General features: G+C 33.9%; 2 protein-coding genes, 1 long non-coding RNA gene and 1 pseudogene across 3 annotated transcripts; 3 read left to right on the top strand and 1 right to left on the bottom strand.

The window, feature by feature from the left end:
* Positions 1–7,510: 7,510 nt before the first annotated feature.
* On the bottom strand, positions 7,511–30,594 carry LOC128242111 (flavin-containing monooxygenase 5-like; annotated as a pseudogene).
* Positions 30,595–32,145: 1,551 nt separating this feature from the next.
* LOC128245133 (toll-like receptor 4) lies at positions 32,146–38,497 on the top strand. Its single transcript, XM_052963380.1, has 2 exons — positions 32,146–32,281; positions 32,761–38,497. The coding sequence occupies exons 1-2, from the start codon at positions 32,264–32,266 to the stop codon at positions 35,536–35,538; spliced, it is 2,796 nt and encodes a 931-aa protein (XP_052819340.1). The 5' UTR covers positions 32,146–32,263; the 3' UTR covers positions 35,539–38,497.
* A 756-nt stretch (positions 38,498–39,253) lies between these two features.
* LOC128244750 (uncharacterized) lies at positions 39,254–43,210 on the top strand. Its single transcript, XR_008262983.1, has 3 exons — positions 39,254–39,444; positions 40,293–40,463; positions 43,098–43,210. It is a non-coding gene; the product is annotated as an uncharacterized LOC128244750 (long non-coding RNA).
* Positions 43,211–61,535: 18,325 nt separating this feature from the next.
* On the top strand, positions 61,536–69,964 carry LOC128244280 (putative tyrosinase-like protein tyr-3). The gene is made up of 8 exons (XM_052962296.1): positions 61,536–61,661; positions 62,285–62,409; positions 65,711–65,819; positions 66,388–66,488; positions 67,679–67,958; positions 68,489–68,679; positions 69,102–69,529; positions 69,849–69,964. The coding sequence occupies exons 1-8, from the start codon at positions 61,536–61,538 to the stop codon at positions 69,962–69,964; spliced, it is 1,476 nt and encodes a 491-aa protein (XP_052818256.1).
* Positions 69,965–72,089: the final 2,125 nt, after the last annotated feature.

Consider the following 72,089-nt stretch of genomic DNA (forward strand, 5'->3'; position numbering starts at 1 on the left):
TATCACATACATACATATATGTCTTAGACATTGAGGTCCTGTATAAGCCACATCCCTTTTAATTACTGGTTTATTAAAATCTTGGTAGGATCTTACTTACATTCGTTTAAATGACAACTGCGTCTTCCAGACAAATGAACCAATGAAGTGTTTCTATACTATTGTAAGTAGTATATGTACATTGTTTGGCCTCTTTACTAAAGGGTATACTTATAACCTTTCTGTCGAGGTAAAATATATTAGCATTCACACATTTTATACAAACAGCTGTAGTTCAATACCCGTGCAATACTGACAGTAATGTAATCATGGTCTTCTTCTATATTAGGTTAAATGAAATAATTCCCTCGTGTTAAGGTCATGTATGCTTATGGACAACTCCTCCACTGTCTGATATTTGCACAAGTCGGCATCTAGCGATCTCTAAGCATATGATTTATGTCAACTTTAATGGATAGTCGGATGAATTTCAGTAAATAAATTCAAAATATTTTCGGCTTTTTATGAATATCCGTGGTTTTTGAATTTGATTTTGTCTGTGTACTGACGTTTTTATAGAGACGACACAAAGTCATATTAAGCAATGGATAATTTTCTCATTCCCAAAGGACAACAAGTTTGGTTTAAACATATATGGATTGGACAATGTAATAATGTCACGATACTACATAACGATGTCGCTTTTTGAGAGAAGCTTATTGTAACTAATGATATCAATTTGTCTATTGGGATCTTTTATTTGCATTTATTGTCTGTCTATTCAGTTACATATATAAACAAGTTTAATAATACGAAGCAGCCCCGTTTATTACATCTCTCGTGAAATTCCAAACACATATTACAATAAGATAAATTTGTATTCTTACCATATATTACGTAGACGAAGTAATATCGTATCACATGACCTTTCTCTAAACTACAGTATACATATATGTAATGTATTTTTGTTCGAAGGGAATAATTGATACATTCACTCAATTACACTTTTAACTGACCAAAGGGCCATGTACAGTTATCTGGCGTTTCTTATAGTTTAACTATATCACATTTAATTGTTCTTTAAAATTGAAAGGATAATTATTCCTTTTTCAACAAAAGCAACAATACAAATTAAGAAGTATTCATAGTTAGAGTATAATCCGTTCTGATGCGGGTGTGCACTGTAGGTTTCATTGGATTTAATGTGTATTCCGTAAAAACATTTTTTCTTGCTCCCCCTGTCATGGTAGGTTAAAGATATGCTCAAATTAAAAACAAACCGCACAAAATCAACGGATCTCAATGTAGTTTTTTTTAATGAAATCGATATCATTTAATAAGAGTATACAATCAGACACAAAAGAAGATCATAGTTTTCCACTTTCTCTTGCGACTGTGAATATTGTCCTTTTCCAGTTTAGCCGGGTTCGGATTCATCTATTTCTGATAGTTCATTATTTCGTCATAAGATTTTCATTTATAAAATTTAACAAGAACTCATTAACTTTACAGGGTCCTGTCGCACATCAGAGCGGAAGTTCAACAACGAGCGGTGCATTGCGCATGACACTACAAAATCTAAATAAAGCAGACAATCATGTGTTAAAGCTGACTTTAAAACGGTAATGGTATATTAATTCAAAATGAGAATCACTTGTAATTCATAAAATATATTTCTTTATCACTGTTTTCATGCCGCGTAGGTAGTTTAAGACATAAATTTTGTATGGCCTCACAAAAAATGAAAATTGCATTATATTTTCGATAAGTAAACGAAACACCATTGAATCTTTAAAAGCTTTACTCTGTCTATGTATGTAAATTTGTTTTGCTTCTCATATTTTTTTCACTTAAACTTGTCCTCTAGGTAGATGTTAAAAACAGATTCATACTGATAGATCTATATCTATAGAATAATCTGATAACGAATACTCGCATGTCTCGAAACTTATTGATGTGCTGTCAACCATATAAACATTGCTATTCCAATAGTTAATGCGTTCAGTGAAACTGATCGTGATTATCGAAAACAAAAAAATCATGGATATCCTCAACTGTCAAATTATACAGTAAGCGTTTTAATGGGGTTTAGACATACTTTTCAAGATGGTACATCAAACTAAGTGATTTTTAAACGATGTGTAAACAAATGTCATTTTTATGTAATAAATTTAGTTTATTTGTAATCTCCTAAAGAAACTTGAATTAAAAACACGAAGTGAAGGCACAAACCCTACGATGCCTTCTATTTGCTTTATAATGATTATATATATATATGCAACAACACATTTAGTTTATGCATTTATTTGTTGACCAAAATCGGCATTAGACTTCATTTCTTGCCTAGTAAAGGTACCGATTAAAATCTGTCTCCAGCTATACATCTTTGTGCCGCCATAAAAAGAGACTGTCTGGCAGCAAACTTATATCTCCCGAAAAATGTGCCGTTAATCTTTTGATAGCAATTTCGCAGAAATTTGCCGTTATATAATAATGGCTATGTCGTTGGTCTTCGGATGGTGACAAGATCTGATTATACTATGGAATCCATTACTTAACGTTTTCTTGAGGACACATTGGCAATGACATCAGACCTACGGATGACAAATTCTAATCTTTAAGATCATCCCCACAACAGATCTCCACCGGATATGGCAATTTTGCTGCTAAACTCGGTCGTTATGCTTAGGCACACAAGACAGCAATTTTTAAATACTTGCTGTCGAAGGGTATGTTCTTATTAGTGTCTTCGACAAGGAGTTTCAGTTATAAATTATTAGTTATAATTAAATTTCCATTAATGATTAAGCATAATTCCGGGAACACATTCATGTCAAAACTTCGAAATGTATGTATCTTTCTTTTCCTGCTGTTTGTTTAATGACGTTAACTAGAATATTTAAAATCATTTTGCCAAGATTTCAGGTGAACATTGCGCAATCAATTGATCAAATTTAGAACATTTCTGTAATTCACGAATGTTACATATTCTGTCAGTTTTAAGCAAGCTGATAAGAATATTTATTTCCAGGTGTTTGTTAGAGTTAGATTTGTAGACAAAACACTACCAAAAAAAATAAAATTCCATTTAGTCGTCATCAATGGTTTGTGTTGGAAGAAATAAAACTTGCAGTATAGAGAAGTCAAAACGACGCAGTCATTTCCGTACTCTTCTATAAGAATCGCTCATTTTACACATTTTTTTATCAAACCGATTGTTTATTACAAGCACACCTAGCTTTTCACCTTTAATAGTAACGTAACTCTGACATATTTGAATAGGTTAATATGAAACGATTAAATTGTTTAATTCCGTTACTCTCAATACCGCCATATGTACTTGATTGGTTTCTTTAATGCAGTTTCTTGTAATAGTAGATTTATGTTAAGTACGGTCTTTGATCGTATTGTCAAGCAACTCTAGTAAAATGATCTCAAATAGGGACTTTTTTAACCTTAATAGATTAAAAGCTACCTCCTCAGTTCCCATATGCATGAAATCCATTGTTACAATTTTCCAATGGCCTTTTACCATCTTAAATGACAGGAAACTACATGATCAATTCAAATTACAAATGTACCTCAGAGAATTAAAAGTAAAAGCACGAACAACATAGATCAGAACACGCCGTGTTAATTCTAGAAAGAATCTTGTGAAAGAGGTATACTGAATAACAATAACGACGCTATCGCTGTAAGCCAGATCATAGATAATAGCGCTTTAAGTTTAAACTTTTGGCTAGGAAGTTCTGTAGTTTCATCTAAGTATTCATTAAAACAAAATCGCCATTTGCGCCTTCTTAACCATCTTATATTTGCATTAAACCGTGCAAAGAACAACAACAGCTGCTAGGTGAAATTGTCGCTATTATTTCCAACAACCTTCCAATCAGTTGGCTTCAGTTTTTCAAATTAGTAACTGTTAATTAAATCACTGGGCTAAAACAATGTAGATATGTATAGTGTGTACATGTATTAACAAATTCATGTAATTTGCCTTGTAACGTATGTTTGGATGTCTAAAACGAGAGATTCGATAATACACATTGGAATTACGTAAGAAGGAATTACAGAATACGTATATTCGGCTTGTTGTAATTAATTCTTTCAAAATTAAGTAAGAAACGATTTGGCACAGTAAATGCACACACAATGCTAACAGAGAGATACTGAATTATTTTTACAAGATTATGGACAATGAGACAAAGAACATCCTTTAATCTTATACTGAAAAATCAAATAAAAATATTTGTTTCTGTTCCAATTTCAAATATTTGATTTTTTCCAAATATTGAAATTCCACTCGATTTCATAATTTAAAGGTACCTAATTCATAGTTAAATTTGCACGGTAAATAAGAAATATTAGAAGTATATCAGAAATATCCAAAATATAAATATTTTAAAAAGAGTGTATAGAAATCTTAATAACAAAATTGGTTTTCTCACGTTCGGAGTGGTGGCATTGACAAACAAAACCCTTTGTTTATTTATTAACGTTACTGAGACTGATAGAAAAAGCTATACCCAAATTGTAAATGCACTGATATTCGGATAAGGGAATAAAAGATGACCTAGATTTATGCCTAGGCTACAGTGTGGTTTAGGTTTCAGTGGTCCCCTTTTTCATTTTGAAGGTATCACCGCTGTTAACTTTTGAACTTTTGATTAACAATTCGAAGGATATTACCATATAAGTATCAAAAACCAAGAACCTGTCTAAAATCGCAGCTCATTGACCTATGACATGACCTAGGTTAAGGCCTAGGCTAAACTGTGGTATAGGTCTCAGTGGTCCCCTTTCTCATTTTTAAGGTATCGCCGCTGTTAAAATTTGATATGTTGATGGATAATTCCTAGCGTATTAGCCAGTAAGTATAAAAACCCCAGAGCTTGCCAAAAATCGCAGCCCATTGACCCATGCAATGACCATAAGTTCATGCCTAGTCTATATTCTGGTATAGATGAGAGTGGTCCTCTTTCTCATTTTTAAGGTATCGCCACTACAAATAGTTGAATAACAAGGGGCTTATTTTCATATTATGAGACCGAAATTCTGCAGACTGCCCAAAATCACAGTTCAGTGACCTATGCCATGACCAAGAGCAACCAACTCCTATGCTATACTGAAATAACACTTACAAATATGCTTTGGTAAAATTCCGGTGATTCGTTGCTAGCACCGTAGATGCGGTGATACCACCGCGGTGATGCGGTGTTGCGCTGCTGCGGTGCTAACTTCACGCACATCATTAGTGTTGTCATACATAGCGGATTGTCTAAGCGACCTAGCAGCACAGAATATCTTCCGGGAATATTCCCGTAAACCGTTTGCAAGAACATTATACGAAATTGTCTTTATACATTATGGCTAGTGTGATGGGCTTCGGATGGTGACAATATCTGATTACACGATGCAGTCGATTGCTTAAAGGTTTTTAGAGGAAATATGGACACACGCATAAGATTGTTGGATGACAAATTTTAATAGTCTCCAACATAGCTTACGGATATGGCAGTTTTGCTGCACTTATTTAATCCTTATGCTTAGGCACTCAGGAAAACACAATGAATGGGATTCTTTGTTGAAAGGCATTGTAATGTTCGATTATCTAATTATTCGAATTGTTTTGTGTATTAACAGTTATATGTTTACCTTTAAGTGAAAACTTAATTCCGTTCTGAACATTCTTAATATTATGATTACTCTATATAATATAATACTTATGAATAGCAATATGAATAAAGATCTATGGATACAAAGTATTTCAATTAGTGAAGAAACTTTTCCTGTCAAGAAAATCTCTGTGTTTACATAGACAGTTGTCATTCGCTAGTGTATATAAACATCTACGTCGATGTAAGTATACATACAATGTCGGTATGTTTAGTTATTTTTCATGGTTGATTCGTTTCGTATGATTTTATATTTCTACTTGTGAACTGTATAGAAATGTTGCTTTGAAATACTTACTTGTTGTTGTGAGATTTGTTATGATCGATGGCATCTGTTTAAGTTTAATCATTACTGATATAAGTGTAATATGCACTGAATATGTCTCTCTTGTATATTTGTTAGTTGATTTTGCAATCACAATTGATGCCAATATACTGTATAGTAATATGTTGATAAGTTAGTAGAAAAAATGGTATTTTACGAGACGTATATAACGGACCAAGTATCAAGTTTAAGAGAACTTGCCGTCTTGATAGGCAGGAATCGATTTACTACTGCACGGGCAAAAAGACACGACATGAGATATTTTAACCCTCGTAACATTGCGATCTGTGTTGAGCGAACATCTAGCGACAGAATAGCAGTGCTTGATCCTCGAAGCTTTGTGTTTCGTGTGGTCATCGCACAGATTGCTAGTACTACCGTTATCGGTGTTCAGAATCCCCTTTGCCATTGACGGGGGGCGACTGGTACCAGCATTTAGCTGTGGAGGTTTGGAGACGCTCAGAAGATCGGCATCGATCTGGGTTTGCAGAGACGAGGATTATGTGATAGAAGTTCAATCTCGGGAAACCATTAGCTTTAAATATTACTTCGAACGCAATGAATTGTGCTGACTGCTGAAACTAAAGTCACGGACAGCTTACGACCGAACGGATATAAACACCAAGACCATAGTGCTCGGCAGCCCAACGGCATAGGCCAAGCCATGGTATTTTTGTCATTTTATAGATTGATATATATACAATATAATATAGTAGTATTTTAGCTGCTCATGATCGGCCTTTTTTATCTCAATCGCATATCATCGTCTACTATTTCAGTTGCAAGATACAGACATTCTAAAATTAGTTTTAGAACTTTCAACAATTTGCATTACTTGCACTAGAGCCAGGGAAATATTCTTCTTGAAAGTTACCATTTGTAAGTGCGTCCCTTTAATAAACAAAAAGCAGTTTGCACATATATGTCAAAGTAAAGGAATCCTAAAAGATTTGTGTAATAGGTCAAACAGATCATTTTGTGTTTTCAAAAATCATACGTTGAATGAATTACAAGCAAGCCACAAGTTCTTATGCAACTTTATTATTTGAAATATTTACAAATGAAAGTATTACTACACTTTACAACACCTTGCTAAAATGTCCAATTAGTAATAAAGATAGTTAACTTCCATTCCTTACCGAATCGTACTGTTCCACTTTAGTTAATTTCATGTCCAAACGTCACGATAATTTTTTGATAATTGAATTGAGGGATTTCATCACCGTATTTGATGTAAATAAAATTAAGCAAATCATTAAGTACCCGGTCATTGTCATTTTAGTTTTGGCGTTCTAAGAAGCACAGTATATAAAAGCATATAGTCACCAAAGATAGATAGGTAAAGGCTAATCTAGATAACTTATTAAGCAAATTGTTACTCATTTTTTGTCGAGGTTGTTGTTTTTGTGGGGGTACTAAAGGAGTAAAACTACGCTGCAAACAAAGTATTTTTGATTACAATTATGTTTAATGATATACTAGTGTTCCATAGCAGGAAGACACAACATATGTTTACCATGGTGGCCATGATGTCTGTTTCTCTGTGGATATCCAATACCATCTTAGAATATGAAAAAGTACGCTAGGAGTGCAACGATTAAAACCACCAAACATTTCATGGCACCCGAGCCATCTGCCTGTTTTAAGTTACAAGGTCGAGTTTTGAGTGGCTTGTACGTCCGTTCCCATTGTGTGCGGATGCACTCGCTGGCTGATTTCCAGGCCCCAGGCCCGTGCAAGAGGTACTGGTAAGGAGTCGTCGGGCCGAAAAATACGTCCAAGGCCAACCTCGGGTCAGTCAAACACAGTTTTTCTGCAACGAAAATATTAAGAAATTCTTCGTCTGCCTGTCAAGAACTTTAATGCTATATTGTTATGGTTAAGACTACTGATTTAGTGTGTTCTGTTTATAAATGGAATTTGCAGTCAAATTATTAATGAATGCGGTTTTACCAGTATTGATTGTTGTTGGCAACCGACTGGGCATTAGCAATATTGCAAAATACGAAGAAACATGCATGTGGAACAGTATCATATTGATTAAGATTAAATTATCATTGACATCTTTTCAAAACCGAAGCTTCTAAAGATAAATGATATCCATAGGATTAAACAAAAACAAACTTTGCAATATACTTGCACGCAATACCTAATACACAGAACTAATTCATGATACAAGACAATGACGAACATTACTTAAACGCCCTGTTTTAAATGCGTAAAATTTAAAGGGGCTAGACACCAGATAATCCAAAAATCGGCAATTACATTATTTCCACAAGAGAAGTCTAGAATTGTCAAAACGAGCTAGTACGAGGTCATATTGCATGATTAAAATAATATGTTGTTGCTGTCTCAGATAAGTTAACCTGTTTTCAAATAGTACATAATGGTTTCCCAGTTTCAAGTATGTATATTTAGCACGTGAAAGTCAAGTGATAAGTAGAGATACATATACCGACGTTATCTTTTAATTATGTGGGATTTACGTAGTAGACAAACCAAGTAAATTTTGAATTGGAAAACATGCGCAAAAACTGCGGAAGATATATATGCCGTAAGCGGGTTTTTCTTGTTTTGTTTTTGCTATTGTATCATCTGGTGTCTAGTACCTTTAAACTATTTTAGTGTGTATTATTTGTTAGTATTGCAATATAAGCTTACTCAAATTAGGTTTGCAGCTGATTAATTCGGCCAGTTCATCTATGAAGTCGACGTAATCAACTATTATTGTATGTATCGGAGACGCATTGTAGCGCCGAGCTATGGACTCCTGTTTGTCCCGGATGTCCTCCAACATCATAGCGCGACCAGGTAGGTTCGTTTTGCCCTAAAAAGTATGATATTAGCATAATACACGTATGAAAGCCATTTCGCCAGATGCGTCTTAGTGATCCTACAGAACGGCACAAGGCGGTTATAAGAGGCTTTGACAGTGTAGAACTTACCATTGCTGTCAATACAGAGACTTCATCAATCCGATATTATTTTAAACTTTGTATGTAGCTCACGCTTTAAATACCTTTGATAAACCTGATCTTTGCTTAAACTACTTAAGAGATTGACCCTGATTTTTGTAGCTTATGCATACCGGTAATGATTAAACACATTATACTATTATAAATATACCACCTTAAACACTCTTGTGGCAACACGGCACTGCATTTCGCTGATCGGCAATATAGCACCCACAGGCTTGACACATCCAATGATCGCCAGTGTATGGTGATCGTCATCCGGGGGAAACATGTATTTGAAGAGGTTAATTCTGTTCTCTTTCACCTCTATGATACTTCTGTCCAGAAACGGGAACCCAAAACTGTATCTTGTGGCCATTACGACATTATCAATGGCGTCCACTCCCGTTCCGTCTTCGAACACTACCCCGTTTTCAGTGAATCGGCTGACGTTGGCTTTAACAATAACGCTGCCTGTGGCAACTCTGTTCGCAAGATCGTCGCTAAATGTCTGAGCGGCAGAAAATGGAGGGAAGTTCGGTTGAAGGGAATACTTTTCGTGGTCAACGCATATCACAAGGATCACCGCCATCCGCAACTCTGTGAAATATCCAAGCGCCAGACCGTGTGCTCAAATATAGCTGTAAACATCAAAGCATACAAAATGTTAAGTTATATATAGATTTGTTTTAATTAATATATCAAAAAAGTCAAATAGATGAAAAATACTTCATGTGACTCTCTTCTTTATTCATTCACGATAAGTGTGATTTAAACCGACTTGATGTTATACTGTTGTAAATTATTTCATTTTTTGTTGAGTATATTTAAGGGAAAAACATGTTCAATTACCAAATGGATGTGTAGTGAAAGACATGCTACAAATATATATAAGAAACTCTTTGTATGAAATGATAAGCACAAAACGTCCCGGATTTTGCAAACAGAAGTACCTTTTTATTACGATGCAATCGAATATTGGCCTATCTTTTAGTTAAAATTACTGTAAATACAGTGTTTGCCTATTCCAGGCTCATGGCGACATGGCCGGTTTACAAACATGGCTGAGTTATAATGCCCACAAACATTCGGATCAAATTGGATGATGATTGGACAAAGACTTCAACAAGACCAATTTTATGTGATTTATATTATTGAAAAGCGATGAATATCAAATGACTTTGTTATTTAACTTGCCCGAAATATTATACACATACACATTCTAACCAAATATGGTGATTGGACGAAAGCTTTTTAAACTATTGATCTGACAAGACTGATTTTAGGTAATGGCTTGAACCTAATGGTGATAACTCTCGATATAGCTGGTTATCGAACTTATCCGCGGATTATTTCCATACACATTCTGACTAAATCTGGTGATGACTGGGTAAAAGTTTCCTAAGTTATTGATTGGACAAGATCGACTTGAGGTAAAATATATAATCAAAGACGATATATCTTGAGTGATTCAGGCTACATTAATGGTAACCATACTTCTCCAATACATCATGTCAATTCACAGTCTGACTAAATTTGGTGATGATTTGACCAAGGTGTCAAAAGTTATTGATCAGGCATGATCAAGTTAACGTTATTGTTTTATAATTAAAGGACGACTACTTCAATGACTACAGCATATGGTAGATATTATGCCCATACAATCTCCGACCAAATTTGATGATGATTGGACAAATCCTTCAAATGTGATTTATCGTACAAAATAGTGGACATTCCACATGAACACTGCAGGTAAAATTTTAATAAGACGCGTTTTATGAACGGACGTATAAAAATGAAACGGAAAATGCACTTCTTAGACAAAAGATAAGGTAACGCTTAAAAGCATCCGGGTAAAGTTTGCATATCCGGATTGTTTGCAAACTTTGTTTTCCAACCATTGTTTTAAATTCATAAAGTTATGGTATCATTCCAATAGGTTCAATAATAAAAATCAAACATATTTTTGAATTTCTCAAATTATTTTTAGAAATACTTTGTATTTAAGTAAATGTTTTAAATTGGAATCCAATGGGGAAATGGCCAACCCATAAGAATTTGATTTTTCCAATAGGAAAATCAGCCCAACAATATTTTTGGAAATTTGTACAACATTTTGAAAATTGAATAAGTTAACAACCATAATAACTATTATCAATTGTTATATATCTATTTGAAAAAAAAAACCGTTTCCGTTGACTTATTTTTCCAATTTGAGATTTCCCACTATTCAATATGGCAAAATTCTTGAAATTGGAAAACTCCAATTGGTAAATTGTCTAATTGGAATCTGTTTGGACTTACTTTCCCCATGGCGTATGTCTTTGAAATGTAAATGTCCCAACAATATTACTACAGTGTATTTTAATGTAATGTCAGCCCCTTAATAAACTGTCAGTAGGGTGTAAGTCTTTGCAATGTACATGTCAAAATAGTTCTTACTATATTGTATGTTAATGTTATGTTCGTCCCTGAATAACTAACCTCATGATGTGTGAGTTTTTTAATATACTTGTCAGGATAACGCTATGTCAAGTTAAAGTCCGACCCTGAATAATGGTCCCCGTGGTGTGACACACTGTAATGCTCATGTGCAAATAACTATACCTAGATGGTATGCCAATGTTATGTCCCTTCTTGAACAACTTTCCCCATGGTGTGTGTCTTTGTTATGTTCATGTCCAAATTACTATTCCTATACTGTATGTCAATGTAATGTCCGCCTCTAAAAAAATGTCCACATGGTGTGTGTATTTAAAGTGTATATGTCCCCATAATTGTTACTAAAGTATACGTCAATGTAATGTCCTTCCCTTAACAACTATCCCCATAGTGTGTGGCATTGTAGTGGACATGTTCTTGAAACTATTACTAAAGTATATGTCAATGCGTTGTCCCTTCCTGAACAACTGTCCCCATGTTGTGTGTCTTTGCAATGTACTAGTCGGAATTACTCTTAATATACTGTGTGTAAATATAGTGTCCGACCCTGAATGACTGTCCCCGTGGTGTGTTTTTTTGTAAAGTACTTGTCCTTATAACTATAACTTTAGTGTTTGTCAATGTAATGTTCCTTCCTAAAAATCTACATATATAGACACTTCAACTGAAGGTTGTAAGTATTTGTATTTGTTTTTAAGAGATTAAAACTTTGTAATGAGTTTTTTAATGACAGCAATTGTTGAAGGATGCAGACCTGGTGCCACAGACTTAGAGGGACACAGTTAAGAGACTGAAAGAGCAAATTCAAAAAATGCAATAGCAATTGGTTTGAAAGTAAACATGAGTTATGTTACCTTAAACACCGTAGTTAAACATCGATACAATGGCAAATGTCTGTATATTCAAATGATCAGGACAAGCTAATTCAGTTTGACACTGCACAAATACACGAAATAAAGTCTTATTGCCCTTTGGCATTTAAAGCACACACAAAAGTAGCAACATACTGAGGGGCTGTTGTTTCATAATTCTCTAGTTATTGAAGCAAAAATTTTGTTATAATATAATTGTTGATCATGAGTTAAGCCTATAGTCTATGCTGCTTCAGGCAAAGGAGGAGAAGGCCTCAGCAGGATTGACTGTCAATGATGAGGATAATACAGTTCCAAATCGATTGTATCAAAGCATTTGTATGACACAAGATTAAATAAATTACCTACTTTAATTAAATAAGGTCAGCTTTAAGTTAATCAAGTATGTACATTATGTGACTCAATGTATAAACATGAAAAAAGTTCTCAATATGATATGCTAATAGATAACGTTTTTAAGCATTTGTTATTTGGTAGTCAATGCAAACAGTATCCCAAAATCTAATACTATTGAGGACAAAATTGATATTCTAAAAAATGATGACTACATGACATAATAAAATGTTTCTGTAAACTGCCGTTACTTCAAGAAATCTATTAAATACCGCAAAGGAAAAGATCCTCATTCCAAATGCAGTTCGTGAAAGATAATTCCCATTATGATGCTTAAATGACCCAGACTGCCCAATTAATGAGATACCTGAAATAAGACAATAAGAAATGCATATATGAAACATCCCTGAAATGGTCTATTTCAAAAATATTAAGCATATTTCTTCACGTCTATACATTCATATATTTCATAGGTTATTGCATGGCACTGTGCGAATAAAATGTGTTATTCATATAATAAGATTAAAATTGTATTCCTTTGTTTTGGTTGTCTTATAGCAACAAAGGTATGTTTAAATACAATCTTAAAATGCTTAAACCCTGCCCAGTTAGCGCAACGGCAATGATCCGGTACATGCCTAATGTCTTACACATCATCAAAGCCGTTAATGGTGTCGGCACACAACGAAATTCTTCCAGTAGTTCTTCAAAAAAATGTGTTTTCCCTATTCAGGTAGCATTTGATGGTGTGTACATTGTATTATTGTATGTATTTTTGTTGTGCGCCGTGTCCTACTGGCTGCCGGTACCGCGTTGATCATCTTCCAAATGCAGGCTAAATGCGACGGCCCCGTACCGGCTCTTTTCCGACAAAACGATGTTCAACAATGGCTGTTAATGGCCCAGTGTGTGTATACCAGGTGATAAATTACGTCATATATGCTACGTCGGAAGGCCATGAAATATGGCCATTAAAATGAAGACATAGATCAAAGGTGACTTTTCTTTTAGTACACCATTTTAAATAAAACAAAGGGCAGTCTATGCCGCGTAATAAGCCCCGCCTGAATTTCATAAACGAAGTTTGATAAGTTGATCACTTCGACAAACCTGTTTCCAAAATAATTTTTTGACAGAGCTCCGTCAGACGGCCGTATTGTCAAAAGGTTTGTCGAAGTGTTTTAAGAAACTGAACTCTCAATCAAACTCTGGTCAAAGACCGAAGGCGGGGCTCTGTCCGTCAACAATAATAATAATAATAATAATAATAATAATAATAATAATAATAATAATAATAATAATAATAATAATAATAAGATAAAGATAATAGTAATGTTTTGAACCTTAATTAATGTAGGCGTCTGGCCAGTACTGGTCCAGCGACGATATAATGTTGACAGTTAGTCAATATGACTTACTTCCAAAAACATTTCGCAAACAAAATACACCCAAATTATATCTTACTGAAGCCTTCTTACTAAAATATAGGCCAGCATATGATAACATCGTAATATAAGTAAAACGGTACTTGAGTTCTCGAAATCCGGGATTTGCAAACACAAAGTGGAGGTCGTTTAACATTATTTACACCACTTTGGATGGAATGACAAAACATGCTAATTACATGAAAAATACAAATGATTTGTCGCGGAAAAAGGGCATACTCTGGCAAAAATAAAGCGTTATAATCAGGGAAGGCATAAAAAAAGAAATAAAAAAACACTCATCAGCTAAAGATCATTTACTATAATTACGTTTGCTTTGCGCTGAAAACTCTTGTGTTAAGACGAGTTGTTTTGGTTATCTTTCGACGATAATGTATGTTTTAATGCATGCATAAATATGTAATGAGGCAAGCTTCTGAAGACACGAAATGCTTTAATTATAAGTAGCGTTTAATCAGACCTTTGACGAGACTTTGCAGAGCTCAGTGGCTACATCTACGCCTAAATTCCCTATTCTAATAACGAGTACGCGCCTGTCCTCGTACTCATGGAAATCCTTGTAGTCGCGCGTGTGTATGATGCTGCCCATACACTTATCCAGCCCTGGAAAGTCTGGGATATTCTTGTCGGAATGGTGACAAGAGCAAACCAGCACAGCGTCATAAGTCTGTATTTAAGAGTCAGCCGAACCGGTCGATTTACTCACAACATCCCATTTTCCTTTGCCCGATTTTGAGGGCTTCACAATCATAACATTCGGGTACACAAGTTGTACATAAATTGACGAACATATTATTTGAATTTACTATTGTAGAAAGTATGCAGCTATCAATGTGTGCCTCAACGGGGTCGGGGAAGCCTATGTGTTTATTTGTGAATATGACATAAAATTCCAAGCCTTGGAGCAGGACAATGTATCAAAGTACTTAAGTAAAAGTATTAACCTCTAGCTAATCCTTAATCCTGGTTTGACAGTCTCACGTCGTCTAGTGTCCATGTGTTCTTGTCGCCCTACCCGTTGGGCAAAATATCTCAACTGGCGTTTCATAATAAGTTCACATAGAATAATAAATGCAGATTTTACACGTGTAGAAATCATTTGGGGGGTATTAACATATTAACTGAAAAGCTATTAAATACAAACGTACTTCTCTATTTAATTGGATATATTCCTTCAGTTTTAAGTTGTCGGCATACATGTTCAAATAGCAGTCCACTTTGGTGTTGCGCATGTACATTGCGAACTCGGAAGGGATCGGGAAGTCACTGTAACACATCATCTCCTTCGACGTGTTAGCCACAGTTGACTTCATTACACATGCCTATAGAGAAGTTATAATTGACACATAATGAATATTTAATGTTTCATCCTAAGTCTTTATGTAAGCTATGGATAATTATCTCATAACAACAAAAACAACAACAGTTATAATACTTATGCAATGAAACCTTGATAGAAAAGCTTAGTTGGAAATTATAACGATGTGTTTAGAGGCATAAGATTAAACACCTCAAAAAAACTAAAAGAGACAAAGAACGCTACAAGTGTACCAACACATATAACAATATCGTTTTGTGTTGGTTCGAATAAAAACGGTCAGGTGAAAGATGAACATAATTGGGGGTAGTGGGGTAACACGTTTACCAGTTCTTAACCTAACACACTAAATGTATCAGTGAAAGAAAATTTAAAAATATAAACATTATCCGCCAACCTGCCCCTCCTCGACCTCGTCTGTGTAATGCCACAGACCACCAACGTAGGATGATCGCTCGAAGCACACTGGTTCAAGTCCCTCGTCAAGGCAACACTTGATGGCCGTAAGACCGCTGGCACCCGCGCCTATCACCAACAGCTTCGTCTTGGCCATTCCGTCCATAAATAATATAGCACTGACACATTAAAACGATCGGCGTGCAGCTATTACTATCTCACTAAACGTAGTGAGCTTTCATTATAACTCATAAAGATGCACATATCTTAACGGTCGGGACGCAACATTCGATACGAAGGCAACACTTAAAGGTTGTTAGACTGCTGACACTCGCGCCCATCACCAACAATATTTTTGTGGTTTATTTCCATAGTAATTACAATGATTTCTTTTCAATACTCTATGATCACACATTTTTAAACATATTATTGGTAAGGGCTGACTGTGTAGGGTTTTTAGAATGTAAAAACAATAACAGAACCATATCTTTAAAAACTGTTTGCAATAAGTACCCTGAATTGTATTCCTTCGTCTGCAGATAGAGTCGAGATCACCAATCATAGATGTACTTCGGCTTTACCTATAAGTTATATTATTATTTATTTGTTTTATTCTTATGTTAATCTCACGTCCAAGGATAAATGAGTTCGAAAAAATGTATCAAATATCCCTTTATCATAATTCGTGCGTAAATCTTATGAAATTAAAAAAAAAAACAGTACATGTTTGCCTAACGTTAAAACGTACATTAGAAATTAATATAAATCATCAACGAACCTGTGAGTGTTTCAGAAGAAATATTCCAAACTTTTCAGAATAAATTTGTTTTACGTACGTAAAGCGTCACTCATATGGTTCGTGCAGCATGCAGACGCATAGTATGCACTGTTCATTATCGATTATACTTTCTCTTGTACAAGACAAACGAGAAAAAACAGTATGTAAAAGTATACATAAGAAATCTAGGTTCAATATGTGTGTCAAAGCTTACTTCGAAATGCAAACAAACGTTTATCACATATCCAAACATGATAGAGCGGACTCGATTTTCGTTTCCTGTATGAATAATGAATTAGAATCTTTCATTTTGATTTATTGATAATAAGGCAAAGAAATAAAGTATGAGTGTATATTAAACAAAAGAATCAGCATATGTATTCTAGTAAAAAAATAAAATTGATGGTGACAATGTGTATTTATATCAAATTCCCATTTGAATGTTGAAGATGCTCACAAACGTATTAAGTTACATACATGAAATCAAAAAGAAAAGAATTTCTAAGACGAATAGATTGTTGCGCACATCAGATATTCCAAACACTAATATTGACATCACCTAACGATATTAGACAAACCCATGTATGCATGTCATCTAAAACAACAATACCGGTAAATGGAGTTTAACGTGTGACCATACTGTATTGTTTTAAGAAATCGTATTACTTTGGATGTGTTGGAGGAACTACTGGCTAATGCATTCGTGTGTTAGACATAAAGTACATTAATGTTAAATACGTAGGAGAGAACGGTAAACCCTTTCAAATAGAGGTTGGGAAAAATTATTAATTCATCAATTGGGAGAGGATGAGTTAAATGTTTGATAATCAATTTAACCAATTATTTCTTCCTATTTGTTTAGAGAGAACAGTCATTCTGTTGTTTGTAAATGTCCAAATTACCCTTGAAGATAATGATAGCTAAAGCATTCACGTGCTTTACATACTTTGCATTGCCATCAAAGGTTTTGATTGCTAAAGTATTCACGTGTTTTACATAATTTGCATTGCCATCGAAGGTTTTGATTGCTAAAGTATTCACGTGTTTAACATAATATGCATTGCCGTTGAAGGTAATACTCTCTTAAGCGTTCACGTGTTTAATATACAGTACATCGGGATAGTTGGGATAAGAGTGAGGTTTTACTGACTGTTCCAAGGCGGTACTTAACAATCCTTGATAAACAACCCTAGTTTTTTTATGTATTATATATGTAGTGTGTTGTTTGTGGAGTTTCGTACTGTTGTTTCATGTTTCTAGTTTCTGCTTTTTGTGTTCTATGTCTTTGGCGTTGACCCTGTGCCATTAAACGGGGTTTATGTTTAAACTTTCGACTTCTGTACTTGTTCCCGTAGTTTTTCATATAAATATTGAAGTAAAAAAAGGCTTAAGCATTCATGTCTTTGACATTTAATTCATTGCCACTGAATACAGTACTGGCGGAAGCTTTCACTTGTTTGATATGCACTGCTTTGCCATTGGCGGTAATACTGGCAAAAGTAGTCATTTGTTGGACAAACATTGCTTTGCCGTGAAAGGTATTACTGGCCAAAGCAGTCACATGTTTGACGTACAATACATTAACTACGTCACAACTATGTGTCCAATGTTCTTATTTCAACAAATGTAAAAACCTCTCTCCGGCTGAATTCATACCGAATGATTCCACAAATAACTTTTTTTTCGCGAGCCGGCAATCCCATCCAGTAAGATAAAATACATTCCAGACCAATGTATGTGGGCAGCAATACCTTACAGTCGAATGTATCTAGAAATCAATATCTAACAGTCGAATGTATGTGGAAATAAATACCTCACAGTCGAATGTATGTGGAAAGCAATACCTCACAGTCGAATGTATGTAGAAATCAATACCTTACATTCGAATGAATGTGGACAGCAATATCTCACAGTCAAATGTATGTGGAAAGCAATACCTTACAGTCGAAAATGTATTTGGAAAGCAATTTCTCACAGTCGAATATATATGGAAAGCAATACCTTACAGTCGATTGTATGTGGAAAGCAATACATCACAGTCGAATGTATATGGAAAGCAATATCTCACAGTCGATTGTATGTGGTAAGCAATACCTCACTGTCGAATGTATGTGGTAAGCAATATATCACAGTCGAATGTATGTGGAAAGCAATACTTTAAATCAATACCTTACAGTCGAAAGTATGTGGACAGCATTACCTCAAAGTCGAATGTTTGTGGAAAGCATAATCTTAAAAAATCTGAAAATGTTTTAATCTCAACATAGCCCATTTAAAATAATTGTACATACTGTTGTAAAATGGTCAAAAGGTATTTGTATGTGTACTGTTTTAATGTAATATACAAATATGTGCATGTTTAAATCACAGTAAACTTGAAACGTTAATTTGAGCTTGCAAAACCGTTACACAAACATTTAACAAATTTATTATGCGAAGCAACTCGTGTTACAATTTGTTTCTGGAATTTTCTGTGTAATGATTCCATGGCATAATCAAGGAAATAAATCATTTTAATATCATGAGATAGAAAACAATAAGATCTTCTTTTTTTAAAGAGAATGATGAAATAAAGTAAGAATATAAAAAAAATGTGATTTTCTTTTTCTGTGTTTGTAAAGTATTAAACCGTGAAATAAGGCAATCATAACATATTTGTCCACTGGTCGTTGTAACACTTTTACTTTTGAAGTAAAAGAAAACTTTACAAAATTTAGAAATTAGGCTCCAAATTAAATGCCCAAGCAATATACGCTTCAATTAAATCTAGAGGTGTCCATGCATGCTGTTTTTGGCCGTTGTGTTTAAAAATTGACAGTAAGATTGAATCGAGTTAGTTCACTCAGTGATCAGGGCAGTTGGAATATCCACCAAATGCGACATTTTAGGCCTTTAATTAGAGATTTCAAAAGTTGGCAGCATGAGGAAACAAGTTGGTCACACAACGACAACGTGAAGTACTAATCGACGACGAGCAGACGCATTTTACAGTTTGTACCCCTTATTTTGTCTATAGTAAATATGTACTGTGTTTTTGTGGAGTTTTGTGCTGTTGTTCCATGTTTCTGGTTGGTGATTGTTTGTTTTTGTGTTCTATGTCTTTGGGTCTTTGGCGTTGACCCTGTTCCATTAAACGGGCTTTATGTTTGAACTTTCGACTGCTGTGCTTGTTTCTGTAGTTATTCATACGAGAGACACTTCAAGATGGCGTACCAGTAACAGTTGCTGATCACAACGCGAAGCAGTAGACGAACCACGATCAGACGGGTTGTCACCGGAACCAGAGAGAGAATGCCAAGGCTAAAGAACCAGAAATTAAGGTAGGGCAGACCATTATGTTAAAGAAGCACTCTGGTACTATTAAGCTTGATAGTTATTATAAACCGTATTTTTGAGTTATTGAGCTATTGTCCGCAGTAACAGTTTTAGTATTAGTAAGTGTGTAGACATTGATGAGTTGGAAGTTCCCAATGAAATCAACCAAAACACACGATGTAAGAGGAAAGCGACTTATAGAGTACCTCCCAGAAGTGAAAGTGAGAATGGAGAGAAATAAGAAACCATATCAGAGGTAAGGTCAAATCCTTATCATTCTGAACGCAGTGAAAGTAACTCAAGCCAATATACACCGTAGGCATCGTTAATGAAACGAAAAATTAATCAACGTAGCGATTCCTCCGATAGTGATGACGACATTCAATTAGCTGAGTTGAAACGTAAATATAAACAGAAAGATCATAGACAATTCAGACTGATGCATGTTAGTGCACAATCATTATCGATTTCAAATTTAACTAGGTCAGTTGTGATAGAAAACAGAAGTTATAACTACGATAACAAATTTTGAAGACGGACTCGAATATATACAAAACAGACAGATGCTCGTTTAATAGAACCTAACAAGTTCATGTTGTCTTATCTCCATTTAGGCTTAATAACACAAGAAGTCAGAGATGTTTTAGAGAGGGCAGCCTTTTTCTTTGAGCATTTAGACAACCATTTAGCTTCTTTAAGTTTAGGACACTTGGCTCCTTATTATATTTCACCGTATGAATTAAGGTCTAGGCTACTAGATATCGCCGCTGAATCACCGCCTCTTAATAAATTCTCGTTTGAATTAGACAACAATATCCTAGATTATTATAAATACTTACCGCTCTCAGGGGTAATTAAAGACAATAAAATTATAATGCTGGTGAAAATTCCCCTAGTTAAAGAAAATGAACGTTACACAATATACAAAGTAATAAACGTTTCCACGACTGATGTCAACCGGACATATAATGAAAACAGCTCGTGCGCACTAGCTAAATTCGATATAGAAAGTACAGGTATAGACGTAAACTCTAAACAGACGAAGTACATTGTTAGACGATAACGTCTTAATGGCATGCAGCCGCTCACCGTTCTGTCAATGATCTAAGCCATTGTATCCGACCGAATTATCAAACAACTGTATCATTCACCTAATTACGAACAACCTATAGAAAATAGACCAAACATGCCATGAAATGGTTAATATTGAACCTCAGTTACCGTATGCTGACCGATGGGTTATGGGTGATTATTTCCCTACGAGTTTCTTTAACATGCAAACAAAATCGTGACATAACCTCAACGACCAAAAGAACTTAAGACATGATAGCAATACCTACATGTTGCGTGGCAAAAATGCTTTCATTACTTTTCCGGTAAATTCTGAATACCAGTCATTGTCTCTAGTGGATGATGAACTCCTGAGTGATATGAAACAAACGGCGAACCTCTCAGCGATATATATTTGGAAAGATTACACGGATCAGCTTACTAACTTTGAAATTAGTGATGTACCTAAGACATTGCCTATACTAACTATATTCCTATGGATTCGTTGATAAACATTTTGGAGATACGGCTGAACCATTATCAAAGAATAAGCTAAATTATATTGCTTTGTACCCTAAAGTGGAGGAAACAGAAGCATAGTTTCAATATTAATGTTTGTTGAATGAATATCATACCATATGTGCCCAAATGTGTCATATATGTGTTGTTTATAAGACTTATATCCCCCAAGACAATTTTATTTGTTATATTCTGAATTGACAATGTACTGGACTGGTTTTAGGATACACCTTGTTGATGTATATGTTAATTATCCTGATAAGGTTTAATTGTTTAGATTACTCTGTATTTGTTAACGAGTGTTACACTTTTACTTTAAAGTATTTTGAATTAAAAGAAAAGTTAACAAAATTTAGAAATTACGCTTAAATATACATGTCCAAGAGATTCACTCAGTGTGCAGAGCAGTAGGAATATCAGCCACATGTGACATTTTTGGCCTTGAGGATTTCAAAAGTTGATAGAATGAGGAAACTAGTTGGTCACAAGAAGTGGTCAGCATGGTATATATACTGCTCTTGGGCGCTAAAAAAACTCTGCCTGATAACATTAATTTGTACTTGTATCAAATTTTGTTATTACTTCCTTTACAAATAGATGTTAAATGAAAACACTTTAAACAGTGATAAAGGAATTAGAAACTTCAACTATAAGAATACCTTATTAAAAACTCTGCAATAAAATATTAAGCTGCAAATATATGCAACAAGTTATAAAGAGACAAAAATAAAATTATAAAATTGTATTAATCCTATTGAATGTTGTTGTCAAAAGTTAAGACGTGTTTTTCGGGTTATAAAGTCCCTGTTGACGATATGCATGTTTTGATGCATGCAATTACATGGGATTAGGCAAGCTTCTGAAGACGCAATAGGGTTAAGTTATAAGAAACGTTTGATCAGACCTGTAAGGTGACTTTGCTGAGCTCAGTGGCTACATATACGCCAGAATTCCCTATTCCAATAACGAGTACGTGCTTGTCCTCGTAGTCATGGAAATCCTTGAAGTCGTGCGTGTGTATGATCTTGCCCATAAATTTATCCAGCCATGGAAAATCTGGGATGTTCTTGTCAGAATGGTTACCTGTGCAAACCAGCACAGCTTCATAAGTGTGGAAGTGAGTGTCAGCCGAACCGTTCGATTTACTCACAACATCCCATTTTCCTTTGCCCGATTTCGAGGGCTTCACACTCATAACCTTCGGGTTATATATAAATTGACAAACATGTTGTTTGAATTTACTATTGTAGAATGTATGCAGCTATCAATGTGTGCTTTAACGTGGTCGGGGAAGCCTATGTGATTTTTTGTAAATATGACATAACATTCCAAGCCCTTGAGCAGGACAATGTATCAAAGACATGAATAAAATAAAACACAAAGTAAAAGAAATATCCTTTAGCTAATCATTAATCCTGGTTGACAGTCTCACTGGGTCGGTAAATAGCATCCCTTTCGATCATCTAACGTCGTCTAGTGTCCATGTGTACTTGTCGCTCTACCCGTTGGGAAAAACATCTCATCAAGGCGTTTCATAAAAAGCACACGTAGAAAAAAAATGCAGATTGTACACGTATAGAAATCATTTGTGTGTTGTGTGTTAATATATTAACTGAAAAGCTATTAAATACAAACGTACTTCTCTATCTAATTGGATTTATTCAGTTTAAAGTTGTCGGCATACATGTTCAAATAGCGATCCACTTTGGTGTTGCGCATGTACATTGCGAACTCGGCAGGGATCGGGAAGTCACTATAACACATCATCTCCTTCGACGTGTTAGCCACAGTTGACTTCATTACACATGCCTATAGAGAAGTTATAATTGACACATAATGACTATTTGATTTTTCATCCTAAGTCTTTATGTAACCTATGGATAATTATCTCACAAAACAAAAACAACAACAGTTATAATACTTATGCAATGAAACCTTGATAGAAAAGCTTAGTTGAAAATTATAACGATGTGTTTAGAGGCAAAAGGTTAAACACCTCAAACAACTAAAAGAGACAAAGAACGCTACAAGTGTACCAACACATATAACAATATCGTTTTGTGTTGGTTCGAATAAAAACGGTCAGGTGAAAGATGAAAATAATTGGGGGTAGTGTGGTAACACGTTTACCAGTTCTTAACCTTACACACTAAATGTATCAGTGAAAGAAAATTTAAAAATATAAACATTATCCGCCAACCTGCCCCTCCTCGACTTCGTCTGTGTAATGCCACAGACCACCAACGTAGGATGATCGCTCGAAGCACACTGGTTCAAGTCCCTCGTCAAGGCAACGCTTGATGGCCGTAAGATCGCTGGCACCCGCGCCTATCACCAACAGCTTCGTCTTGGCCATTCCGTCCTTAAATAATATAGCACTGACACATTAAAAACGATCGGCGTGCAGCTATTACTATCTCACTAAACGTAGTGAGCTTTCATTATAACTCATAAAGATGCACATATCTTAACGGTCGGTACGCAACATTCGATACGAAGGCAACACTTAAAGGTTGTTAGACTGCTGACACTCGCGCCCATCACCAACAATATGTTTGTGGTTTATTTCCATAGTAATTACAATGATTTCTTTTCAATACTCTATGATCACACATTTTTAAACATTATTGGTAAGGGCTGACTGTGTAGGGTGTTTAGAGAGTAAAAACAATAACAGAACCATATCTTTAAAAACTGTTTGCTGTAAGTACCCTGAATTGTATTCCTTCGTCTGCAGATAGAGTCGAGATCACCAATCATAGATATACTTCGGGTTTGCCTATAAGTTATATTATTATTTTTTGTTTTATTCTTATGTTAATCTCACGTCCAAGGATAAATGAGTTCGAAAAAATGTATCAAAAATCCCTTTATCATAATTCGTGCGTAAATCTTATGAAATTGAAAACAAAACTGTACATGTTTGCCTAACGTTATAACGTACATTAGAAATTAATATAAATCATCAACGAACCTGTGAGTGTTTCAGAAGAAATATTCCAAACTTTTCAGAATATATTTGTTTTGGCGTTGACCTTGTGCCATTAAACGGGATTTATGTTTAAACTTTCGACTTCTGTACTTGTTCCCGTAGTTTTTCATTTAAATATTAAAGTAAAAAAAGGCTTAATCATTCATGTCTTTGACATTTAATTTATTGCAACTGAATACAGTACTGGCGGAAGCTTTCACTTGTTTGACATACACTGCTTTGCCATTGGCGGTAACACTGGCTAAAGTAGTCATTTGTTGGACAAACATTGCTTGCCGTGAAAGGAACTACTGGCAAAAGCAGTCACATGTTTGACGTACAATACATTAACTACGTCACAACTATGTGTCCAATGTTCTTATTTCAACAAATGTAATAACCTCTCTCCGGCTGAATTCATACCGAATGATTACACAAATAACATTTTTTTTCGCGGGCCGGCAATAACATCCAGTAAGATAAAATACATTCCAGACCAATGTATGTGGAAATAAATACCTCACAGTCGAATGTATGTGGAAAGCAATACCTCACAGTCGAATGTATGTAGAAATCAATACCTTACAGTCGAATGAATGTGGACAGCCATATCTCACAGTCAAATGTATGTGGAAAGCAATACCTTACAGTCGAAAATGTATTTGGAAAGCAATTTCTCACAGTCGAATGTATATGGAAAGCAATACCTTACAGTCGATTTTATGTGGAAAGCAATACATCACAATCGAATGTATATGAAAAGCAATATCTCACAGTCGATTGTATGTGGTAAGCAATACCTCACTGTCGAATGTATGTGGTGAGCAATATATCACAGTCGAATGTATGATGAAAGCAATACTTTAAATCAATACCTTACAGTCAAAAGTATGTGGACAGCATTACCTCAAAGTCGAATGTTTGAGGAAAGCATAATCTTAAAAAATCTGAAAATGTTTTAATCTCATCATAGCTCATTTAAAATAATTGTACATACTGTTGTAAAATGGTCAAAAGGTATTTGTTTGTGTACTGTTTTAATGTAATGTACAAATATGTGCATGTTTAAATCACAGTAAACTTGAAAGGTTAATTTGAGCTTGCAAAACCGTTACACAAACATTTAACAATTTTATTATGCGAAGCAACTCGTGTAACAATTTGTTTCTGGAATTTTCTGTGTTATGATTCCATGACATAATCAAGGAAATAATTCATTTTAATATCATGAGATAGAAAACAATAAGATCTTTTTTTTTTAAAAGAGAAAGATGAAATAAAGTAAGTAATAAAGTATGACTGATACGTCAATTTTACTTTAGAAATGGTTTAAAGATATGAACTAATGAAATACAATTTTAATCGATTGATTTAAGGGATTGAACCACTTTTCGATACTTGCGTGATGATGCATCGGATATGGACTTAACAGAAACAACTCGAAATAATAAAAATCCCACCAACATAATAGAGCATGTGTATAACAATTGAAATACTTACCGTTGTTTCAAATCACTTCAGTATGTCGTTTCCGTAAACATTGATTCATTTAAGTGACTCACTCATGGTTTGTATAATGCACTTTTTTATTTATGAAATAAAGTGTTGCAAATCATAAGGAGTGTTAAAACAAAAATATCAAAAGCTAAACTCTTCACTAAATGTTCTTATTTGCTCAAATATTGTCTTTGAGGAACTCAATTTTTCATTAGCGTTTATAACGCGATTGAAAATTAATTACGTCCGTGGTGTTACGTGATTGGTTTATTGACATTATAACATTTTGTTATCAATGTATCCTTAACAAGTCAAGATATCCACAACTGTTGTTAAAGTTCCGGTTGCCGTGTGGACTAATCGGCTTTTTCGAAGAAATTCTTGACCTTACCGGCGTGGGTTCGAACCCCACTAAAACCAAAATAAATTTTAATGCTATAACTGTATTTTTTCTGCAATTTCGATATTATAAGATTAAGAAATGGTAAAATCTATGTTTTTAGATGCATTACCGAGAAAACTAATTTTGGTCCAAAACATGAGTGAGTCAATTTAAGGATATCCGTGTACATATAAATATTTTATAGTTTGTGTTATTTGTGTTTTTTTTTTATTCTTTTAAATTGTATTCAGTAGACTCTAGGTCATTTTCGTTACAGATATTGAAACACCATGCAAACTGTGAAGTGAACGGAATTATATATACTCATTTAAATAACAAGTAACATGTATTTGATTATACAATTGTTTGTTTTCACCAATATGCAATGATTGTAATCTAAACATATTGCAATTTTTAAAATGTTTATTATGCTAGCAATAAACGGGCCACTTCAATTGGTTTAAAAAAAGTCATTTTTTTTGTTTTCCGTCGTCCGTCGTGTATAACACATGAATCTTAAAAGGTTGGATGTCGCTTCCTTAATGCAACAGTTACGTGTTGGGCAATGAATGGACACAATGAATATACCAAACCCGCTTGTGGTCAGAGAAGGGAAATTGTTTCCTAAATGATGGCAGTAAAATCTGTAAAAATCTACAGATAAGAAACAAATATGAATTGAATATGAGACATTTTCTTCTTTCGGATATTTAAAAGATGGTTCAAGGCCTCCCTTTCAGTGCAAACCTATTACGTTTGAGGAGCGATTCTGGATTTTTGGAAGTGTTACACCAACCTCATGTCTATTTTAATGTGATTCATCAACCTTAAATTTATTGAATGTGATCCATCAACATCACGTCTATTAGTATGTTATACACTTACCTCAAGTATATTACATTGTGATACATCAAGCTCTATTCTATTAAGATGTGATCCATCAACATCAAGTCTATAAATATGTCATACACCAAACTCAAGTCTATTATAATGTGATATATCAAGCTCTATTCAATTAAAATGTGATACAACAACATCAAGTCTATTAGTATGTTATACACCTACGTCAAGTCTATTTTAATGTGATACATCAAGCTCTATTCTATGAAAATGTGATACATCAACATCAAGTCTATTACTTTGTTATACACCAACCTCAAGTATATTATAATGTGATACATCAACCTCAAATCTATTATAATGTTATACATCAACATTAAGTCTATTAGTATGTTATACACCAACATCAAGTCTATTATAATGTGATACATCAAAATCTAATCTATTAACATGTGTTTCATCAACTTCAAGTCTATTAGTATATTAAACACCAACCTCAATCGATTATAATGTGATACATCAAGCTTTTATCTACTTTCGCCACTTAAAAACAATAGAAACCACATATTCAGTGCACGTCTCAAACAAATTATTTTAGAAATATATTGAGGGATGAAGCATACAATTACTTATTAAAGGGAAGTATAATCCCTATCACAATAGGTATAACCAGTCGCCATTCGGTGCAAAAACAACAACCCGGAAAGATAAGCAGAATAATAGTCGGCAGCAGGAAATCGAATGCAAGAACAGTGAAGAATAACAACACAAGAACTTAAAGAAGTACTGGAGTTCTCAAATACCACCAATTGAACTTCATGACAGTCTCAAGTGCTGACGCCACTTGGAAACAACAACTTCTACATACAACTGCACGTTTTATTTTAATGAAATTTTAGAGACAACAAATACCATTACTCTTTAGAGTGCTATGTGTGTAAAATTAAGCATGTATAAGGTAAGCTTTTATTGTAGTCATTATAGTAGATCTTTTGTTAAGAAGATATAATATTTCTATTATATTCATTTTTGCGCTACTTATTACCATACTTTGCACACAACTTAAATATCCTTAAAATACGGTCTTGAATCGTGTAACGTTTATAGCTCAATATGGCAATGATAAATTTACACACTACATTCAACGATTCCTATGAGCGCTTGAAGCACTTTTCTATTTTTAGAATACTACGCAATTTTATAAAATTTTGATAAAACAAAATCCAACTACGCAGTTATTTTCAATTTAAACAATGATGTTTCTTGGGTTATATATGCGTATGCAAGTATTGAAAGTAGCCTAGAAGCCTACGACTAGCAAGTGGGCGCCACTTTATTCTTCATTCTAGCGGAAACCGTTCAATTGTTACACAGGCAGAACGGAAAGATACCAAAGTATCTCCTTCACACGAACTTATATTGTTGTCTTACAGTGTATATGTAAATTGGCGCACAATTGCCTGGAAAAATAGCAATGCATCAGTAGATGATGAGTTGTTTTCCTAATAAACAGTATAATGACAAGAGTACGACAACATACTCTGTAAAATTTGCAAAGTAAGAAGACTGTTATCGGCCAGGTTACACTTACCAACTTTGAATCAATTTCCCTTTGGATGGCGAGATACATAATTGGTGTGCAATGACTCGATTAGTAATAATTGTTTGTGAGGTTGGTATAAACGACTAAGTGTCCGGATATTTTAGTTGGCCCGGGAATGGTCCGGTCAAGCCAGTATAAACAGTTTGTTTTTTGCATATAAATTGAATAAACGATTTGTATTTACAAAAGAAAGATTTGTTTGTTAAACAAATATTAATAAAATCAACCATGTTAATTGTCAGAGTTTGGATACAAAATACAAAAGATACTGTGACAGTTATATTTACTATTCATGTAGAACAAGAAGGATTAATAACTAAGCACATGTTTTCAAACGTTTTGGAAATATTTTACGTTAATTTTGAAATGTATCGAGTTTCAACTTGTTTATTACGCTTAAACAACAATAACAAGTTCTTTTTATATATACAAGGACAGACAACTTTACATAATTGACCAGTCCAGACTGGCTTACTGTAGTTGTCGACTACAAAAGAAATCAAGTCTAAATGAAACATGTGGCTAATTTCAAGAACAAACATATAATTTAAAGTAATATTTTTGCTACTGTATAAATATCATAGCATCGGAGACATTGTTTGATGTTTTCGACTGGAATGTTGAGTGTTAACGGAACAATCAATTCTTTTTCCGAAACTATACAGGGACTAAGACGTTACCCCAAGCCCATTCTACGTCTCGGATGGTCAGTGACATCATCCTATTGGTGACAAAGTAGTTAGGTTAAAATATGAAACTCGATATAACAGCGGTATTTTAGAACCGGAACTGTTTCCGGCGGCCATTTTAAGGAAACATTATATTCGCATGACGTGTTTTTATACCGGGTTCGTGTTAAAGACCGGTATTTGACGTTTAAAACAAATGCTAGACACTTGTTTAACTGTTTTTAATTGCTATGACTGTAAAATGAGATCGATGGGACCGCCCGAATCCACGGGGTTCTGTTTTGAGCTTGTCTAATGAAATGTAGTCAATTAATCATTGTTTTGTTGGTTTATTGTTGTGCATCTTCTTTGTTAATTTTAGTGTGTTAATAATAATTAGATAAACAGGTAATAGTTATATACCTGATATACAATCAGAGAACCTGTGGACTATTAATCGAGGTGATAAAATGCGTTAACAGATAAATAGGTTGTTCGTAGACTATAACTGTTGAAGGTGTATTGTATTTTCAGGTTTTCTTCACGGTAGAGTTATTGGTTTATAAGCTGTACAATCGTCTCAGAAAACAACGAACAACGTTTGATTTTAGTTGTTATTGACTACAGTATACATCCACAATATCATCAATGACAAACATACACACATGTAAGAAATCATAGTTATTTAACAATTAAGTACGTATTAAGTATCGACCACTTCAACCATCCAACACCTACAAGTCACAAAAAGACAATCTCAAGCAGGAAAATTATCATTCCAACTGTACATTTTGATAACAATATGGGCGAAAAATAACAATTATAGCAAATGTTGGTGTGTTTTTTTATATATATGTTTTGTACTATAATTTTGTTTTTATTACTCAAGAAAGCGAAGCGTCTTTCTTTACGTTCCGAAGAGTCTACATTTTTTACCCTATGGGTGAACAATATCATACTAATGATGCAACAAATGTTTCCTGCATTTATATACAATTGCAATGTAAATGAATGTTAAACTAAATCATCAAGTGAAACGTACACCAATATAACATCATGCTAAACTAGTTATTCACTCATCATCGAGAAATCAGACATTAACGTGCCATTATAGTAATTAACTAACACTGACTTAATGCAAATTTCACTACTCTTTAAAACAATTCCATGATACTTTTATCTTATACTTACCATCATAATATTCCTCTTTGACCACGAACCTTTAGATAACAAGAAGAACATCCATGTACACAATATATCGTTATTGAGTGGCGACGCGACAGAACTTGAGCGTCTTGACGTTCAGTTGGTGTTATTCGAAAACTGACGGTCGTCCTAAATTAGCGTTGTTGCTTTTTATTTCACCGCCATTCTAAAGTACTCTGTCATCCGTACTTTTTCACGTCAATACGTTCCTCAAAGTTAAGCGATGCTTATGAATCACGTTTCAGAATGCCGTATTGACGTAACCCTCTTGAAACGTTTTTGAAAGCCATTTTCGTCATTTCGAGATATCAAATTACCTTAAGAAAACCGATGATAGTTGTTATGATGCCTAGAAGACCAATCGTGGGAATAATATGGTCAGCGTGCACTCATCTAATAATCCATAAAAAGCATGATTTCAAGTTGTTTTACGTTTCTGTCCACAGGCAATACAAATCGTATTTTTATTGGCATCAAATTAGTACTGATAAGTGCCTGTCATTACTTAAGAATAGGTTATGTAAGTTTTCAATACAATAAGCAGGTTTCTTAACAATAACGTATTATAGTTATCTAGGATATATGTATATTGCTTTTATCTCGCCAGATCATTGCAAATGTTAATAAATTTGAAAAAAAAACAACACGATATTGGTTGTGGACTTTTGACTTCCTGTCCCGTACGTCAATATAAATGAATATAAAAACAATTTAACCTTCCATGTCTGATACAGACAAAGCTTTATCGCAATTTCTTGCAGCAAGACGTGTTTGCTTCATTACTTGTATTCAAAGCACTTCGGACACTATCTTTATCAATCCTAATATCATTATTATAAAAAACTTAATTTTGTGTTAATGCAAAAAAGTTAAATGCAGTTTTGTGCATGTAATTTAATATCTTAATTTCTTAAATGTTTCAAAAAACTTCTTGAAAAGTACATTTAAAAGAAATTCTTCACTGTTTGTTAAATTACTTCTACTAAATTAAACAGATTTGTACACACCCCACCCCCCACCCGCATCTCATTTAATGAGAACATGTGTTCTGTCAATATTTGATGAAGGTATTGCTTTCATGCAACTGAGGTAGCGCTACTTTAAATCCAAAACAACTTCTTAAGGTCATATATATATAAAACTACTAAGCTACTTGAACCTACTAACTTGTTTAATACAACACATGGCTTAACACTGACATTGCATGTGGTTAACATACTTAAGTAGAGCAGAGATATTACATGTATATATGTATAATTAGCAGTCATAGTTACACTTCTTTACGTTTAAGAAACTTTACTGATGTTAACGCTTCAATTGATGTAAATTTATGTTTTATTTCATATCCTAAGTATATCCATTTAAAGTTTAATAAATAATGATCATATTATTCAAAACTATACTTCCTTATAAATGTATGAAATAAACAAAAGTGTGTATTTATTATTTGAAATAAAGGTTGTTCAAAGATTCAGAAAAATTACTTCAAAAATATCGTTTAAAATAAGCAATTTTGTTAAACCATGTCCGATCGCCTGACTTAAGGTTTGAAATACCCCGTGTGAAAGATGAGGAAATACCCACTTTACCGAAATATTCAATCACAAACAAGGAAGAGTTTGACAAAGAAGGAAATTAATCACCATACGAACGTTTAGTTTACATCCATTTCTTGTATAGTGGGATGATTTGATGCATTGGCCTAATATGGTAAGATTTTATTTTCATACGCTTTATACAGCAAACTCTTTTCTGTTTTTTATATTTAAATTAACTCATTGGGATCAATAGCAGCATGAGAAGCCTAGGGCACGGTTCAAGTAAAGGATTTTAGTCGATACTACAAGTGTCTTAAATCTGAACAAATGTACCAAATGTCAGCGATTTTTCCTAATTAACTTTGTATTTATTTTTAATACTGGCGAATGTCGAATTCAAACAAATATGTAGCAATATCATCCGAATATGTCACTAAGATAATTAAGTTTACAACTAAAATCTGCTAGGATCTTTATTCAAGCCGGGCACTGCATTTTCACATAGACAAAAATTACGAGCGATGTCTGATCCGCAAATAATCTGACACTTTTTACTATGTGACCTTATTTTTACCAAATTTAAATTTTGAATATAATTTTGGATACTTCATGATATCTATTTTTGTCACGTATATATCTCATGCATTGTAGGCCCTCGTGGAACTGCTAACCGTTTGTGCCGTGCTTTTGCCTAAAGCAGTATCTGCTAATGTTTGCGCCACAAGTCACCTATCCAACAAAGCATTCCGGCAATGTGGACAAACAGGGTTTGCAATGCAGTGTAACGGAAGTAGACTACATTCCATTCCTAGCGAATATCCAAACCCATCATCACCTCTGTCCGGACCCCTATGTGTCCTTGACTTAAGTGATAACACCATCACTGCTGTTGAAAATAAAACATTCTTTCAAGCGAAAAATTTAAATTCAACTGAGATATTGTACTTAAATCTGAATAAAAATGATCTATGCTACCTAGAAGGTGAGGCATTTGTTGGATTATCAAATTTGAAGTTTTTAAACTTGTCACTTAACAGATTGGTTTGGAAGGACAGCTTCGCCCCAGGAGTATTTGCACCTCTAATTAGCTTAAAGAACATAAATCTTAAGTGTAATTATTTCAACACGTTTAAAGGGCTAGATATGGAACTGAACCTGATGAAAAGCTTAGAGGGTTTATTAATCACACCAAGGATACACGAAAATAGGTATTCATTCGGGAAAGGCTTTAGAAAATTAAACCTAACATCTTTGGACTTGTCATCTACACCTGAATGCGGTTGCAAACTAAAGGAAATAGACAACCAAACATTTCGAAATCTTTTACATATACGGACACTTTACGTTCGTGGCTGTTTTATTTATAACATTACAGAAGACGCATTGAAACCACTTCACAACACCCTCCAAGTCTTAGATGTATCAGGAAATACAAATCTGACCTTTAAGGGCATGAATAAAGCGCTAAATGGTCTAGTAAACTCAACAACTCTGAAGGAATTATATGTGAACCGCATACATGTTCGTCACAACCTTGGCATAGAAATAAAACCAGATAACTTCCGAAGTCTAAATAAGTTACAAAGTCTGGAAAAGCTATTCATGGACTTGAACAAAATAGAAGTTTTTGACGAAGACATATTTTATCCAAACCCGATGTTTCCTCAATCTTTGACTCTTCTAACGCTGGCAGGCAACAGGCTTACAGATGGAAACTACGTGAACTTCTTATTTATGGTCAGAAATCTAACAACCTTAGATATATCTAGACAATTTCTGGGTTATGATCCATTTAAGTTTAGACATAATGAGATGTCTTCCCATTCCACGCGTTATACGCAACCAACTACAATATGTGATGTCAGTAGTTTGCCTACTTATGTAAGAAATGAATCAGTGGACGATATAAAGGACGGAGACGTTTGGGATATTGTTGTACAGAAAATGTCTCCAACCAACTACGATATCAAAAACATAGATCGAGGTGATTGGGCAGCATTGTTTGCCAATTCGCCGATTGGTTTCGAAGTCATTTGCACGTGTAATATATCAGTAGCGAGGAAAATGATATGTCTACCAGAACACCTTCTGCGCTTGCAGTGGTCTCGGAGTTACGTGTATGGTGCGATACCTCCAGTGTTATTATGCGGAACGAAAAATTTGGAATTTTTGGATTTATCGTACAACTTGCTGTCACGCTGGACAGGACCGGTGTTTGGTTTGCATCATTTAAAGACGTTGAACTTGTCTGAAAATTACTGCACAAATATTTCAAAATTCTTCTTTTTTGGACTTCAGAACCTTGAAATGCTTAATCTGACAGGAAATATGCTACAAGAATCATTTCACCCTAACAATGCAGATGCAGGTGTTATGTTTGAAAATCAAAAGAAAATGAAATTGTTGATCTTCTCAGCAGTCAAAGTAAGCATTTTGCATCAAGATTTGTTGAATTCGATGATCGAACTGGAAGAATTAGATCTTTCCTATAATCACATACGGACATGGAACTTGAAATTAAAAAGCTCTTGTTTTCATCACCTTGATATAACTTCCAACAGACTATCTAGTTTGCCAGAAGAGTTCAGAGCTTATTTGGACCAAATGGCAGAGTCGGAATGTGTGAAAAGCAAAGATATAAAGGTTACCGTTGATATGTCAAACAACCCTCTTGAGTGTTCATGTGAACAACTTCCGTTTTGGCAATGGTTTGTAACTTCCAGTGTTATTGTTACGTCTAGGTCAGGTAATTGTATGCTCAATGGAAAGAGTATACCTATTGAAACTAATGAAGACGTCCACAACCTCGTAAAACTGCTTGAAAATGATTTTTGCAAAGACCGAACATGGATTACTTGGGCAACTGCTGGTGGAAGCTTGCTGATAGGAGTTATTGTTACAATTACATTAGGAACAGCGACATATAAAAATCGATGGAAGATCAGATATGTAATATATAGTCGTGGACGGAGATATCGACATGCGGGGTTTGAGCACTTATTTTCTCATGATGCGATGATATCGTATTCCAAAGGCAGAGCAAGCTTCATAAAAAACTCCTTGGTTCCTTGCCTAGAACAGCAGCACCAATTTGATTTCTGGATAGCAGATAGAAATTCCCAAGCAGGTGTATCTGTTGCGGAGAATATTACACATGCAATTTGCACAAGCCGGAAGGCGGTGTTGCTAATTGACAGCGAATATATGTCTGATTCTTGGTGTGACTATGATATGAACATGGCTCTAGTAGAATCGGTGGAAACCAAACGAAATATGATAATTGTTGTGCTGATGGAAAAGTTTCAAATGAAAACACTACCTGTTCCCTTTTTACGTCTTCTGAAGAATGTGAGATCGCTGGAGTACCCAGACCAGGAGCAAGATATCGACACATTCTGGAATAATCTAGTAGCAGAGATAAAATCTTAAAAAATGGTTCGTCCGTCTATGTGAATCTCAACCTAATTCACATACGCCCAGGCCAGAGATGAGAATATTGCTGACAACATACTAGTTGTACATAAGTGTTTATAAACTCTTCATCTCGTCATATTCTGTCAGCAAACGTATTGCTTTACACACATATAGAACGTGTTATTCTGACTACAGTTGTTAGCAGAAATGTGTTTAGGAAAAGTGAGCAGTTATTGTCATAAGCACTAATTCAAACCCCCAGTTAACTAATGGCCCTTGTCTTTGAGTCCCTAAATAAGGTCTAGATTTTAAGTTTTACAATACCGCCCCTGATTCAAAGTTGTACATAAAAAAAAGTTTGGAACAAGTCTGCGGTGATAAGCATATTAACTAGTTTTAACTCCCAGTTTACACATGGTCTAGTTAACTCGTGTTTGAATGAGGGTTCAAATGCGGTAATCCCGTCATATATGGTTTGTTGTCTGTATGTTTATGTTTGCCGTTAAATATTGTATGTCCTTTAAATAGAGGTTATATAATTATAAGTTTGAAAACTTTGCTTGTTCCTGAAGATTGGGTAATTGAACCGATTGTTTTCAAGTACGATAGTTATATAAGTATTCATATGGTGGGTTGTTACATCCGGCATTTCAAATACTGCAATTAAACTATTGTTCCTGTCAGTTATTTCCATGAACACTGTTATCATGTACATACAAACCTTTTCACGCACACATTGCATACATATGATAACATCTACAACATAAGTTATGGAGTTTGGAAATCAAAATCCTCTTGTTTGAATGGTTAACAGTGTTATTTTTAGGTAGCATTAGTATATTAAAACTCATTTACAAATAGAAATGCAAGGAGAATAAACGTATCGATTGTGATAAAACACATAAATGAAATAGGATGGTGAAGGTCATACGCATACAGCTATACGTATTATTATAGTCACAAGAAAACACAAACATTCACGCACACATCCATTTATTCAAACACGCATGCACAGAACAAGGAAAGAGTTTAATAGATGGAAAGATGACCCTGTTATACTAGTATTTGACTTAAATTGTTTGTAATAAATTCCATTTTAGCAAGTGAGTCAAAATTTTAATTTGGGATATTGCTATCTGTTAAACACTCTTGATTCGAATATTTAAATAGATCTGATATGCATTACACTATGGTTTGTTATTCCTGTTTTGTTTTTTTTGTGCTTAAATATAAAAATGTCTATAAAAATATCAAAAAGTTAATTATCTCCATGCATTTATGTTTAAATTTTCCTAAGAGAGTTTTACGTCTTGTTACATCAATTGCGATGCCATTTTAATTCTTAAAGTTGGTTATCTTACATCATACAACCTTAACTGATTGAACACTCTAAAAACAAATGTTCTCAAGTTTTTAGATTACAATTACAAAAATGCATTTATATCTTTTAAGTTTATGTTTAGATAATGTTGTTAGTATGCGTGTAAATCTTTCTTTTTATACTGAAAAGAGGGCAAGGGTTAGTTATATATGAATTTCCATTCGTTGAAATTTATTTCTATGCAGTATTCCAACCATTTTCATTTTTCAGTAACTTTTTAAAAACCTCTGTTTGAACGTTTGTATTATTTGTTGATTTTTCGATTGTTTAAATATAGCTCAACAACGTAATATGTTTTTGCTGTAAGTAGTTTATATTTGTGTTACATAATTTTGTTTTAATATCGTAACTACAAGGAAATAACAATAGTTAATATTTTAGGTAATCAGATTTATCAAGTCTAAATTGGTATTTAATTTGGTTAAAGGAGTGATATGTTTTTGTTCGATAATTGTAAGTATTTACGAGGTACTTGAGTTCTTTGATATACCAACTTTTGTAAAATAAAGGGTTCCCGTCATGTTGGGTTTTGTGATTATTCCTAATAATGTGACCGTCAACTTCCTTGTTTACATTGCTATTTTGTTCACTGTGTTCAACTGTGAACAAGAATGGAAAACATCAAAGATGTACGACCTTTTTTTTAAAAAAGATTGACACGGATTCATTTTAATCACTTTCGAATATAATTTTATTACTATAATATTATTTTCGAATTATTCGTTTCTTTTTTATTTTGTCAGGTTTGTTGTTCCAGGGAATTTAAACATGGCATTTTCCTATTCTGTATTTATATTCTAAAACATATTAATTTTGGTAATGCTAATGTTTAAAGTACAGAAACTTTACCAAAAAAAAATAAGTTTAAAAAAAACTTTGGCATAAATTAATTACTAAGGATTGAATGTAGAAATTAAATGTAAGTTTATGCTACAGATGCTATGTCGAAAGATAATGTTGTTTTTTTCTTTGGAAGGAAGACATTATTGCTGACTTCGAATACGTCTGTAAACATTGACTCATTAAGGCATTCCATGTTCATATTACTTTTCTATAGAATATAAATAAATAACTATGTTGTATTTTGTCCGGGGTGGGGGGTCTTTATTATTTTTTATTTTCCAATTGCTTTCAGTGAACTCAGATACATTTTTCTAACAGATCTGGATACACCAAAAATGTGTAGCAAACATAAGTATTTTAGTTACAGATTCTTTTTAGAATATGGGAAACGCCGTTCCTTTATAATACTTATAACAATTGATTGATTTCTTTAATGTTCAAAGCTTCTTATTAAGACCTATTCTGTTTTGTTGTACACAAATGTATATAAAAATTTTGTTATGATTGTACCAACGGTTCCAAAAAGAACAAGATTTTTGTTCGTTATCCGTGGTCGTTACAATGCGTCGTCTGCCACCTTTTGTGAAACATGTTGACTCATAAATGTTCCAATGACTGTTAACAAAATAGAGTCGAAATTTAGGGTTGCGTTTTATTATGGACAATTTTGAGGCTGAGTAATGTATGGCGTTATTTGTGTATTGCTAATACCAATTTCTTCTATAAGTCAATAAAGTGTTCTTTGCTTGACGTCTAAATTGTAACTGTCCTTACTCATGGCCAGTTGACATGCATACCCAGAAATGTTAATTTTGTAAAAGAAATATTAATAAGTATTATTTTGCCAAATATTCACACACAAATTTTAAAACTAGTTTGTTTACATCAAAGGAAATATGCTATGAGTATAAATAAATAACTGTTATTAATAACAAACATTACAGCATAATAATCAAGGTACAATACAAGACTATACTCGTATTACAAACCATGTATACATAAATAAATAACTCATGCTTTGTTTGTACATTTGTACAAATTTCCATAATTGCTATGCTTATGAAAATGTAAGTCAGCTTACTGTCCTTATATATTTATACACCTCGTACACACACACACACACACATATATATATATATATATATATATATATATATATATATATATATATATATATATATATATACACAATTATTGTTGGAGCGGTCGCCTCATTTACAGATAATTATTTTTCTCCTTCAAAATGTTTGCATAAATACATTTTTAGAACTTTTCAGTTTCTCTTTTTAAAGCAGCTATGTATATGATGAATAATCATCTAGGTGTAAGGAATTGTGTGTTTGTTCTTAACTGTATATGTGTATATACTTATATCAAAATAATTGCACGTTTAATTAGCAAAGGGTTGTAACAGAAACATCAATTAAGTTAACATCGCTGCTACATTTACCTCCCATAGTACTCATTGACTTGATTAAGAACTCAATGAACCGAGAGAGCTTTACCTTAGCTCACGTTATCGTAATATTACTTGACCTGCATTATACGATATGTTTTAAATGATTAGGTGCTCACAAAAGCATTAAAATACAAACCAGGAAGTTTAGAGAACAAGGAAAATAATAAACCAAAGAAAATTTAAAGTTCATTCATTTCTTTCTTGCACATGGAATAGCCTGATGCATTGTTCTAGAATGGTAAGCTGTCATTCTTTTTATTCGACTAACTCGTTTCTTATGTGTTTAATTATTGACTAAATATTTAGCAAATTTATTTTGTTTATCAAGCGTCTGTAGTTCGCATCTATTACCGGTTGAAAAATAGTTATCATCACTTTTATGGAGCGTAAGTAAAAAGCGTTTGAAAAGGAATATGAATTTATATTCACAATTATTATAAAACTCTTCAAAGCTGTATATTTCAACGCTTTTTTTCAATTATTTCAATTTTCCATTTACGTAAATTTCGTCAAACGATGATAGAATATCTGGTTTAATCAGTATTTAATTTGAAATATACAACATAAACCTTTTAGAACTTGTAGAAAACTTTCATTATTCGCAATTACCGGGATCTTTTAACCCTTCTTTGTCGTAGCCGGTACTGGCGACGGACCTTTGAATTTCCCCATTTCTAGAAAAAAAAATAAAAGCATTACATTTTGAACGAACAAAAACAAAATCGAATTGTTTTAATTTCACTGCGTTAATATTTGTAAACAATGCGAAATTATATCGGCGAAGATCGTAAATTCTAGGTCAAATGACGTTATGACCGTTATTGGCATGGTTCGGTAAAATGTACCGAATATTTGTTGGATGTCACTTGTCTAATAACAAATTATTGTCAAATTTCGAGGACTGTTGAAAGTACCTGACGGTATGTCCCTAATTGACATATAACACAATTAGAGTGTACTGTCATCAAGTTCAGGCCTCTGGTATTAGGGGCCAATTGTTGTAAACAAGACAAACGAACTTGGGTTGTAGTCCAAATGTTTAGAATAACAATGTTGTTATTTTGTATTTTGATAACATTTTTATAGCCATATGTCAGTCAGTCCAGCGTTTCTGCAGATGTCGCCCATGAAGCTGGAAAACAGCCTCTGACCAATAGGTTTGCACATGTACCAGATCTGGACTGCATCAAGAGCCACCCGCGCAAGCCTGCTTATAGTGCTGAACAACTTTTCTGCATGTGAATCATACTTGGAAAGGTAATATTTTAGTTGCTTTACACCCCATTTGGTATTCATTTTGCTTTTGTTTGAGTACTTGTTTTCTCTGATATATTCCAGTTCTTCTTAATTTAAAGTTTGAAACCTACTATTCTGTTGTTTATATTCATAAATGGTTGACATGTCACTCAGCTGTTGACCTAGATCTAAAGTAAACTTTCATTTTCACTTAAATATTTTTTGTAACGTCAGGCAAATCATCAATCAAAATGTTCATCAGTTCTTCAATTTCTGGAGAAATCTCAGCAGCAGCAGCAGCAGCAGCAGCAGCAGCAGCAGCAGTAGCAATTTCCTCACTTTATTCAGGCTCAAACAACTCAAAACTTTTAAAAAGATCTTGAAACAAATCGAAATCTATTAGATCATCCGCAATGTTTACTGCAGACAATGTTTCAGCTTCCAGATCTCCGCAATCAATTTATTGTCATTAATAATAAAACAAAACAAGATCAATATTTTAATAGGTTTATTGTTCAGTTGTTGCTTAATATTAACCCTCAAATATTTTTAAGAATGAAAATACACATATTAAATGCGGTAACTAATGTAAACAACTTCCTACATGACGTGACTTCATAGGTTGTAAAAAGAAAGTAGTCCGGTTATGAATATTAATTAGCTGATTTGCATACACGAATGCTTCAAGGAGAAATGAATGAATGTCACATTGGTTGTTTTATCCAATAGGATTAAAGCATTTACTCGCACCTGCTTAAAGTTGTAAATATATGTATATATAATAAAAAAAATCTTCTAAAAATCAACATTTCAATTCAGTCTCTTTAATACAGACATTTTACGACATATAGCCAATTCAATTCAATTCATTTCAATTCAATAATCTTCATTTCCTACAAGTGTTGATGATTATGAAACACAGTAGGAGTACCACAATACTACAAAACACAACATATATACACTGTTATATATACAATCAGCACATACCTATTTCTCAGTTACATCATGTATATGTGTTCTTTCTTGACTAATATTAACACATACAACAAAAACAACTACATAAGTTGATGATATTCCTCAACTTGCGGATTGTAACTTATTGTTCTTTATGTGATTATACATCTTTGTAGCCCACACATTTCATTGCACACCGTAATGATATGTTCAGAAAGGCTGAATGCATGTCTTTCAAATAGCTCCTTGGAGAACCAAGTACAGTTAGGCGTCTGCGTGCAATAAGTTTTCGGTTATGTTGATGTCCAGCTCGATGACTTCACAAAGGAATTTCCATCTTAGTCGTTCTGTACTCGTGCATACGTTCACGAGATGAACTTCCTCGCCTAAAAAACACATTTGCGAGCAGGCAGAACATTCGATGACAGTGTCTGTTTTATACGAACGAGTCCACAGTATAGATGCGAATAGTTCTATCTCCTTTTTAGCATTTTTTCGAATACCTTCTATATAATAGCGGGCGCTAATGTGGGGTGTAGAACTCGGAAAAAATAAAAGTCCTCATCCGACAAAGTTTTGTATGACCACAGCTCAGTTTCTCTTGCGATGACAAATTGTTTTACTCGTTTGTTTTATTCGTAACTACTAGGAATCGACCTTGGATTAACAAGTATGTTGTTAGCAAGGCTATGGAGACCGAATGTACATAGTATGTTGCATATATCGGGAACAAAGCCAAGAGTTACCTAAGTGGTTCCTGGTGTAAAATCTAAATAGCGTTTAATAAATATATTTCTGCTGGTACTTTTACTATCTAGTGACAAAAGCTTTTGCCGGAATAGCAGCTTTCTAATAATGACGTTAGAGAATAAGTTGCATACGCCCAGCATCGACTCGCACATACCCGATCTTGTTCTGATATGGAAACCTTGTATCTTTTTAACAATAAAATGTTGCAATTTGTTATATTGTCGTATTTGGTGATATTGTTCCTCAGTTCACTGCCATAGAAGACTGCAGGCATGATTATTTTCTTGTAAAATCTTATAGAAAGTAAAGGGTTAAGACCGTAAGGATGTAAACCTTGTGCGGCCGTAGAGAAAAACGCATTTTTTTTTGCATTTTGGCAGTGTCGTTCAATGCGAATTTTGCACTTTAAGTATGAGTCTTGTCTGATTCCCAGATGGTTTGCGCTGTTTGCCTGTTCAAGGAACTTATCTCCGTAACACATGCCAACGGCCGGTACATTTCGCTTCTTGGTAAACACTAAGACAAGAGATCTCATGACATTTATAGCTATCTTCCATTCGGTGTGGTAGTGATGCACTATATCCAGCATACGTTGAAGGCTCAGGGGAGATAACGCAATTAAGGATATGTTATCAACAAATGTCGGATTACTGCTCTTGGTAGAAATAACTGAGCGTCCATTGTTTTTTCAAGTATGTGAAGTAGTTCATCTAGATAAGCGAGGTAGAAAAATGTTAATAAGACCCCACATTGCCTTACAGATTTCATAATGTTTATCTCTTCAGACATGTCACCGTTTAGTCTTATAACACACTTCAGATAATAGTATACGCAGAAGTTTGCCTCTAATACCGAGTCGACCAAGTTTCAGGAAGAGTCCTTGGTGCCATACCGAGTCGAAGGCTGCTTTCTGGTCCAGCATGCCGACGTATACGTTGCTATTCATTTCAGGTTGTTGAAGCGATGGGAACTTTGTCTGCGTGAGTTGTAAGTAATTGTCTAATCTACTTAGCACTCTTTTTTCGAAGAGTTTGTTGAAGCACGGCATAAGGAATACAGGTATGTAGCTATTCGGATCTGTTTTCTATTTTCCTTTGACCTTATATAGTTCGTAAGAATAAAGGTAATATATTCCATGTCTTGTCTTTATATGGTTTATTGTCTGAACTGTGCTAGAATTAAGTACCAAATGGCAGGCAAACTTTAAAGAGATATTCAACAATCTATTTTCTTCATTTGCAATTAGATTTCACTTTTGTAGTCAATTTACCAGAAAAAGTTATATATATTTTGTTACCCTGCGAGGTAATTCAAAATATTATTTGGTTTTACATTCACCTAGATTACGTTTCGGGAGTACTAAATTTTAATCTAAAACAGCTTTCGCATAGCCAGCCAGCAAAGGTAAATTCACTCGCATTACATATTATTTATATAATTATTAACTAACTAACTTTAAATAGATTTTACATTTCATAATTGGTATTGTTCCTAAAAGTAAAGCCAGCATACTGTAATTTAAGCGTATACAGTTTATGCATACACATATATATAATTCGTGGTTGCAATCGTTTGTTTGCCATTAAATTATCATTAGAAATCAAAGAGTATCTCTTATTTAGGTGTGGATAATCATTTATAGGTGTACATTGATGGCGCTTGATTTCTCAATTATTAATATGTATATTACTATACAAAACAATTTAACATATGACCAGCAAAGGGGGGTAACAGCACATCGGTTAAGGTCACATCGCTACTACATTTGCCTCGCATATTACACCTTGTCTTGAATAAGTAACGAATGAACAAACACAGATATTTCGTAGCTCACTGTATTATGACAGTATTTAAACTGCATATTACAATACTTTTAGAATTCCCTTTGTGAATCACATGGTAAATACCTATACGAAAACATTGAATTACGGGCCAGAAAGTTTTATGTTTAAACTTTTTGCTACTGAGCTTGTTTCTGTACCTTTTTGCATAAATATTAAACATTTTCAAACATAAAACAATTTTAAAGTTTCTTTTTTTTCGAGAATTTATTTAAAAGCCGAGACGTAGTATTCAGGTTCCGGTCCTCCAGCGTCGGTAAACAATGATATCAAACACACGTTAGAGTAATCACAAAAGTGATAAACACCCCAAGATGCCGACTGGACACACGAATAATTCAATGTGAAACATGTTTACTATCTACACGTATCTATCTCATTTATGCATTGTACGTACTTGTACTGCTTAGTGTTTGTGCCGTGCTCTTTCCTTTAACGTTTTCTCTTTATCGGCTATTGTCTGAGCGCCCAGTAAACTGTCCGATCAAGCTTTTATGAATTGTATACATATTGAATTTTCACCTATATGTAATTGAATAGTCTATATTCCTTATCCCTAAACAAATTGCTTAGAAGGACAGCATCTTCTCAGTATCATTTAAAGCAATAATTAACTTAAAGAACATACATCTAAAGTTTAATAATTTCAAAACGTTTGATGGGCTACACAAGGAACTGAAACTAGAAAATATAAGGTTGATTTATCAAACTAATGAAATACATCAATTTATATATTGATTTCAGGAAACTTTCGCATTGCTGTCATATTGAAAACATCACTGAAGACGTATTGAAACCACTAAAATAAACACCCTTTAATAATAAGATATATCGGGAAATACAAACCTGAAAACAGCACTTAAAGAATAATTTGTGAACAGCAAAAATGTTCCTGACGATTATGGCAAAGATAGAAAACAAGAAGCCTTTCAAATACAAAATAAATAACGTCTAGAATTGTTTTTTATGGATTTGAACAAAATATATGAGTTAAACGAGGATATATTGTTTCCAAACCCGATGTGTCCTTCATGTTTGATTCTTCTCACGCAGGCTGACATCATTTAAGTTAAGACTCTATGAGATTCTACACTGACAACAAGTTATACGCCACCAACGATAGTGTGTGCTAATTCCATGCCTACTTAACATGTACGAAAATATATGGTGTACGATACCAACAAAGGGGATGAAAGGAATATTGGTGAATTTACAGCATTGTTTGCGATGACAATGATTTGCCTACCTTATGCGGTTGCTTGCAATGGTCTCGCCACTTACCCACGTGTTATTCTGTTGATCGAAATCATGGCTTTGTTTTATTGTTCATACAACCTGCTGTTACCCTGGACATGACCGATTTTGCTTTGCATTTTACCAAATATTATTGCACAACTATTTCAAAAGTCTTCTTTATTGGACTTAAATGTCTGGAAATGCTAAATCTGACAGATAATATGCACGAGAAACGTTTTACACTAACAATGAAGATGCAGGTGAAACTGTGGGAAATCAAAATAAATGAAAAACTTGAACCTGTCAACCATCAAAGTAAGCATTTTGCAAAAAGGAAAAGTTTTTTTGTTCGATGTCCGTCGTCGTTGCCTTGTATTGTATGTAAGCTTTTGATTTAAAATGTAAATACACAAGTGTCCGACTTGGTGCTTAAATAAAACAGAAGCAAAAGTAGGATGGAGTTTTTGTAAATTATGGAACAGTTCGGTGAATGGTTAGGTATTGCATTATTTGTAAATTGCAAAACTCTTATATATTCTCTATGTCAAAACAATTGCTGGACATCTTAATTGAGAGTATCCTTAAAATATGGCATTGCATAAGTTAAAAACTAAGACTCAGAAATGATACTTGTGTAAATATAACACACCGTCGAAAGTAAAAATATTTAGCCCACATAAATCCAAAGTAATAGTATAAGAAGTCATATTGAACATATACATAAGTTTCAAGATTCAAGATTCAAAATATTTATTAAAGTAACTTAAACATATACATGCTTCTCGGTACATGCTATTATGACTTAAACAAACATATGATCAACGTGAATACTTTTGGAATAAAACGAAATATAGGAAAAAAAGAAAGAAGAAAAAAAATATATATCATTACGGTTGTATCACAAAAGGATGGTTATTTAATTACAAAAACACACAGTTATTTGTTAAATAATTGACAATTATAAACATAATGCTAAATAATTTCATTTACAATATTTTTACGTATAATAAATGCTATAAATATATATTTACACAATCTTAGATTTCTTATTATTTGACTGTAACAAAACCACAAATTTTATCATACTAGGTACTTGCATGGTATAATTTATTTAAATATTTCAGGCGCAAATAATATAAGCAATATATACAGAAACAAAGTAGAACTCGTCCTCAATATAGCCTGAGTTTCCAATTAAATAACATCTTTGACTATGAGCTACACGATTATTTCTGTAACGACCAGATTCAATTCTTAAGGTATGCGATGACAATCTAAGTTTAGTGAAACTTAAACGGTACTTGAATGGTATACAATCAAGGTAAGTTGCATTTTCAAAATTACTTTTTACCAACTTAAACAATGATAAAGATGGGCAAGCTTGGACATGATTATACCAGATTTGTTTGAATTCGTCGATTAATCGTACTTTATATACAATGTGCTAAGTCTACACATAATGGGTTTAACCAAACATTTGCATATCCAGCATTTATAAACAGAGTTTTAACATTTGTAGTCCAGTTTTTTTCCCTTGTCTGTATCAGCTATTAATACATAATACCATGTATTTTATGTATTATGTTATTGCTATTTACAATATTACACCAATATTTTATAATTCTCACATGTCTACTAATATAAAGTAGAAATCTATGTAATTCCCCGTAAACAGCAACTGTTGAAGTAGACTGCTTAACGTGCAGTAATGATTAGCAAAATTTGATATGGATTCTCACCAACTCTATTTTTACCAAAACCTCACACTTCACAAGCATAGTTAAGGATTGAAATAACAAAAGCATCAAAAAGCTGATATATTGTATTAGGTTTTAAATACAATTGTGTTAAATATATGTTACATCTAAGACCATTGAGCGCTTTTAGGCCTTTTCCTGCTATTGTAGCATGATTTAAAACAAAACTACCTGTATAGTTGATCACCTTTCCCCAAAAAATGATATTATCAACAGTATAGAGTGGAACATTATTGAAAAAACACCTTTCATTATTACGTATGGGTCCGCATTTTCGAAAAACCGCAATTTTACTTTTAGCTGGATTGACCTCGAGTACCCATGTTTTACAATATTCTCACAATAAGTCTAAACTATTTTGCAAATCTGCAGGCGAATTACATTACTCATTATAACCATGTCATCAGCAATAACATCAAAATAAAACATGTTGATTCTAAACTTATACCTGAACTAACAGTATCCCTCAGGTACAAGTCTAAATCATTTAAAAATAATGAAAATAATATCGGGGACATTACATCACCTTGTTTCAAACCAATGGATCATTTAAAATAAATTAGAAAAAATAGTTACAACTTCTAATTTGTGCTCGCACTTTACTATACATATCCCACACAATACATAAAACCTTGGCATGAATTCCCATATTATATAACTTAAGCCATAGCCCATTTCTATATATATTTTCAGATGCCTTTCTAAAATCAATAAATGCACATGCTAGACGTTTATTTTCATTTATAAATTTGCTTACAATAGCATTCAGTACAAATATAGCATCAACTGTTGATCTACCTTTTCTAAAGCCATATTGTGCATCACTTAGAATGTTGTTTAGTTCAACCAAGTTAGATATACGGTTATTGATAATTTCAGGGAATATTTTAGAAAATCAGCTTACAAGGGTTATATCTCTATAGTTATTTACATCGGTAGGATCATCCTTTTCAAATAAAGGTACTATAAGACCATACATCTATTGATCGGGAAAGAAACCAGCATTGATTATGCCATAAAATATATTAATCAAATGTAAAGAAAGAATATCAAAAGTCGCAATAAAATATTCATTTAGCAGTTTATCTCCAGCATAAGACTTATTCTTTTTCAATTTTTTAATAACTGCCTCGATTTCTCTCGCAGTAATTGGATATTCTTATTCCTCAAATAGACAGTCATCAACATATAAAATTATGACAGCAGAACTCCTCAGCATCATTCTTATCTGCGGTAGGTATGTTACTATTTAACTTCGAAAAAATAGTTCCGTAGAAATGATATTATCCCTAGGTTTGCTTATTTTTAAAATACCGCCAAAATTCCTTTCTGTGACGAATGCGCTCAATACATCTCATTTTATCGATTTCATAACGTCTTTTCTAACATTTTATAATGCGTTTATACGACAATTTACATGTTCATAAATGTTTCCTATTTACATTATTTTTACACATATTAAATAAATTCCTTTCTGTGACGAAGGCGCTCAATACATCTCATTTTATCGATTTCATAACGTCTTTTCTTACATTTTATAATGCGTTTATACGACAATTTACATGTACATAAATGTTTTCTATTTACATTATTTTTACACATATTAAATTTGTCCAACGCATTTACATAAATCGTTTTAGCAGACATACAATCCTCATCAAACCAAATCGTATTTTTTACTGAGATTATTTGCTGCATATGGGTTATTTACAACAGTTTTTGTTGATAAAAACACAGGCTCTGCCACAGACTTTATAACATTGCTAAATTTATTTATACAGTCGTTAATATCATTTCTTGTTGTAAAGTTAACGTTTTCTGGCAATAAGTTAAATGTAGGTAATTCAGCAATAATATTACGTCTAAAACTATCTACTAAATTATTATCCAACTGGTTTTAATGTACATTGGTGAACTCGTATCAGTATGCGTCATTATGGGGATATCGGGGCATGATCCGACCATTCGTTTAAAGATTCAACGGTAAAATCTAAAGCCATCTTAAAATGCTGATCATTTAACAGTAAATAATCAATGACACTTGATCCGTTTGTCCAATCATATGTAAATTCACCTTTATTATAATCAGTTCCGATTCTGCCGTTCGCAATATGAACAGAATAAGATTTACGTAAATATAGAAGTTTAATACTATACGTGTTTCATACAGTATCCATAGACGTTCGATCAACAGGTGTATCGGGACAATTTTCATTATAATCAATATTGTGTATAGAACGGTAACATATAATAGAATCCTTTCTGTCCCCGTTCGATCCCTTGAATTCAATTCGCCTGTTAAAAGCACTTTTCCTAGGGATTGAAAATTAAAAATATCACTCAGTATAACTTCAAAAAGATCATCAATACACTCCCGCTAAATATATATCAGTTTCTAATCCAAAAAATGCCTTATCAAATTTTATCCAGATAATTGTGTCCGAATTATTACGAGCAATATTAACACCTTTACAAATTTCATTTCTTATATATACAACAACACCGCCGTTACTCCTTTTGGCCCTTCTGTTTTGAAATTTCCTATAAAAGTTAAAACACTTGTATCCATTTATATCAAATTTGGAAATCTTATTCCCCAATGATTCATACAAAAATATTAAATCGTGTTAAGCAATTTTATTAATAAAATCACTATCAGCTATTTTTAAATTTGTAAGACCGTGAACGTTCTAAGATAATACAGATAATTTACCTTCTGTGCACCCCTACCAAGTACGTTCTGAATGAAAAGTCTAGCGTTATTCGAATTTCCAAATTATGCCCCAGGATCTTTTACTCGGCCATAACGAAATAGCAAATCAAAATGTATTGGCTTTGTTAATCGCCAAATGATTTTGATAGCCATGCAATAATGCATAATTAGAGAATATAAGTACATGACACTTAAAATTTAATTATTACTAGAGTCAATATCACTTATATATTATCTAACAGAGCGTATGGAATTTTATAAAAAAAGAATCAAGCGTAGAATTTTAAATATTCATTAAGATAGAGACTTAAGTTCTATTTTCGTCTGTAAGTTGCCTTCAAATCGTTATCTTTTCTGCATGGATCATAGGAAGTATTAAAAAACATTATTTGTAAAGTAGTCAGTTTATACTCGTCAACGAATACGATGGCTGCTCTTGCTGTTGCTACCTTCGTATCTATATTTGTGTCAAATGTGTTTGCAACTAACTTCAGCTATACCCTGACACTTCCAGAAAGCGTGCAGGCATGCTTCAACCGGAGTTATAAATTAAGATTGTATCCGATTTTATTTATACATTTTCAGAAGAATGTTACATTTTGCTACGTTCATTGTAAATACTTGTTTTAGATAACTAATTGTGTACAATATAGACGTAAATAACTTAATCAGCTTGCCCAAATTAACCTGACGTCGGCGGAAGAGGCTTGTCTCTGAGCACATTTAACGACAGTCGTTGAGAATTCAGTAACGAATGAGGATTACATTTCTTCAAGACCAAGTTTGAAGATACAAGGTATGCAATTTTCTTTGAATCATTGAAATGTAAGCACGTTTTCGGGGGCATAAAACCTTCCTAAATAAAGTAATATATATCCGAGTTCAAATGAAAGAAAAGAATTAACATCCAGGCTGCAAAATTCATGTATAATGTTATTTAGGTAATTTGGTTAATTATTGGGAATCAGTAAGTAAAACGGCTCCAGACACTTTCAACTGATAACATCTTTATTTAGGACTTCGAGATAACAAAGTTTAACATTTAGCCAAGGACTTGACTAGGTTCTTTGTACACCTATTTCTTTATTTTTACATCATTTAACACCTAATGAGTAATGTACACCGATATATCACAGAAAGAAACAAGTTACATCTCATTTAAAACTCGTTTCACCACATAATATCATAACATAAATACTCACCGTTTACGTTTCACTCGTTTTAATTGCGCTTTCTCGTAAAGGTTATGTTGTTAAAGACATTTCATCAATATTTTAAAGAAAAAAAGTTTAAGAGTAAATAATGTTTTTGAGCAAATACTAGCTGAGCTTTTTTATTGTTTTATGTTTAAAGAACTGTCTTATTTAAATATCGCACTACAGTCACAAAATACGTTTTGATAAATGTGCTAGTTAACTTATAACTTTTAGTATACTTAATATAGATTGTGTCATCAAAATTTCACTTAATTTTACACAATATACGCTTATGTGGATTGCATCAGGAAGCGACGTTTTCACCAGTTAAACAATAAGTAAATTAACAGTTGAACTCTTGTTAAAGGAATTCGTTCATGTTTTTATTAAATGCACTTTTTTGTAGGACGATATAAAGGTTGGCAAATAATAAGAAGTGTTTAAACTAAGATACAAAAAAGGTGGAACACTTCAGCAAATGTTGATATTTGCTTAAATAACGTCTTTGAAGATCACACTTTTCATGAGCGTTAATACTTATAATAATCACTTAATTACAGGTTTGATGTTGCATGATTTAAATTATCACGTGATGTTATCAATGTATTGATAAGAGGTCAATTCATTTTAAAAGTCCCGGTGGCCGGGTGGTTTAAGGTTTTCTCGACTTTACCGGCGTGGGTCCGCATCCCAATGAAACCAATATACTTTTTATACTATATGTGTTGATGTTTTTCTGCAATTTCGATATCATAGAGTAAACAAATGACAAAATTAGTGTTTTCAGCTGTATTTCAAGGAAAACTAATTTTTGATCCACAACATGAGCTAATACCTTAACACTTAAAAATGTGTTTTTCGTCTTTATCTAAATGGTTTTTGCATAACAAATAAACACACATTACAGGATCATTTTTGCAAGAACAACAACGGATTTCAAAAAAATGCTACTCAATTACCATAATGTTATAATAACCATAATAAGATATTTTCGTACGGATGACTTTAACCAACCGATCTATACCTGTTTTGGTCTATAATCTAAGCATTTCTATCAATTACCGCCTATTTTCAAAGGAGTGGGCTTTCCTTAATGTGAAGTCTTAAAAGAACTAAGGGGTTATGTGAAGTCATACTATAAAAGAAGACTTGAATTTGTTACTCTTAATCTATATCGTTATCAGTGAAGTGCTGTTTAATAAATGTTAATATAGCTAGCTCTGTCGGCTAAGACATGATGCTAAATGATAACTGAGTCATTAGCCTTGTTTAGTCTGTGTTCATTTTCTTCTTTACCAACCTGTATATCTTATTATAAACATTCAGTAGTCATTATCATTTTAAGTCCAATATTGACAAAGCTGTATCCTTCTTATTCTTTGTTTGTGTTTGCTGATAAATAGTTGAGCGTACCATGTTTCCTGTATTTTTATTTATGTTGGCCACAAGAATAAAAATAAGTTGAAACTTGGTTTTGCAATACATTTGTTCTTTGATACAAAGACACATTCAAGTATGCTTAATGTCAATAACCCGACAGTTTTCACACGTGGAGTCCTCTTTTCAAATCTTAAATTGTTTGCTTAAATTTCTAAACTGTCACTATATAAATAAGAGATAAAAGTTGACACATGGAGATAACAATTTCCGGATGTGTTGAGGCGCGTCTGATTTCCTCTTCTTCGTTCAATGCAATTCCCAATCGAGAGTGTTCATATAATACAGACTATTTGTCAAAACGATACAATTAAGTAGTTGTGCACACATCTTATACAAGTGGGTTGGGGTGTATCAATCTTAACTAATTTATCCCCAAAATATGTTTAACAATTTTATTGTTATATTTGAACCTTATACAATTTGGTGTTATGACCATAAAGTGCAACATAGTACAAACACGAGGAACACCATCTACATTTATGTGTCCGTAGTTTTTTGAAATAAATTTCAAATTAGTAATGTTAACTTAAAAAAACAAATGAAAGGAAAAACAGTAAAAAAAAAAAATCACAAATACTTTTACTGATTTAAATCAATAGAATAAAATTCCCATGGGGTATTGAACACACTACATGACCACTATATAAAGCCAACAACAGGTTATTTAAGCCAATATGTTCCAAAGAAATCCTAACATAATGATTCAAGTAAATTTTGCTCTGGTTATTTTTGTTTAAGAAATATGAAATTTTTGGAAATATTATAGCGAAAAATAAAGTTTACTTCCATGAATTTGGTAACAAACAGTTGAACTAATTCCAACAATAAAGTACTAAATTTAAATTACATTTGCATTAAACAGGCGTGGGGTATTAATTTTAATACAGTGACTGTTATTAATTCATTTTACTAAATGAGGAAACAAGAGTGATAGCCAAACAACCAAAAACATTCTACCGTGATCTTTGCTTAACGGCACAACAGTAAAACAAATATTAGCCAAACGGATAAACAGTAGTACACACGAGCCAACATACATGCTTTACAAATATGGCAGTACTTATGTAAATTACTCACCCCCCCCCCACCCTCTTCTCGACCTAAAACTATAATGATAATAATATATAATGTATTTCTAGTAATTTGCTTAATCAAAATGTTTTTTTCTAAATTTGTATTATCATTTACGATAAACAGTAAGGCTGAACAATTTCACATTGAATGCATAATAGCCGTCCAGAATAAGAAGTCCAAAGGGATCAAAACAAAACTGTTTAGTACAAAAGAAACAAGCTGAATTAAATTTGTAAAATTACTTTAAAATAAGCAGTGTTGTGCCACGTCTATTAACTAAATGTTCACATGTATCAACATATGAATACCTCATGGAAGCCCCGCGGACAAGCCCAATAAGCAAGAAATTAACCATACTCTCTGGTAAGCGGCACAAAATTAGGTGCTAATATACACTTAAGGACATTTACAAAATTTACACTAAACACAGACAGCAGCCTGCATTACAAAGCCTTGCCATGAAGGGAACAGTATGTTCCAGTTTCACATAAAATGTCCATTTATAGCATAAAAACAAGTGTACATGACTGAAGTAAACACTGCTGGGCGTTCGACTGTTTTTCGAATGCTGGGTTTGTCCCTGCAGTATGCATATTCTTGTTATTTGTTACTTGTCGCTTTTAAAGGTATGGATTCCATAGACCTCCAACAGGATTCAGGCGGAGATCCGAAATTCAAACTCTCTCCTTGAAGGACAGAAGGCCGTGTTTGATGTGTTCAGTGTCCTTTATGAGGTAAAGGCTAGATTGATCTTTTGGTACTGGCTGTAACCAGATATGTAATTGAATATTGCTGAGGTTAACACTTAATGTTTTTCATTTGTGCTAGCTGTTAATAAAAGTTAATAAAATAATGCTCAGGTAAGCAGATTGTTTGTTTCGAAAAGGTTAACACTTAGTCTGGTTCGGTCACGAACAGATGTAGTCAAAATAAAGTTGACATAATCTATAGAAAATACTACTGAGTCACAATTAAAACGTGTAGTTAATGCCAAAAAGTATAAACCGAAATTTTAGTATATAATCGTTGGTTCATACTGTCATTGATTCCAGGACAGTGTTTGACTTAATAAATGATTAAATGCTGAAATTTTCGGATGAATTGAAATCCTTTGTTAGTTTCTGTAGCTTTTTTTGCATAAATATTGAGTATTTTGCTGTTATAAGCCGAACAGTTTAACGATATTATAACATGTATGAATTGTGCTCTTAAATGCTCTGATGCCGAAACCATAATCGACACTATTAAAGGTTAAACAATTTAAACTAAAATTGAAAATATTCTATTTAAATAACTACATGCCATGTGTTGTTTGGTGCTTGTAAAAAAGAAAGTAAAATTAAATGTTATTACAACTCGGCAATTTATATTATGTAAGTAATTCCGTTAAATATCCTCGTATATACAGTACATTGCACGGTATTGTTAGTGACCTATTCAATATTGTGTTTTTGTTTGTTTGAAAGAATGGAGTTTTGGGTCAATTCGGAAGGGTGCATGGTGACAGGATGCTCAAGAAACATAAAGGAATGGCTTTTTTACCTTGGCACCAAGTGTTTTTGGCAGCGTAAGTGTAAACATACACACACTGTGTTAATAAATATATGTGTTTGCCTCTAAGGGATGATCTTCGTATTAAGAAACTAAAATAAATCACCAGTAAAAATGTATTATTAAATGGTTTAAATAAATCAGACAAACCAAATAATAACTTATTGTTTATTATGTAACAAAACGAAACAACACCAGCAATGCAATTGTCCATAGCATGGCAATATACATATATATAGTAAAGAGATAATCAAAGTGGCGTAAATGGTCATGTGGCTTGTGACGTAAAATCCCGGTGCCAGTTGAACAAGTTATGTGTATCGAAAGTGAAAATTTTTCGCCGTGCATACACGTACATTAAAACAAACAAGACGTCCCTGACTTGACACATGTTTTGAATGGGCAGAAAAACACCACGCGATGTTCTGCCACATGCAAGTCCGGGGACTGACACGGAAACTAGCTTGACACATGACTGGCCAGTGAACCAGAGCACTGGCACTTGCATGCAAGCGCACATTTATACACATGGCACAACAAGCTTGACACATGTCTGGTCGGTGAACCAAAGCATCGGCACCTGCATGCAAGCGTACATTTATACACATGACACAACAAGCTTGACACATGTCTGGTCGGTGAACCAAAGCACCGGCACCTGCATGCAAGCGTACATTTATACACATGACACAACAAGCTTGACACATGTCTGGTCGGTGAACCAAAGCACCGGCATCTGCATGCAAGCGTACTTACACATAGGCACGTTTAACACATTTACAGTATGGCGTTACCTAACTAATGCAAATAAATAAGAACTAATTGGAATGCAGTCCCAGCACCACGAGTAAGAAAAATTGAGCCGAAGTTCCTTTACCCCCAGTTTGGGAGAGCAGACCTTGTATAATAAGTATTGGTTAGAAATCTGGCTAAATTCAGTTGATAAGATTTGTTATTCGCCTGCCGCCAGAATTTTACGCCCACACGACTTAAAAAGACAAACAAACAATAACATGTTCATAGTTTAATACTTTAAAACACTGTTATGTCTGCATTGTTCCACAAAAAGGCATTGCCGTATGCTCCTTATGACCATTGATTAGTGGTTAGTTTGGCGACACACTGCACTTTCTTGGTATGATTGTTTCTGAAGCCTGGTCCCGTGGTGTGCGGTGTGAGCTGGAACCCGAGTGGCTCCTAGTTAGGCATGGCTTGCTTGCTGATGTTGCTACGAGTGATGTGCCTTCTCTCAGAACGAAAGCTGCCGAAAACTGCAATTATAAAGAACTAACCAGCAACATTTTGAATGAAACGGCATTATGAATGATTACCATGTACACACTATTTAAGTGATGTTTCATACGGGTCATTCATATTATATTAATATTCTAATCGGGTGTGGTTGGTGGGAAAGTAATATTTACTCGGTATTTTTCCTACGTGTTACTCCTTCGAAGGTTAGCGAGAAAAGAACGTGCTGGGCTAGTCACGTGGTCAAGTAATTGGATGACCGGAGCGTTCCGCATGTTGATTTCCGGGCAACCACGTGTGTTTACCCGTATCTAGGAAGTTTTTCCGAGAAATCGTAGATAAAACAAAGGAAACAGTTTATTCCGTCTTAATAAATGAAATTATTTCCATATGTAAATATTTTTTATTATTTGTTAACGGTATAAGAGCAATACTTGTATCACTAAATTATCATCTTAAGGGCACTGAAAGTCTAATATTATATTGCAAATGCAGTTAACATAATGAAAGAGAAAAGATCAAGGTGTTTCAACAAAAAAGATAACAAACATTTGTTTGAAAACACGTTAACATAAGTATACAAATAAGCAAGTACAGTGCGTTTTTATAGAATGGCATCCGTTTGCAGCTTCGCTTTTAAACCTTATATAAGAAGAATTTTTCAATTGCGTTTAGTTTATAATATTAAATTATTATTAAACACAAATAATAATTATGCATATCAAACAACAGTATATCAATTTTTCTCTTACAATGTCCGTTTCGATGACACCATTAAAGGGAAAATTGACCTTGAATATATTTTGATATAGGGATTGTTTCAAGTTTCATTTTTGCATCACTCTTAATCACTTAATAAAAAAAAACGTTTTTAAGGTTCGAAAAAGAAATGAGAAAGATAAATCCTAATGTATCTTTGCCTTATTGGGATTATACTATGGATGATTACATTTTATCGCCTGACAATTCTGTCGTGTGGTCGAATTGCTTTTTCGGAAATGTGAATGAAAAATTTAGATCTGGTCCATTTGCAGGATGGTATAGGGGATATAATTTAGAAATTAAGCGTGACCTCGCAAAGAGTATTAACGAGTGTCCATCAGCACTAATAAACAACACGCAAATCAAGGGACTGATGAATTTTTGCTATTATGAAGTAAGTGATCTAATTTACTTTATCGGTCCATATATACATATATATGTAATTGAAATGGTTTTGTCGATAGTATGGTTGTTTGAAAACATGCTGTATGGTGATTTAAAAGTAAAAAGATTCAGTAAAAATGTTGTGCACGAATATTTTGTTAGCAAATGTTGCTTGGAATCCAGTTGAAATGCAACAAATGTTTCTTGCTAAATTAATTTCTTCGTTTTAAAGTATTGATTCAGATTTCTATTATCATGTTTTATTTAAGCAATGGTTAAAAACATATATAATAGGTCAGCTTTAGCCTTTATCGACGCGTCACATGAGAAATCAGTAACGGCATTAATATATCGATGCTTTAATAACCGACTTATCGACATTCGGCAATCGGCAAACACCCACAGTACAAATATAGCAAGAATAATGTAGTTCGTCGATATTTTAATTAAAACCAAGCTATGACCGGCGTTCGACGCTGTAGAAAATAAAGCCCTACTTATGAACAAAGATCAATATACATGAACATATGATGAGTTTAAAGCGTTATCTAAGTTTATATTTGAAAACAAATGAACAATAAACTGATATGACGTTCTCGTCAGCGGGCCGGTAACGACTTTTCCTTACTATCTCGATAATAACCTTCACCTTTAATTGGATATCAATGCATCAACACTTTACAAATACTCAAGATTTTTTGCAAGCAGTAAACTGTAATTTATATTGGAATAAAAGGACCTTTGATATTCAGAGAATGTGTTATTTTTTCTAATGAACAGGCTTTAAGAGTATTGTAAATATACAGCAATTATCCCAATCGAAACTACATTTTTCAAGATAATCTAAAGACTCGAGTCTCTTACATGAAGCATCTACTAATAAAACGACATTAACTTCATTTGTTTCAGGATATAATGACAGGAACAGAACGCTATTTTAGTAACCCGTTTAATTAAGAAGGCCTTCATGATGGGGTGCACGACTGGGTTGGTGGTGATATGGGAAAGTCAAATTTGCTGCGTTCGACACCGTGTTCTGGATGCACCATGCCTTTATTGATCATATCAGGGAAATGTTTCGAGAACATCAACAACATGAGTAAGAAAAATAATGTTGATACCCATATAAACATATATACCATAAAAAAATCAACGAAAAAACGTATGGATGCAAACTTGATCAGAGTTTCTACATATTTAAAAATAAACTATTGAAGAAGCATACGGTTCAAAAAGACATGTCCTATTTCAGTATTTTACCAAACTTACGAATTATTGATCATTAATTTTAAAACATCTTGTTTATATATATATTCGTACTCATTTTTCAAGGCTAAATGAATAAAAAGTATACTTTCTATCAACGGCACTGTTAGTATTCTTTTTATTATTGAAAACAGATGAAAGGTACCAATTACAAGCAATCCAACCCAACTATCCAAGCTTTACATTTCTTTACTTTTCTTCTAAATATATAATTTGGTTTCATTCAAAGTCCTAACTGTGACAACGATCCTGAAACGGATTACCCAAATGTCAACCTCGCACAAAACAACAATGCTGGACACGCACGCGATGATCCAATGCAAGCGTTTGAACACTTGCGTAACATTGACGGAATGAGGAACAACTGGACAACAGATTACTACTCTTACGGGCCCCAGCCAAAATGTCCCCAATGTGGAAATTCCGCCTACCTATATTTCAACAAAAGTATCGACAGCATCAGGTTTTTCAAGCGGAGTTTGTGTGAACAAACAAATATCTGATTGTAAAGAGGGTCGCAGACCTGCACCCAATCCAAACGTAAATGCCTTACATCGCAAGGCGTGTAGAGGGAAGTTTGTCCTAGTTGGTTTCAAAGGCAACGGTCGTAATAGAAATAACTCAGATGCAGAAAACCGGCAAATCTTGAGCGATGCCATAGGTATCTCCTACCTTTTCATATTGATTGCACTTTAAAATACAATTGTTATTTTACAGCGATATATGAACCTTTGAAATCATTCAACGGCCATTTTGTTTTCGAGAAATCATAAGAAATCTTATACGCGTTTCACTTATGACTCGATGCAAATGTTAAGCAAGTCCAATAGCTTGTGCGTAATTAATTGTGAAGTTATTCTCTTTCATTGTCAGAAACGAAAATGCAAACTTCCTAAACTTGCCCATAACTCATCCAATATAACATGAAACGTCTTCTAACTACTAGCATGTGCACCTGTACTAAGGCGCAAATCAGCGGCGCTCTTGATTATGTGCATGGTATTTAACTGATACATTGTTATCAGTATATTTCAGTCCAGGCGCCAAAATCGAATTCGAATCCGAATCCAACGCCGAAACCAGATACGTGTCCCTGCGATGTCTCCGCTTTACTCCAGCTGCGGCGGATATTCGCCACTTGACTGCTGTTACTGTAGGCTTACTGCTTTACCCCGGCTGCGGCAGTTATTCGCCTCTTGACTGCTGTTACTGTTTGCTTACCGCTTTTCTCCGGGTGCGGCAGATATTCGCCACTTGACTGCTGCTACTGTATGCTAACCGCTTTACTCCGGCTGCGGCGGATATTCGCCACTTGACTGCTGTTACTGTAGGCTTACCGCTTTACCCCGGCTGCGGCGGATATTCGCCACTTGACTGCTGTAACTGTATGTTTACCGCTTTACTCCGGCTGCGGCGGATATTCGCCACTTGACTGCTGTTACTGTAGGCTTACCGCTTTACTCCGGCTGCGGCGGATATTCGCCACTTGTCTGCTGTTACTGTAGGCTTACCGCTTTACTCCGGCTGCGGCGGATATTCGCCACTTGACTGCTGTTACTGTATGCTTACCGCTTTACTCCGGCTGCGGCGGATATTCGCCACTTGACTGCTGTTGCTGTAGGCTTACCGCTTTACTCCGGTTGCGGCGGATATTAGCCACTTGTCTGCTGTTGCTGTATGCTTACCGCTTTACTCCGGCTGCGGCGGATACTCGCCACTTGACTGCTGTAACTGTATGCTTACCGCTTTACTCCGGCTGCGGCGGATATTCGCAACTTGACTGCTGTTACTGAATGCTAATTTCCTCCATGAGGTCTGTTAATCAGCTTCTATATGTCAATTGTCAGGAAATGGCTTGAATAAACATGCTTTTTTGTTAGTTCAATGAACATGTTTCAGGGTAAATATACATATGTATTGTCAACGGTGACTTTAATAATGAAATTGATAAGCACAACGAAGACAAGTTCTCTGCTCTAAAATTGCTACAAATGACGTCGTATGAAATGTTGTAGCCGTTAGCATTCTGCACCGGTCATCCAGCGACACGGTTTTATTTTGTTCCACCGTGGCTTCTATACTTTGTTGTTTTGTTACTACTACTACTACTACTACTACTACTACTACTACTACTACTACTACTACTACTACCACCACCACCACCACCACCACCACCACCACCACCACCACCACCACCACTACTACTACTACTACTACTACAACTACTACTCCTACTACTACTACTACTTCTACTACTTTTATCACCACCACCACCACTATCACAACTATACATTAACCATGTCCTTATAATTAACATGTAATGATCCAAAAGCGTTCAAGCACAATCTGAAAGTTGATGGAGAGTCATGCTCAGCACGAGTTTGCTTTGCCTTGCGTCCCTTATCCCCACCAAAAGACGACTAGGACCCACGAAAACTCTAGTTTTTTTTGTTTTAACATAATGGTATGTATCGTTTTAAGCTATTTGCAAACATCACATCTATCGTTTTATAGAATATAATATATTTTTCTGATATAATCATCAATACATATTAAATCACTGTCTACTTGAGTATGGCACCTTATTAATTTGTGTTTATATAATAGTGCACTTGCTTCGCCGATTGGTAAATTTTTGATTCATTTAGAAAAAAATCTATACATAAATATTATAAATAAGTAAATCATGTATATTAAGTTTTTTATTGATAGCTACATGGTGACCAATTACAAAAAACGAAAAACATGCTTTTTCCTGGATTTTGATCATGAATGTCAATGAAATACACATGGGAGCCCTAATTAGATAAAATTTATCCACCTATTTTCCCGGCCTTTATATCGTTATCATCGCTGGATTTATCACTGTTAATACGCGCTAAAATAGAGTAATCATTTCATAGCCAACATCAGTAACGATGGCCGCAATTGCAATTGCTTCTTTCATACTTATATTTGTGTCAAACAGCTTTGCAACAGCTGACTTCGAATATACCCTGACACTTCCAGAAAAGGTGCAGGAATGCTTCGACCACAGTGCACATGTAAGTTTTTATCTGATACAAATAACAGTTTTATTTGAGAACATTATTTTTTGGTTTCGTTCATTTAGGATTATAAGTACCCGTACGGATAGAAAAGTCCGACCCAAGGATACGCGTGTAAGCCGGTAACGAGGCTTGCCAAGTTACCGGTCACGCAGCGAGGGTTGGAATTACCGATCCGGACCGGAAAAACAAAATTTATATTTTTTTTGCATACCTAAAATTATGAATGGTAGAAAAATTGACGTAGAATTTACCAAAAAGTGCGTGCGATGTTGTGTGCTTAAGTCATAATGAGCAGTAATTTTAATACACTATCGACGTTAAATAGTTGTTTTTTTAAATCGCGCTTTTACGATTATTTATTTTCAATTTTAATTAAAAGTATTTTATACTTATATCTTCAAATGCTCTTTATTGAAATTGCATAATATACATTTCATAAACCATACATTAAAAGAAATAAGATGTTGCGCGTTGTTGCGCGTTACTCATCTTACATGGGAATGTAAGACGAGTTTTTCCAGAACATATCAGAAACTTACGTCCCGCAAGAAAATGAATTCATATGAATTGTCAAATATGACAAAACTGAGTAAATAGTGCAAATATTTGTTTTACAGCTTTCCCAAGTGGACCATAAATTGGCAAAAGATGCTTGTATTCGAGCATATTTCGCCGATATTCTAGAGCCTTCAATAAGAGAAGATGACTACCTTTTCTTCAAGACCGAGTTTGAAGATAAAAGGTTTGTTGTTCTTATTTAAGGAATAAATTAATATATAATTTAATTGGCTATATTTTTTTTCTAAATGAGCTAGTAAACAACATTGCATACTTCAAACTGATTTCACCTGTATATCAGGTTTATTAAACATAAAACGTTTTTAACTGAACATAAAACAAAGCCTTTTTTCTTGTTTTTATTACCACATCAGCATTTTACCATATAACAGAATGGCATGACTTAAACTCAATTGTATCTTACTAGTTTTAAATGCGCATCATCTTATAAGTAAGGGTGATAAAACATTACGTATATATCCTAATGAAAAAAATAGATCTAGAACAAGTTATGTACTTGGGCGCTTCAACACTATGCTTTGTACTAAGTTGTTTATGTCTAGGGCGTGACTATATATATATTACTATCTCATTGTGTATGGAAACCATCATGTTTAAAAAGAGGAAGGCAATATTGAAACTGATGTTGAGAGATTGTTTATAATGGGACCAGACCTCAATAAGGTTATATAGATTCGGTGATCAAAGTTTCTGTTTTCTCAAGTTAATGTATACTTTGATAAGATTTTATTCGTTATTCGGGAATTTTGGAAAAAGCATGACGTTGTGCTTACAAACTGGTTAAAAACCCCAGTAAATTTACATTTTACTGACCGTTCCAAGGCTGTACCTAACAATTGTTGATAAATTTTGTACATAGTATATATGCACTGTGTAGTTTGTTGAGTTTGCTCTGTTGTTTCATGTTTCTTTTGCGATTTTTCGTTTTTGTGTGCAATGTCTTTGGCGTTTACCGTGTGCTAATAGGACTAAAAGGGGTTGATATTTGATTTCTTGGCTACTGAGCTTGTTTCTGTAGTTTTTCTTATAAATATTGTCTATGGTATATGTGTTTAAAGCCTAAGGAAGCAGTGTTTTGCTCTAGGCCATGGGCTTAACAATTCCGCTTATACCATATTTGGTCAGCGAATGGAGTTTTTCCTCATGATAACGGTGGAAATTGCAATATACTCAGATTTGAAACAAATATACTTTTTGAGTGTGAGTCGGAAAACTGTTATTTTTGTTATAATTTACTTTATTAACATACGGATACAGCCGTCCCTGCTCGTGTACATGTATACATATCGCTATTGAGAGGCTATGCTTGATTTGTATCAGTGGTGGCCTTATAAATACAAGCATTTGCTATGATTCAATGACCCTTGAAAGAAATATTCGTTAGATTGTGTGTGTGTGTGGGGGGTGTGTTTGTGTGTGTGTGTGTGTGTGTGTGTGTTTATCAACTCACAATTAAGTGCCCTGTTATTGAAATAAATGTCAAATTAGATACTACTGTGTCCATGATAAAGATTTCCGTTTCATAATTTAGTTTGAACATGATATGAAATATTGAATCCATCTATCTCGAAAGTCTAGTTTTCTCAAGATATCACTTTCATGTATCTACCGCGTGAATGCGAAATGTACAAAAGCAAACTATAAACTTAGCTATTCTGTTTTCCTATGAATGAATTTAATCGGTCGTTTATGTCGAATTTATGCCCGTACTAGATTTCAAAAATTACTTACTAAAATTATTGCATGAAACAGTTACAATGTGAACTTGTGCAACTTGCACACATTATTTATATGCTTGCACTTTTGGGCAAAGTAATTCCCCCTTGTTAATTCCTATTGAAAACAGTGTTCAAGACAAGAAGTAATTGAAACCTGCTGTCCCGATTGCTGCATATTAAACTCCCTTTCTACGATAAATTTCTTAAAACGGGTTTCATTCGTTGAAATCTTAATTTTGAAACTTTGAACCTTGAGAGATAGCAAAGTTGAGTAGTAGCCTAAATACAGCTCGCTATGGTTTTGATCTACTTAACGTACGAAGTTAGTACATGAACCCTTAGCAGAAACAGATTGAGTGTGCTAGAAAGAACGAAGGGATTGGAGTCATTTTGTAAACGAAAGACGTCAATATGTTTATCTTTATCAAAAGATTAAGAAAGTTATTTTATACTGATGACTATATTATGTTAAATAAGCTAGCTCTGTTTGTTTACACAATCAATCTGGATACTAATTAAGTCAATTTTCTTATATATTATATTCATAATTTTCTCTCATCTTTATCATTCTGTACATACGTTGTCATCTTAGTTTCTTAAACATTCCATAATACAATGAAACCTACATGTACAGCCCAAGTAGCCTAAAATAAAACAAATCGCCAGTTTAGAGGCATAAGGACAACGGCCCAAACGACAATGAACTAGAGGCACAAATGACACACATTACATACAAGAATACAAATACCACACAAACGACAATGAACTAGAGGCACAAATGACACACATTACATACATGAATCCAAACACCACCCAAACGACAATGAACTAGAGGCACAAATGACACACATTACATACAAGAATACAAACACCACACAAACGACAATGAACTAGAGGCACAAATGACCCACATTACATACAAGAATACAAACACCACACAAACGACAATGAACTAGAGGCACAAATGACCCACATTACATACAAGAATACAAACACCACACAAACGACAATGAACTAGAGGCACAAATGACACACATTACATACAAGAATACAAACACCACACAAACGACAATGAACTAGAGGCACAAATGACCCACATTACATACAATAATACAAACACCATACAAACACCTCAGAATAGTTTTACCGATAAATGAAGGGCTTACCGTATAGGAACGTTCAGTGAATGTTAGTTATGTGCAATATTGGTTAGGTTTTCTATTTGTCTGCTTTTGCTGCAAATAAGTTGAGAAATCCATGTTTCCCTTATTTTATATTCGTGTTCCACGCAAGAAAGTAAAACTTAAATTTAATAAAAATCATATTATAAAAAGAACATTAAATGGCAATAGTACTGTTTGCACGTGTACAAAATTGTTCTCAATGTTAATTTCTTTGCTAAAATGTCTTAAACAATTTTATTATACTAGGACAACATTAGGATAAAGTATTGTGATCAATTTTGGTACGAGTTGTTTAATAAAGCAAACTAGACTGACAAACCTAGCAGTACAACATTTAAGCTCAATCCCTGTTTTTAGGTATAGGGTTAGGGCCTTTATGATGCTGATCGTGTAACACAACACGTAAATAAACAGAGTAAGCAGAACAGATTGAGAAGCATTGTAATGTAGGAAAAGTCCCTTTACAGTCACCTTTGATTGCATAAAAATTCAAACAATATTGACTGTCAAAGTATAGAAATACATTAGAAACACATACTATAAAGGTTTGTAACTTTTGAAGGTACGGATTTCTTGGACCACCCACAGGATTTCGGCGGAGATCGGATATTCGAACACTCTCTAGGCGGGACAGAAAGGCCGTGTTTGATGCATTTGAGGAACTTTATCAGGTAACCACATAATTCTTGTCATCTTTTCTTGTTGCGTATATTGCGTTTCTGAATATTGCTGAGGTAAACAGAAACAGGATTTTCCAAATACTAAGTAACTGTTTGGTACACTACACACAAACTCCACAGTGTCGTCCTGTCACGACAACATCATTTCGTGTTTCTTTCAAAACAAAACTCCTTTGCCAAACTCATCATGTTCTCAAAAGATAATGAAATCGTTCCCCTCTATGGCGGTGAGGGGTCTGTGTCTAGCAGGCATATTTTGTTTTACAAAGTTTAACATTTTCAACAATTGTCAACAATAAGCAACATATTGTGATATAGAATGGTACCCTACCATTAACGAGAATATACAAATTTGCTTTAAACGGTAAAATATATTAATGGGTGATTAAGATATTTCTTAATTTCAAGGTATATATTCATTTTCATTACAGAATGCTAAATGTCTACTCCATACGTTTTTTTATACTATTGTGACTTGTTGAGAAAAAGGCCTCTGAAAAGGTTTCTCTGTAAGTTGAATTTTCATTTCTGATTATTTTGTCGATATTTTGTTTACAAGAATGGAATTTTGGGTCGATTTGGAAGAGTGCATGGTGACCAGATGTTTAGGAAGCATAAAGGAAGGGCTTTTTTACCTTGGCACAGGGTGTTTTTGGCAGCGTAAGTGTAGATATATACATTTTGTTTATGTATATGTTTGTTATGTCATTTTCAATCTCTATTCTTCAGAGGTGGAAATAAAGCATTATTTATCTTTGAAATTTAGATACACCCCCTTATAAACAATGCAGTATACAGTGGCGGTCCCAGGACTTTCTAAATTTGGGGGTGGGGCCACAACTTAATATAAACAATCAACATTGTGCATGCTTTATTGACATGGAATCAACGTTTGTCTTCACTGTTAATGATGTTTGGCAGATCAATTGAATTAAAAAGCCGGGTTGGGAAATCGAACCAGGGTCGACGGATTAACAGGTTAATTAAGTCGTAAACCACTCGTCCATCTGATACACACATGTACATACCGTAGAAATTATGCTATATGAACCTACAGTACATTTATTGCACTCAACGATACTGTAGGTAAATGGTTATTTCCGCTCTCAATCTATGTATCTCAATCGATATTTTGCATGAAAGTTGAAGTAATTTGTAGTGCAGCTCTTTCTGAATAGCTTTCTTGTTTCTATGGCGATAACTAATTAATAATAAGTGGTCACATGGTTGTTATTTTTATCAGGAGTATCTTTTCAAATACTTTACAGAAGCACGGAAGTAACGAGACTGGTCAATAACTGTAAGAAGTGCTGTTAGGTTTACGCTTTTCATTGCATATTGGAATAAATATGCACCTCTTTTACATTTCTTGGATGTTTTTCGTTATGTAACACAGATTATCAACACATATAACTATTTCCTAAGGTAAATGTGTTCATTGAAGGCATTGTCTAATATATTGCTGTTTAAATTGGATCTATTTCGTTCGGTTTCAGGTTTGGTAACAATTTACGGTCGCTTCTTAAGCATGTAGTGAAACGGGTATTCGTGATCGAAACATTTAGAAGTAAAACTTGAAATTGTCATTGTACTCAGTGTCATCAATACTCATTGCATGTATGAGAGTGCATCCAACTTGTGTGTTTAAATATTTTCCGAAATAACTATTAATATAATACTATTCTCGCAATATTCTACAAGAAAGGTTTTAGTTGACAGACATGTTTTTACAGGATAGGAGACACTTTTGTTAACAACTTTATCAATATTCAACTGATGTGAAAATTGTCTCGATAATTATGCATTTAATTTGACCTTGTAATCCATCCCAATGACGACTATTTTCGCAGGTTTGAAGAAGAAATGAGAAAGACAAATCCCGATGTATCTTTGCCTTACTGGGACTATACTATGGACTATTACATCCCGGCGCCTGAAAATTCTGTCGTGTGGTCAAATTGCTTTTTTGGAAATGGCTATGGCATAATAACATCAGGGCCTTTTGAAGGATGGTATGGAGGACTTAACAATCAGATTCATCGAAAACTTGCAGAACGTCATGGCCAGTGCCTTCCAAAACTTATTCACAAAGCTGACATAAAAGGACTGATGGATTTTTGCAAATATCAAGTAAGTGATCTGAGTTACTCAACCACTTCATACTGACAAAAATAAGAAATTACATGTAAACCTAAGCCTTTGTGCATATAAAAAAGAAGGGTTAGTAAAATAGATTTTGCACTAATCATTTCTTTGAAAGTTTATACAGGATACCTGTAAATGGCCAAATTCTATTCTTCCTCATTCGTGTTAAATAATTGAATAGGATAGTCAATGGAAATGAGCCGATGACCAGGTGTTATAATGTTAACCTATTTTATATATACTTAATATAGAATATTAAGACATCAGATATAACGTTCTCGTAAGGGGCCGAATCTTTTTCTTCACTTTTTCGAAAATAACCAAGCATTCAGCACTTAATGATGGTTTAGTAATAAGTGTATAAGTGTAGCAATCGTCCAGACTACAACAGTTACATTCATTTTGGATGATCTATTAACTAGCACTTGTCTTGACTCCCTTCTCGAATGCTACGTCAAAAAAGGAAGTAAAAAATAGTACCACTGACAAAATGACTTTTACTTCATTTGTTTTAGGAGATCACCACAGGGGAAGGTGATTATTATCATGGTAACCCATTTAACTTGGAACTTTTACATGATGGGGTTCACGACTGGGTAGGTGGTGATATGGAGCAAGTCAAGTATTCTGGTTTCGACCCGGTGTTCTGGATGCACCATGCCTTTATTGATCTTATCTGGGAACAGTTTCGACAACATCAACAACAGTAAGAAGAAATGGTGTTTGATAAAGATATCAATATAGCTGTCATAAAAACCTGGAGGAAAACTCGAATTATTGGATGTAACTGTTGAAGATTTATTTATTCAATACAACGAAAAGTACAAGTGGCATTTTTTCCTTAAAAAGATGATTCTTTGACTAGTAAATTCATGACGTCGTTAACTTATTTCTATGAACGTATTTATCCCAGACTGAATAATTCAAACTATGTAATTACATAAATACATTTAATAACACTTTTTAATGAACGACTATGTTTTTTTTTGGAGTTTGATAAGCGGGTAAACTGCCGAAAGCTACCAATTTCGTGACAATGCACACCGGCGTAAATAAAACGAAATATGCAATACTTCATCATTAATAATTCAACTGTAAGTATTTCATAATTGTTCTTTTTCTTCTGAGGTCTGATTGCAACATAGATCCTGAAAATGATTACCCAGAAGTCAACCTCTCACAAGATAACAAAGATGGACACGGACCTTATGACACAATGCAAGCGTTTGAACATTTGTATAACATTGACGGAATGAAGAACACATGGACTACAGATTTCTACTCTTACGAACCCCAACCACATTGTCCCGAATGTGGAAATTCAACCTACCTTTACTGTGACAAACGTATCGACAGCATCAGGTTTCCAAATGGAGTTTGTGTGAGCAAAGAAATATCCGATTGTAAAGAGAGATGGCGCAGAAATGCACCTAATCCGGCACCATTACATCATACGGCATGTGATGGAAAGTTTCTCATAATGGGCATGCAAGGCGACGGCCGTGACAGGAATAACACAGATGCAGAAAACCGGAAGATCTTAAGTGATTTGATAGGTACACCATAGTTTATCATTACGATTGTACCTTTCAGAAAAATTGTCATTTGAATTATGATTTGCGTAACTTTAAAGTATATATTAGCCCTTCGACATTTCGAAGATCATTTTATAGCATAAATGTGGCTGTCGCCGGCGTCGTGTAAAAATGACACCATAGCAATGAATCAAACATTTTCAGGATATGGAAATCAAACAAGGTACACGTGGTTACAGAGACAACACGCACACATATTACGAGGACAATATCAATTACTAAATATAATTCAGTTATTTCTCTTTATTACTCAAATATTATTGAATTGAATATATTTCAGCTCATGCGTCAAACACGAGTCCGGATACGTGCACCAGCGCTGGAACTGGATCTTCACGCAGAGATATAGCAATGACCTTCTATTTTGCTCTAGCTGTACTTTTCATCTTCAACTAATTTCTGGTTCATTCCTTAGACAAACGCATATTGTTATAATGTATTCATAATCTAATGAAAGCAACTCATGTTTATGTAGTATGTATATGTGACGTTGAAAAAAGAAAACATTTACTCTACCGCTGATGAAACAGCTTCAGTAATCCTACATTATATAGTAGTTTAAGCTATATTTCTGCTTTGTAGTTAAAAATGTATGAATGAAATGGGTGTGAAAAAAAAGATTCTTAATTACTCAAAAGGTACTTTTGTCGACTGTATCTATTATAGCCATAGCTATAGCAGTTATGTAGTGTTTTTATACATTAAAACTGTCAATTAAAAGGTCACAAAAATAATATATTGTGGCCGGTCAACTTGGTTTTGATAGGTGATTTATTGGTAAGAGTATTGCTACTACTCCAGATGACACAACAACAATAAACCAGACGGTTTGCAGGTTTGGGAAACAATGGTACACTATCCCAAGTGTTGATTAGAAAAACATTTAGTAAACGTTGAACCATGCCTTTTGTTTAAACGGAATCGAATCAAATTGTTTTAATCATTAAAATTATTTTCGACCATTATCATCAAAATTAAATTAAACGTATGACATGCTGGCATATTACCAATTAAGCAATTACTTTATCGAATTAATCTGATAACAAACAGGGGGAAATGAACTATTATCGAAACGGGGCTGGATTTTAATCTTCTCATGTCACCCCATGCTGTTGATAAGAACGCTCGTTTAACCTTTAATAAAATTATATTGTTTTGCATCGAACAAATTTGTAAACGGGAGACGATTGTTGCATGTTGGCACACTTGTTAACAGCCACCCGAGTGGGTAATTTATTTTATACTGGTTTAACTTGTGTTCCATCATCCCATTTGGGAACAATAAATGAAAACGTGAAGACGCTCAAGGTATTTCTAAACAGTTTAAAGATACAAAAACGTACAACAAGGCCCCATCATTATCGCAAAGTTTATAGAACAGTTATTTTAATCAATATTTGGCCTTGCCTTGCGTCCCTTCAACCCCAATAGAAGTTGACAATACAAACAATATAGATAATTGCTAATAAGTACTTGTCTATGTTTATAATCGTCGAATCACAACCCTCAGCCTCTTCCCCTCATCCTTCAGAACTCGTAAGCTGGTTAAAACCCCATCGAACCCCTTTTTGTACTCACCGTTCTCAGGTGGTAATGATAAATGATAAAGATAATTTAAAATGTTGTTTGTTTTGGGATGTTCAGGGTTTCATTGTGGTGTCTTGTTACTAGGTTTTTAGGCCTCCAAACGAGGTCATAATCGAATGGTTGGCTACTGGGTTATCTTAGTGTTAAGTTCATAAACTAGTAGAACAGTTTGATTTTGAGATAATGGTATCTATCATATCAAACTATTGCTAAACATAAAAGGAGTTATTTATACAATATCCATGCAGTTATTCCTTCCAAATAAATGCAATCAAAGCATTTACAAAATAAATAAACCAACATTAAGAAGGAGCTTCACTTCAGCAGCTGGTGCTTTAATTAGCATCATTAATTCTATGAGAAAGCGTGCATATGATAGGCACTTACGGCATTTAATGAATTACATATTATGTGAATTAATAATTACAAACAATCCAAAAAGACTCCGTAATAGTATTGAAAGCAAGAGCTTCTTGTTTTTAGTACACCTATGGTTTCAGAATTTCATGTCCACTAATAACTGTTCTGAACGTGTATAAAAATACAACGCATATGAATATTAGTTTCAGAATTACATTAATACCTTAACAATTGGACGCGGTTTTGTCATAGAATGAAGAAGCATTATGAGCAACATTTTTTGCTGACACTGATACTTTTATCCTTTTAATAATATGTGAGCAGTCTTAAAGCATGCGAAAGTTTTAGGATCATTGTGTACATATTGTTGAGATTGGATAAGGTCATACCAAACTCTTTTATCATTGCACGTTTACATATATAATAGAATTGGTCTCGTCATTGAAGCTTGCTGATGCAATAAAGTCAATATAGGTTTATGCACAAAATGGTGTTATTCATTAATATAATGCATTATAAAGTATTACTCATTTGATTTAGATGATAAAAACGAAGCAAAGCTTATGATTTGTGT

The sequence above is a fragment of the Mya arenaria genome, chromosome 8 (genome assembly GCF_026914265.1).
Source record: "Mya arenaria isolate MELC-2E11 chromosome 8, ASM2691426v1".
Classification (NCBI taxonomy): Eukaryota; Metazoa; Mollusca; class Bivalvia; order Myida; family Myidae; genus Mya; species Mya arenaria.

Coding starts and splice junctions, on each gene's coding strand:
- LOC128244280 (XM_052962296.1), top strand. CDS start 61,536: ATGGCCGCAATTGCAATTGCTTCTTTCATACTTATATTTGTGTCAAAC. Junction 65,820..66,387: donor CATTTGAGGAACTTTATCAG/GTAACCACATAA, acceptor TTTGTTTACAAG/AATGGAATTTTGGGTCGATT. Junction 68,680..69,101: donor TTTCGACAACATCAACAACA/GTAAGAAGAAAT, acceptor TTTTCTTCTGAG/GTCTGATTGCAACATAGATC.